The sequence below is a fragment of the Martes martes genome, assembly GCF_963455335.1.
Source record: "Martes martes genome assembly, chromosome: 15".
Taxonomy (NCBI): Eukaryota; Metazoa; Chordata; class Mammalia; order Carnivora; family Mustelidae; genus Martes; species Martes martes.
In genome coordinates, this window is record NC_137903.1 from 8,080,782 (window position 1) to 8,152,870 (window position 72,089).

A 72,089-nucleotide genomic window follows, 5' to 3' on the forward strand; every position below is an offset into this window, starting at 1 on the left:
AATATATTCTCTGCATACCTAGCCCCAGAGAAGATGCGTCCGGAGAAAAGCATGAGGTCCTCTGTTCCAGGGGCCCCTCCCCGCAGAAAGCAGTCTGTTCTGTGCCCCGGCAAAATATGCAGCTACCTGAATCACATCCCTTCTGAGGCACAGGTGTCGAGAGGGGAGAGTGGCCACCAGAGCTGCTGGTATTCCTGCGGGAAGTAGCCTCATGTGAATCTGTTTGCTCACCTGTATGGCTTCGTTTGCCTTGGTCTCCTCAACAGGTTGGAAAGGATTCCTGGCTTGCCATTTTAGAAATAAGGAAAGTAAACCGAGGCTCACTGTTTCATTGACATGCCTAGGTTCCCAGGGCTAATAAAACGAACTTTGGATCGGGACGTTGGATATGAACCCCTTGCTTTTCATTTTTGCAAATGCCATTTTTTGGAAATGTAGAGGGAATAAACCTTAAGCAGATGCAGAATAGCCCTAAGATGCTGGGCCTGTGTGTGGGTTTCATCTATCACTTGCCCTCCTTCCCTTCTCCAAACCATCCTTGACAGAGTTCCTATGGCCTCCTTGGAAAATCCCACCTTGGACCCGAGGCCAGCAATTCCCCTTTGCTAAGCAAATCCCTGAAAGTGTGACGTCGGAACCCTCCATGGACTGAGAAGGAGAAAAGCACCAGCCCCACTCCTCCCGCAAGCAGCTGTGACTGTGAATGAATCATTTAACCTCTCTGGACTGACTTTTCATATTTTTGCACATAAAACAAAGGGATTGGATTAAACATGTGCTGGGTCCCCGGTGGGCTGACACTGATACCATAGGTGAGCTTCACGGCACGCAAACACAATGAAAGGCAATACAATTAGGTAGAAATTATCCAGACCTTAACCAGAGACAAGAGGCTGCGAACGCTCGGTGGCGATCTAGGAAACGGATTCGAGAATTTATTGTAGACTGCTGAGGACGTCAGCCCAATGTGCTGTGGCCGCGAAGGTCAACAAAATGATGAGTGTTATCCAAAAGGGTATTGTAAAACGGAAAGCAGAACACATTTAGCATTTACCCAGAAAACAGAGCCAGTCGATAGACTTGGAAAGGCGAGGCTCTTCAAGCTGCTCCACGTCTGGAAGCAGACTGAGGAATTAGAACAAATCTGGAATGAGAAAATGTTAATGGCTGAGAGCATGGAAAGTGGTAATCATTGAAGGACAGGCTGAAAAGATTTAAATTACACTATGATTATGAAAAAGCAATTCTCTGCCATTAGTATCCCATATAATATTTAATAACACTCCTTAATTTAGTTATACATACATATTTAAAAGTCTCAGATTAAATAAAGTAAAATGTTATTTTAGAAATAATGCTGCTCTCACTCACATTTCATGAAACAATTAAACTCTTCACGTGCACCTCTAGTAGGAGTAACTTTTTCATTATTTAAGTCACATTTTGAATCATCTCGCACAGTTTGACAAAGCACATCCTCTCACTGCCACTGAAGCCATCTGAGATGGGGAACTTCTGAAGCCACAAATGATGCTTCAACCAGAAATCATGTTCCAACTCACAAGTTCCCACTCACACAGCGCTTGGGACTAGCCATCATTTCATTCATCCTGTAATTATAATCATGATCATTAGAAACTATAATTTGTGATAGATTCTCTCTAAAACTTTAACCACTCATCAGTACTGCCTTTTAAAGTTGTTTCCAGTGACATCAAACACTTGCCGTTGTGAGATTATACCTTCAGAAATAATGACTGAATTACTAATATCTTTGCCCTTCTTTTATTTTAACAATCTCATCAGATGATTTCTCTAAGCATCACAAGCTAGCATTGATGGAAATGATTTAAGGATCATTGGTCTTCTTTAAAAAAAAAAAATACTTTGTTGTTTAGAGAAAAAATTACTTGAGAGACCATGTCATAATATGAGCAATTACATGATCAAAGATAAAGCGACTCTTTCTTTTCCAAGAGATAACTAGAAGATAACCCACCTGGTCTTCACACATAGAGGAGATGCTAATTAAAATTACAATAAAGGCTACACTTCGGTTATTCTTTTGTATATTATTACCTAGGGATTTGATTGTTAAAGGGTTGGACGAGATGCTTAGCATGTATTGGATATGTACTGTGTGTCAGAGGCTTACATATATGATTCCCGGGAAGAATTAAGATCACAGATATGGGTTTAATTATGTCTAGCTCACAGGTGAAGAAGCTGGGACTCAAAGTTTTTAAATATCCTATTTCCCCTAATCACCACATACCCGTACTAGAATTAGAAGTGAGTGGGATGTCTCCAAATCTAAAATCCAAACTCTTTTTCTTTTAAATAATATTTATTTATTTACTTTAAGAGAGATTATGAGCAAGAGGCACAGGGGGAGAGGGAGAGAGAATCTCAAGCAGACTCCGCTCTGAGCACGGAGCCCTGACACAGGGCTCGATCTCATGACCCTGAGATCGTGACCGGAGCTGAAACCAAGAGTCATAGGCTTAACCAACTGAGCCACCCAGGCACTTCCTCCAAACTCTTTCTATCACAACCGGAAGTTCAAAATACTAGAACAAGAAGCTGTAGCTCAAAGCCTTAGAGAGATAAATATAAAATGGGGTGTCTATTACTTCAGATAATTACAAGAATTTATGTCTTCATGCTTTGCAATTTTGATCGTCTTTTGCATTTATTATCTCATTTGATCTCTGTAAAAACTAAATATCTCCCAAATCGATACCTCCCAGTACCTCTGGAATAGCATAAAAATATAAAGTAATTCAAAGCAGATTTAGGTCTATTCACACATGGTTTATAAAAGTCCCCACAAGTCTGTGACAATCAGCATATTTTGTATGGGCACTCACAGGTCCCTGACTTCTGCAATGACACAGAAGTCATGGGCGGTCACGTTCTTCTGTGTCAGAGACAAAACAAATGGATAGGTGGACCTCAGGCCCACCTCTGTTATTTCCACTGGAAATGCTTCTAAAAGATAAGGGGATTTTAAAGACATAAACACAGTTTTATTTTCACACCTCAAAGAACAAGAAGTCCTTACTGCCAAATACACCACCACTGTTTAGGCTTCCCTGATGTCTGGGTGCCTGGGTGGCTCAGGCAGTTAAGCCTCTCCCTTTGGCTCAGGTCATGATCCCAGGGTCCTAGGACTGAGCCCACATGGAGCTCCCTGCTCAGAGGGGAGCCTGCCTTTCCCTCTGCCCTTCACCCGCTCATGTTCTCTCTCTCACTTTCTCTCTCTTTCTCAAATAAATAAATAAATAAAATATAAATAAATAGATAGACAGATTGATAGATAGATAAAGTTAGTAAATTTCCCTGATGTCATGACTTGTTTCTATCTGTCCTTTTAAAATTTTTGTTTCTGCAATTATGTTTGGTTCATAGGTTTCAAAGTGTCTTGTATTCAAACGTTCCTTCCCTGACTATGTTTCTTGCTGTTTATTTATGGAAGTGTACTCGTTCTGCCATTCCCCACATTCTGGATTTTGCTGATTATATCCCTGAGATATTGTTGAACTTGCTTCTCGGCACCCTATATTTCTTAAAACACCGGGTTCTTAGAAATAAAGACTTAGATTCAGGGTTTCTTACTGTGTGTGTGTGTGTGTGTGTGTGTGTGTGTGTGTGTGTGTGTGTGTGGTTTTGTGTTGTTTAAATATGTCTAGCTGCCTCTCTTTTTGTGATGTTAAGACTACCAGTGGGCTTGGAAATTGCAAACTTAACAATCCAATTTTAGTAGCCATAGATGGTTATTGCCTATGTTATTAGGGATTGCAAGAAGGTGATTTCTACAGGGCTCAATTCTAATATATTTATTAGCTTGAAATCAAAAAAGAATTTCCTCTTTTCAGCTACTTGCTTATGTTAAAGCATGTATTTGTACAGGAAAGTTCACCAAAATGTTTGATTCTTTCCCTTTATTTATCACTTTGTAGAATAATGGATTTTTTCTCTAACATCTCCGAAAAGTGGCAAATGATATTTTTATTTTTTAATATCATAATGAACTCATAAATTTTAACATACTTAATATATTTTAATCCTCTGGGGTTTTTTCTTTTTTCAGTGTTTAAGTTATCCTGACTCTGGTTGGGTTAACTGAGGAGATTTTTGTCACTAGTCTTGCAGTGACCTTAGAAAACTTGCTACTTTTAATTCCAGAAGATGGTTAAGGCTCATTGGACCTTTCCTGCCCCAGTGTCAGAATCAGCCATTTTCCCAATGAGGCCTTCTTCCTTTTAGTGCTAAATGGTAGTTAGAGGCCCTGTGTGGGGCCAGAGGTGCTCACTGCCCCTGGGAGTTCACTCTTTCTAGACTTTATCAGTGGATGTAGCTAGAAAACAAGCTGAGGGCTGATTTTTAATTCTTTATGTTTATACTCTTTTACTATGAAAATTTTATGTTTGCTCTAATGCTTTTTTCAGAATAACAATGCTAACATTATCACTAGTAATGTGATTATTTATAATTTAAGATTTGTTTATAGTTCTTTTATTTCCTGAAAACGTGTCACACTAGAAAGATATATTCAAATCATTATGACTTGGAAAAAAAATTTTCTCATGTGGTAAATCCACCAACTTGATACACATTGTTTCATTTATTTCACTTCACTTTTAAATTTTAGGAATTGCTTTTTTTCTTATTTTGATTTGATTTTGTTTCATAATTTTCTAAAATATTCATGGGGTTCCAAATGCATAAAATGCACATTTAGCTTATCTGCATTCCGAATGTCTCCATCATCTCCATGTCCCCCCTCCTACTCACAGATAAATATTTAACACTTTGGTATATCTTCACTTCCTTTTTTAAGGAAAATGTCTATACACATTATACATTCCTACAGCTTCTTTTTTTTATTTATTTTTTATTTTTTGCTAAAAGAAGAGGGGTTTTCCCTAGATATTATTAATTTATTTGAGAGAGTGAGAGAGCACAAGAGGGGGGAGGGTCAGAGGGAGAAGCAGACTCTCTGCTGGGTGGGTAGCCAGAAGCAGGGCTCGATCCTGGGACTCCAGGATCATGACCTGAGCCAAAGGCAGATAAGAAGTAGAGTTTTATACATACTCCAATGAACCTCCCTTTCTTCAGTCAACGATATATCACTTCAGAGTAGCATATACATGTCTTTGTTCCTTTTTGAGGAGCCTAAGAGCTTAGTATCTGTATATATCATAGTTTATTCAACCAGTCCTGTATTGGCAGGAATTTGGCATTTTTCTCCTGATAGGTAGAAAAGACAGGCATTTGTGCTCATCTACTACCAAGGATTATAATGAATACTTGTGTCAAATGTCTTCATACTTTTGCCAGTGTATCTTTGAGTTCCTTGAAGTGGCCGTACTGGGTCAAAGTGAAAATGCATGCGTCCTTTTGTTAGATTTTGCCCAATCCCCCTCCAGAAGACTTGTACCAATTTGTATTCCCACCCAACACTTACAAATGCCTATTTCCCTATAGCCTATTCAATACAGTAAATTATCAAAACCTTGGAATTTATCTACCTAAAAGGTGAGGGGTGCTATTGCAATTTTTTTTTTTAATTTTACATCTCTCTTAGTATAGTAAGTGAGACTGAACATATTTTAATATAGTCAGGGTCTTTTTCCTCCTGTGAACCTTTTATTCATATCCTTGGTCCAATTTTTCTATACTTCATTTTCACATTTCTGTTTCTCTATTTTAAGCATTTTATGTAGCAACACTTTGTGTTGTAATTTGCAAATATTTTCCAGTTTTTTTCTTTATGTTTTTGTTTAGCTTATAGCCTTTACTGTCATGAATTGGTGGAGGGTTTTTTTTTTAATTTTTGTTTATTTATCTAGTTAAATTTGCCAAACTTTTCCCTCACTGCTTCTATAAAATGAAGCATAGTGGAAAAAATATTGTTTCTAGATTATGAAGGAATTTTTTGTTTTCATTTAGATGTTTATGGTTTTATTTTTCACATTCATTATTCATTTGGAATTCATGTCAGTGTATAGTATGGGGAATTAATCAAATTTTACTTGGAATTCCAGTTTATTCTTTTTGAAATTTTATTTTCTTTCTTTCTTTTCTTTTCTTTTTTTTTTTTTTTAAATTAGGCTCTACTCCCCAGCATGGAGCCTAGCATGGGGCTTGAACTTGCAACCCTGAGATGGAGACCTGAGGTGAGATCAAGAGTCAGATGCTTAACTGAGCCACCCAGGTGCCCCCTGAATTTTTAATTTCTGAACATGTTTTTGCACATCCTCAATCATTAGTAGTTTGAACAGATAGAGAATTCTAGTCTGGAAATAATCTCCTCAGAATTTTTAGCACTCAGCGTCTTGTAACACCCAAGGTTGCTCTTGAGACATTCAGATTCTTGGTTTTTGGAATGCAACCTGGATTTCCCCACCCCTCCCCCCCCACACACACACACACACACTTCCCTTTCTCCTCTTTTGTCTCTCTCTGTCCTCTCTCAGCATTTAGAATCTTCTTTTTATCTCTGTTGTTTTGAAATATCATGTTGAGATGTCTTTCTGAGTATGTTATTTTTACATTGTGCTGGACATTTTGAGAGCCTTTTCTATTTAGAAGCATGTATCCTTCAGCATTTGGAAATTTTCTTGTATTATTTCTTTAACAATACTACCCTCCATTTTCTGTACTTTTTTCCTAGAAATACCATTAGTCAGTGTTGGATTATTCATCTAATTTTTTTTTTAATTTTATTTTCAAGTCATCTCCACACCCAACATCGGGCTTGAACTCACAATTCCACTGACTGAACCAGCCACACACCACACACATCTAATTTTCTTTTCCTTTTCTCTCCAGTTTTTCATCACTTTGACTTATTCTACTTTCTAGAAATTCTCCAATTATAATATTGCAGTCTTTTATTTCTATTATCTTTTTCCAAAAATGTTTCTTGAGTAGTCCATTATAGTAGCAATCTTGTCTTTTTTTCTTGAAAGCATTATTTTTTCTTATTTCTTTGGGACCATTAATTATAGCTCTTGAAGGTTTTTTGTTTTCCCATCCACAATGTCTCTGTTTCCTCTACATTCCCTTTTTTCTTTTCATTTCAGTCATTCTCCCATTTTGGAGGCTTTCTCCAACTGTCTGCCAGTTTGAGTTTTCATATTTAAAAGTGAGCACCGTTCTAGGTCCAAAGGCTGGGCTTTCTCTCAGAGGTTTCTTTGGAAGATGACAGGACCTTGAGGTTGGCATTCACTGAGAGCCATCAAATCCCAATGTCTGAATGTCCTTTGTGCAGAGACAAATCTTCCATTCTACTGTGAGGATGAAGCAGATAGAGAAAAAGGACAGGGGAGAGATTTCTGGCTCCTGACATTCCAGGATCCGAGCATGAGAAGGAAACTGAAGTATCTCACAGCTTTCTGTATCCATTCTCATTTAATACCTGAGGTTTTAGCCTGCATCCCAGCTCCATACTCCACTCTACCCACTGCTTTCCCAGTGACTGGTATAACACCTTCTCCTCAGTCTAAACCCTGTCCTACCAGGAGAGGAAGGATGACACCACTGAAGCCCCTAGCCCAGGGGGTGGGAAGAGAAATTGAAGATCCGGCTACTCTGTATACAGACTTTGAATCAACCCCCTTGCAGTCTGTTGTCTCGTCCTCCTTTTCCACATACGCCTCAAATGCTGAACTCCTCAGGGATTTGCAAGAGTGAACTGGCTCACTTCACATCAAAGTTCACAACTATGTGCACTTAATTATAACTCTATCCATTCCACAAAGATAAGTAGCCCTCTTCTCTACTTTCTTCAAAAAAATGTGTTGAATCTCCCATCTACTGTTAGCTCCTTTCTCCTTTTCCCATCCTTGAGGATTAATAATCATTTTTTTACTCCTTTACTACTTTTTTGTAGGGGTGTGTGTGTGTGTGTGTGTGCGTTTACTTGATTTACTTGTTGTTGTTTGTCTAACTGATGATTGATTCTAACCTACTTCAAATTCTTTCTGCCAGAAAGTTCTGGTCTAAAGCAAAGGTCCAAGTGCTATAATAATCTCATTTTTATTACTCACAGGTAGATGGGAAGATACATAAAGAAAGAAGAAAGGAAGGAAGGAGGAAGAAAGCAAGGGAATGAGGGAGGGTTAGAGAGGGGAGGGAGGAAGGAAGGAAGGAAGGAAGGCAGGCAAGCAGGCGAGAGGGAGGGAGGGACGGGCTTAGTATAGATTGAGAAAGGACCTGGTTTGGAGAGACTACATGACCCAGACATTTAACATAAGAAATCTTACCAAGTTGTTATAATCTCAGACATTTACACTGGGGGGAAAAAAAATCATTATGCCTGGCCTCAAACGCACACCTCCTGGCAGCCAGTATGAGAGCCCAGGCTGCCTCTAACGATCATATATTCTGCTCTCTCCCAGGCATTTTCCTGTACGAAAAGAAGACTTTTGAGAGTGAAGAGGGATAGAAGGGACAGTGTGGAAGTATCCAACTCCCCTCTGTGCCCAGCGGGGCGTTAACTATGCTTTCCAGCCAACATAGGGAAACCAGCACCCACAGAGGCCCCCCGACAGTGTCGCATTGAACACAGAGTTGGACGCAGTCCCTTACTTGGTGACCTTTTGAAAGAGATGTGCTCCCAAACTGCCAACAGGCACCACCAGGCTGTCTGAAAGGAGCCTTTGCTGGGTTTCCTAGGTTTCTGCAGACCCACTTCAAGAAGGTTATATGTGGTTTGTGCTGAGATGGTAATAAATTAAATTATAGCTCTGGACCGGTTATCTCCCATATAATGGTAGATTGTTCCACTCTCTGAAAAACCAGAGACTCAGTACTTTCTCAGCTGCCTTTGATTTTCTGAGCAGTTGTCCTAGAAATTTTTAAAGAACATGTTCTGTTTTCATCTGAAAATCTGCCATCTTGTAAACACAGCATTTCTAATAGTCGAAAAATGTTTCCTGCTTTTGGTATGCCATTCACTTTTAAATTAAAGTGTCAGGTGATAGCAGATAAAGCTTCCTGCTTCTCAAGTGTCCTTGTCACTATTCTAGTTCAGGTTCTCATTACTGCTAGTTGACTGCAACAGCTTTCTAGCCGCCTCAACTTTAACCTTCTTCTTGATTCAAATCTTAGTCTGACTTCAAGCTTAGGCTCCTTTCATGACACAACACTGCCTTCCTACCAGCCTTTCTAGTCTGCTCATCTGATGGGATACAGGAAGGACTGCATCTCAGAGTAAAGCCATCTGCCATCAGTGTAATCTCTCTGTCTCCCCTCCTCTCTGCAATCCACGCTGTTAGAGACCCTAGGGGTCCATTTCTATGCTTAGTAGAAAGCTACTACCTACTAGTAGCTGGTACCTACCAAGCATTCGGTTAATATGTATTCAAGAAAGGAACCATTAATTTATAAAAGCCATCGTTTACATAAGGTGTGTGATTTCCTTGAATCATCACAGTCACTGAAGTATAGGAGGAGACAAAGCAAATAATGGGCTTGATCCAGTCTGTGCTGCACGAGTGTGTCGGAAAGATAAAGGAGCAAGGTAGCCAACGGTGGGGTCTACAGACCGTGGGTGTAGTCCTGTGTGAGCCAGCGCAGGTTGGGAGAGGAATCAAGACTTGAGGTGACTCAGATTTGGGGAAAATGTTTCCGCTCAGGGTTAGAAGGCCTTGATATCAAAAAGTGAATATATCATCATGTGAGTGAGTTGAGAAACCGGACGGAAAAGAGGCTGTGGTCAGAGAACTATTGGAGATAAGAGGTAGAGAAGTAACAAGATACAGCAAAGAGCAAGGTATGGCCACAGGCAGGGACTAAGGATTATAGAAAAGGCCAAGCAACTGTAAGGCATCAAAACTACAAGACCGTATTGCAGGAGTTTAGGAGAACATCCATGTTGGAAGTCACATGCCGATGCTTTGGGGAAGCAGCTCGTGTTGCCAGATGGCCCGTACCTGGAGCACAGTGAGGCGTTTATGCGAACGTAAAGAAAGAATGATTTATCCCCACCTAAACTGGCGGGGGATATGCAGGTAAGATTTACCCACGTGCTAGGACTAAAACCACAAAGTACTGTAATGTAGTGTCAATGGTTTTGAAATATTCAGAAGAACATAAGGAAAGGAGTATTGAGCACATACTAGGAGATGTTGGGGACCCATTCAGGAAATACGAAGGGCATAAAACATCAACTATATTTCCTGTCCACTTCTTGTTACCTACTTGAATTCAGACTGTACATACAGACTGGGTGGGTAACAGCTTTCCTTGTCAGCAGAAGGAAGCATGTGCCTCAGTGGGGCTAATTATAGGTGTGTAGGAAGGCTCACTGTCTATCTCTGGCCAATTTGCAATGCCTCTAAGGGGTCCCGTTCTGGGTTAAGAAAGTCATATTTATGTAATTTCTGTAAAAAGTAACATTTTAGGGGCAGCTGGGTGGGTCCGTCAATTGGGCATCTGCCTTTGGTTCAGGTCATGATCCCAGGGTCCTGGGATGGAGCCCCCCATTGGGCTTCCTGCTCAGAGGGGAGCCTGCTACTCCCTCTCTGGTCCTCCTCCTGTCCAGCTCATGCTCTCTCTTTCTCTCTCTCTCAAATGAATAAATAGAATCTTAAAAAAAAAAAAAAAAATCCCGTCACGGGGCCCTTTAGGAGAGATGAAGCAATCAGCTGAAGTATGGAGAAGGAGTACCGAGCAAGGTAGGCGGAAGATTTCAAAGTCAACCCTCACTTTCCACTCGCTGTCACCAAAGACCCATGCTGCTTATTCTTGCTCTCAGCACCTCAATGCACCAGGCACACGGGCTCACCTTCCCCCTGCGAATGGGAAACTGTGTTTTTACTGGATGACTACATACCACTGGAGCCACAACAAAGGGCTACGTGCAAAACAAAACAGAAAGGCCAGAGCAGGTACACAGTGTTTATGCTCTGCGTGGCTTGGAACAGAACACAGCTTCGGTGTCCCGCATGGGGCAGTCAACCGTTCATTTTGAATTTGTTCACCTTATCTCTTTGGGGAAATATAATGAATGAAACATTCTCTCTTCGCTCCCATCCCTTGTTTACTGTCTGTCTCATGTAGGTGTCTATCTCTGTCATCCGCTTCTTCTCCTTCTCCCCTCGTTTCCTTCTCTCTCTCACTTGAGTTTTTAAGTCAACTTTAAGATACAATTTACATACAAAAAGATACCCATTTTAAACATACATTTTGATGAGTCTTGACAAATTTATACACCTGTGTAATCACCATCATAACTGAGACACACAATATTATGATCTCCCCACACAGTCCCCTCATGCCCTTTTCCAGGCAATTCTCCTGTCTCTGACTCAAGGTAACCACTGATTTGCATTTGTCACTATAAAGTACATTTGTCTTTTCTAGATTTCCCAATAAATAAAATCTTATAGTATGTACCCACTTGTGCCTGCCATCACATACAACGCATTATGGATTTTAGATTCATGCATGTTTTCTGTATCGGGTTCAATCCTTTTTTGCTAAATAGTATTCCACTGTATTAATACCTGGGTCATAGGATAAGTGCACGTTTAACTGCATAAGAAACGTGTGTCCACACTGTTTCACACTTGATCTTAGCCAAAAGGCCGAGAAGCGATTCCACACTGTTTCAAAATGATTACCCCACTTCTATCCCCAATGGCACTGCATGAGAGTTCCATCTGCTTCAAATCTTTGCCAGCTTTCCACATTGTCAGTTCGTTTCATTTTAGCCATTCTAATGTGTGCATGCTGGTAGGTCACTCTCACCTTAATTTTTATTTCCCTGATAAGTAATTATGTTGAGTATATATTCATGATCCCATTGACCATTCATTTCTCTGCTCTTGTGAACTATCTATTCACACCACTGGCCAAAGTTTTTAGATGATCTATACTGTTATTACTGAGTTATAACAGTTCTTTATATATCGTGGATACAACTCCTTTGTCAAATACATTATCAGCAGCCAAACATTTGGTTTTGTTTAAATTAGCAAACTTTAAAAATAGCATTGTTGGCTAAAGAATTTTATTCACATCATTGGCCCAATTTTTTAAATGATCTATACTGTTATTATTGAATTGTAATGCTCCTTTACATGTCATGGGTACAACTCCTTTGTCAAATACAAATCAATAGTCAAACATTCGGTTTCATTTAGATTAGTGAACTTGATGGGTATTAAGGACGGCAGGTAGCACTGGGTGTTATACGTAAGCAATGAATCTTGGAACGCTACATCAAAAACTAATGACATACTCTATGGTGACTAACATAACATAATAAAAAATAAAAATAAATAAAGATAAAAATAAAATTAAAAATTAAAAAATTAGTGAACTTTAAAAAATAGCATCATTGGCCAGAGAATTCTAAAAATGTAAAATATCTCAGTAACCACTGGCTTTTAGGAACATCTGAACTTCCAGCTTTAAGTCAAAAAAAACCCCAATTTTGGGCCCCTGGGTGGCTCAGTTGGTTAAGCGACTGCTTTCAGCTCAGGTTGTGATCCTGGAGTCCCAGGACCGAGTCCCACATTGGGCTCCCTGCTTGGCAGGAAGTCTGCTTCTCCCTCTGATCCTTCCCCTTTTGGGCTCTCTTCCTCTCTCATTCTCTCTGTCTCAAATAAGTAAATAAAATCTTTTTTTTTTAAATCCCAATTTTTTAGCACCAATATATTTCCCCATATTCCCTCTGTCCAATTTTTTTCTACAAAAATATGCTTTTGGTTTTACCTTAATGAATCTGACGTTGAAGGACTAGGCTAGAGAAACTTTATTCCAAAATTTAGTTCATTCTATAGGAAAACAACCTGCAAGAAAGTTTTTTGTTTAAATTCTCTCTAGTTTGTAGGTTGCTAAACTTTATAAAGAGCCTGATTATAAATACTTTAGGCATAGAGGGTCGTAAGTTCCTTCTGTTGCTACCCAACTCTGCCTTTATGAGCAGGTATTTATACATGAGAAAGTGTTGTCATAGACAGTACAAAAATGAATGGCTATGCCTGTGTTCCAAGAAAGTCACATTTACAAAAATGAGTGGTATGGTGGGTTTGGCTTCCCCAACCATGCTGTAATACACACACACACACACACACACACACACATGCACATCCAAACATGCCTCAAAACATGAAAATAAAAAAAAAGTTTGGGTTTTTTGCAAATCATATCCCCAAATGTGATCTCCACACCAATGCAACTGGTCAGACTCTAGCACTACATTGAGGCAAACTTTCAGGTTCAACCTCAGTGTCAACTAGTTAAATTTATAGGACGCCAAAAAAAAAAAAAATCTGTTGTAAGGTCACACACTGCAGTCTTAACTTTGATCAGCTATCACATAAATCTATGCCAGTCATCACAAGGGAAACTGGGTGGATCCGTTCAAACCTACCACACCATCAGAAATACTTCTAAATGCACTCGAAGCAGAGAGAGCAGAATCCACCCGTACGTATCTGAAGAACAATTCAGAATCCGTGAAACTACTACACTGAAGTAATAAGTATAAATGATTCAGAATGACCCCGTTTACAAGGAAATTACCCTAAAAGGCTAATTTTTTAGAATGCAATAATCTCCCTCTGATCTATCTTTATACACCATAACACCTAGAGGTATTTAATGGTGTTCGGTAATCACTGTTTGAACGTCTATGTTCTCTAATATCACTTGTGTGCGGAGCTTACTAATCACGTTGCTCAAATGGCATAACACTAATTCCATCTGAACACCCCAAACTGGTTCCTCATGCCGAGTCTCTTAATTCTACTAATGCTACCACAATTCTTTCAATCCCCTGGCTGACATCCTAGCTTTGTCCTGAAGGACAGAAGAATGGATTGAGGCTAGAGCTTATTTGGGGACAGCCTTGGTAATTCCCTAGTCTGGAGAACCCAAGATAATTTCACTCCTTGGAAGTTTTTAACCTCCCATCTCAGACCCAGTGTCTAACCTTCCTCCTTACAATGCAAATTTATGATTGCCAAACACGGTGTTAGTAGATTTTTAATAAGATTTATCTCCTTGGATACTTACAACATAAAATGATTCATGGGTTTTTTTCTGATTTTTTTTTATTATTTATTTCTTTTCAGTATAACAGAATTCATTGTTTATGCACCACACCCAGTGCTCCATGCAATAAGTGCCCTCCGTAATACCCACCACCTGGCTCCCCCAACGTCCCACCCAAAATGATTCATTATTTTTATTCCAATTCAAATGAGGAAATGAAGGCACAAAGAGGTTATGCCAGTTGCCCATGTGTACATGGGTCATTAGAGCCAAGGTCATTAATTTGGTAAGCTGGGGTCCTAGGACTCGAGGAACTTGCAGTCCACTAGAAAGACGACTGGCGCACACCACAACTAAGCAACAGAGTGAAATACCTGCTATGAAGAAGATATCTACAGAGAACAAAAGAGGCAAAATGGAATAGTGGAGACTGTAGGGCTACATCAGAGTGTTCATTTACATTCATTCATTCATTCATTCTTTCTTTCTTTCTTTAAATTAGCCTGACCTGCAGGGCAACATTCAGATTAGCTTATACCCTGAGGTGCTGTGTATTCAGCACTCAGACACATAAATGGGTATCAGGAAGAAAAGTTTCAATGAAAAGGAGATAGAACTTGGCAAGCCACATGTCACTAGAGATGGAAGGGTTAAGGTCGGCATAGGAAGGCAGGCGGCCTTGAAACTGGGTCTCTTGATATCACAGCTCATGTTCTTTCTCTCTCTCTTTCTCTCTCTCATTCCCACCTCTCCTCCCCACTCATGAGCTCATGGAGATGCCCATTCTACAGAAAGAATAAAAGTTACAATCACATAGTGGGAAGACCTACCCATCCAGTGTGTCTCCATTTTATGTTTCCACCAATATGGGTCAAGTCTGCCTGGAGCCCACAACAAGGGTCAGGCTATCGGAAACAGGGAGCCCCGTGGTTCTTCAAGACCAGGGGCCTTAGGTAGACATTTCATGCTGACACTCCGTCTCAGGTTAGCCTCTTTCCTCCAGATTCCCCGAGAATCTCAAAAAGCCTCTTCAACTGCAGTAGCACCTTCTGTCAAATACTTCACACGTTTGTCACCAAAATGTTTTGGCAGAAGCATCATCTTTAGGTTTTGACATAATCCCAAAGAAAGAGTTTTTCAATTATTACTAATGGAACATTACGCTTCTCTTTGGGAACTTCTGCATGAATAAAAAGGGTCATTAATGACATCTACTCTCAGCCCGGAAATCATTAGTCAGTGCTTGGTGCAGGTTTTTTTTCCCCCAGGCACCTGGTAATTCCCCACTCCCCCACCACCTCTCCAACTCAAAAAGCAAGTTATTGAGTTGAATACAATAAAGTCAGTGGTACCAATCCGCTGCAGGTAAGTGCTATTTATTCTCCATTGTTTTGTTTCCCATAACAATATTTCACATTCCTATAACACTTTTCATTTTGAAGTGTTTTACCAGTTCAACAGAAACTGCTGTTGTGGTACTTCTGATGCTCACTCTCACATATCAAGACTAACCCAGGCTATTGAATGAGTGTACGGGGAAGGCCTACCTACCCAAGGCATATTGGAGGACAATTGTTAAATAATATTTATGCCTACTGAATGGTCAATTCAACATCCAAATCCGGTCAAGAGAAAGGGCAACAGTTTTAAAGGTTTAGTTAAATTATCCATAAGATGATCCCCACCATTGGGCCAATCCCAACACAGGCCTCTAAAGGTCTAAAAATGTAAAACTGACCATCATACCCCTTAATTCAGTCAACAAACCTATAAGGTAAACAACTATGGTTGAATGGTTAGACCAATGATTCTTAATCTTTTCTCTCTAGTGAATTCAAACATGCCAGACAGATAAAATAGGTTATGTTTAAGTATGTTTCCTAGTAATTATAAGTCTACCCATTCCTCCCCAACACATGAAAACTCATAGGAACACAGATGAGCAGGGTAATTAAAATAGGAGAACCCTGAATCTATATAAAAGGAAGTCAATCATGAGCCTTGATTCTTCATTAATAGTAACAGCTGGCATTTGATAGACCTCATGGCATACCAATAACATAATATGTCAAAAATTGCTGCTAATATTGAAAATGATGGACATATTAGTTCAGTATCAATGAAATTCATTGGTTTCTTCTCCCCCCGTCATCTCTAACACAGGGAAACAAAAAGATAAGTTGGATTGTCTGTATGTGTAACTCTAATTTAAGCACATAAAAATATTCTTTAAAGTGTTTTCTTAGTGTTATAAAGAAATGAGGGGGCGCCTGGGTGGCTCAGTGGGTTAAGCCTCTGCCTTCAGCTCAGGTCATGCTCTCAGGGTCCTGGGATCGAGCCCCGCATCGGGCTCTCTGCTCAGTGGGGAGCCTGCTTCCCCCTCCCCCTCTGCCTGCCTCTCTGCCTACTTGTGATCTCTCTCAGTCAAATAAATAAATAAAATCTTAAAAAAAAAAAAAAAAAGAAGAAGAAGTGAGGGATGTCTGTATAGCAAGATGAGCTTCCAAGACTAAAAGCAGAATCATGTCCAGATATGGCACAGTGACGTTTCTAAGAGCACAAACTCTGGAGCAGATTGCCAAAGTATGGACCCTAATTCATCATTGATTAGTGGTGCAACCTCGGGCAATTTGTTTTTAACCTTCTCTGTCACATGAGGATAATAACAGTGCATACCATACACATTTGTTGTATGGATTACATGTACAGTGTGTGGAACCCAGACTCACAAATAGTAAATACTCAGTAAAGGTGAGTGGACTAATTGCATTATCTTCCCCCCACGGCTTAAGTCAGCTAAGAAAGAATGCATGATGTTCATAGGGTTTCAGATACTCTTTAATTTTACTTAAAGATCTCAAACACATGTGAGTAGTAACTTCTTCAACGAAATGAAACCATTAAAAAAAAAAAGGAAAAGCTGGAGGGCACCTGGGTGTCTCAGTTGGTTAAGCAACAGCCTTCAGCTCAAGTCATGATCCTGGAGTCCTGGGATAGAGTCCCGCATTGGGCTCCCTGCTTGGCAGGGAGTCTGCTTCTCTCGCTGACCTCTCCCGTCTCGTTCTCTCTCTCTAATAAATAAATAAAATCTTTAAAAAAAAAAAAAAAGGAAAAGCTGGAGATCACAATTTTCTTCCTTGAATTCATTCTTCAGACAAAGAACCACTCTATGGATACATACAGTTGTTTGAGGTTGCAGAGTCAGAATGCAATAAGGTGTTTATATAAATATAAATATAAGGGTGCCTGGATGGCTCAGTGGGTTAAAGCCTCTGCCTTCGGCTCAGGTCATGATCCTGGGATCCTGATATCGAGCCCCGCATCGGGCTCTCTGCTCAGCAGTGAGCCTGCTTCCCTTCCTCTCTCTCTGCCTGCCTCTCTGCCTACTTGTGATCTCTGTCTGTCAAATAAATAAATAAAATCTTAAAAATAAATAAATAAATAAATAAATAAATATAAATATAAACATAAATATAAATATACACACACACAGAGTTTGTTTATTAACTGATTCAGTGCCATTTCTGGTTGTCCTTTTATGACCTATGTGGAGAAGAGTCTCTTGAAAGTTGCAATTTTCAGACCAAATCAGAAAAACACATGACATTCACAACATATACACATCATATATACACGTATACATAAATAGAACTTAATATCTCAAAATGCGAAATAGATGACATCTCAGTTAGAAATGACTTTCACCAGCTATTAATATAAGTTAAAAATAAGTGTGATTTGAGCAAGGTAAAAGCTTGTCATCTACCCATCAGGGCCCAGGTATAGGCTCTAAGCTCCAGTGTCATCACAGGGACCCAGGCTCCTTTTGTCTTTTTACTTTGCCATCATTTGTAAGTAGCTTCAATTTTCAAGGACACCTCCAGGATCGAAGTGATTGCCAGAGCTACCGCCATTTTGGCCACATTAGGCAAGAAACACAGAAAAGATGGAATGAGAAAAAATTTCAATCCACTCATTTAACCCCCTTTTAAGGAGCTTTCTCCAAAGATCAACTCAACAACTTCCAGTTATACCTCAGTAGTCAGAACAGAGTGTGAAATTATAAAAAGGAACCCAAAGAAATCCAGAGTTGGAATGTACGATATGTAAATTTTAAAATACTAAAAAGGCTCAACAGAATATTTGAACTGGCAAAAGAAAGAATTAGTGAACTGGATAATGGACCGATAGAGATTATGCAATCTGAAGAACAGAGAAAAGAAGAATGAAGAACAATGAGCACTCCGTTTCCACCGCACATTAAGAGCACAAATATATGCATAAAAGGTTTACCAGAAGGAGAGGAGAGGACAGAGAGAAAGGAGAGCAAAAAATGTTGAAGGGAATAATGGCTGGAATGTCCCCAAACTTACTGAAAAACATAAAGATGCACATCCAGGTAACTCAACAAAATTCAAGTAAGATGAATTCAAAGAGAAGCCACAAACAAACACATTATATTAAAAAATACTAAAATCCAAAGACAAGGAGGAAATCTTGAAAGCACCAAAAGAACAATAACTCATCACTTACATGGAAATCCAAATAAGAATAACAAATGAATTTCTATCAGAAACAATGTGGGAGAGGGCAGATAATTATACTCAAAGTACTCAATGAACAGAACCAAAAATCCTATATCCAGCAATTTATCTTTCAAATCCAAAGGTTAAATAAAGACATTTCCAGATAAACACAAGCTAAGAGAATTTATTTACCTTACAGAAAATACTAAAGGAAGGGGTGCCTGGTGGGCTCAGTGGGTTAAGCCACTGCTGCCAGCTCAGGTCATGATCTCAGGGTCCTGGGATCGAGCCCCGCATTGGGCTCTCTGCTCAGCAGGGAGCCTGCTTCCTCCTCTCTCTCTGCCTGCTTCTCTGCCTACTTGTGAACTCTGTCTGTCAAATAAGTAAATAAAATCTTAAAAAAAAGATAATATAAGGGTGCCTGGCTAGCTTAGTCAGTAGAGCATGCGACTCTTGATCTGGGGGTTGTGAGTTCGAGCTTCATGTTGGACCTAGATATTACTTAAAAAAAAAAAAAAAAGCAAAGACAACATAAATACTTACTTCTTCACCTTTATTTTCAAACCAAATGTAAAAGCCATACATATGAAGTATTCTGTTGGGCCCTTACCATACTGAAATGTCATGTATACATCAATAATGGTACAAAGGAGGTGGGTGGGAGCAAAGCTGCCCTGAGCTAAGGAAATGACCACAGGTGGTCTACAGAGGACCAAATTAAGAGAACCATAAATGGAGAATAAGAAAGATAACATAACTAAACCATAAATGAATACTTAATTTCTTTTCTTTGCTCACTTTCTCTAAAAGTCATAAAAATATACAAATAACTATTAACAGTGTACTGATGTTTAATAATGTAAATTATAAAATGTTAACAACAGTATCTGTATCTTTGAATCTCAAGTGTGTCTCCTACAAACAACTTATAATTGTTTCTTGTTGTTGTTGTTGTTTTTGTTTTGCTATTATTCCAGCCCGACAATTTTTGTCTTTTGGTTGGGTTGTTTAATCCATTTCATGTTATTATTATATAGCTGGATTGACATCTGCCATTTATTTTATATATATACGTCTGATGCCCTTTTTTTAAGCTTTTATTTATTTATTTGAGAGTGACAGTAAGAAATAACAGAGCACAACGGAGGGAGGGGCAGAGAGAGAAGCAAACTACCCACTGAGCAGGGAGCCTGACTTGGGGCTCGACCCCAGGACCCTGAGATCATAACCTGAACAGAAGGCAGACACTTAACCAACTGAGTCACCCAGGCACCCCTCGGGTCCTTTTTTTGTTCCTCTTTTCTCTTTACTTCTTTCTTTTGCATGAATGGTGTCTAATGCAGCAATTTTGTTTTTAATTAACTTTCATGATACTTTCTTTCTTTTTTTTTTTTAAAGGAACTTTTTTTTTTCTTTATTTGACAGAGAGAGAGAGATCACGAGTAGGCAGAGAGGCATGCAGAGAGAGGGGGGAAGCAGGCTCCCCACTGAGCAGACAGCCCCATGCGGGGCTGGATCCCAGGACCCTGAGATCATGACCTGAGCCGAAGGCAGAGGCTTCAACCCACTGAGCCACCCAGGTACCCCTTTCATGATATTTTCTTAAATTGTTTCTTCAATGTTTGCCTAGAATTTACAATGTACATCTTAAGATGTCACAATTTGCTTCAGGCTTCTACTAACTTATACAGATGTAGACACGTTACCACTATGTAGCTCTAGGTCCTTTTCTACACATCTGTAAAGGGTAAAAGTGGGGTGAGAACACAGACCTGATAGATGACTTCTGTCTGTGGAACGGGAGTGAGAAGGGAGAATCAGGTAAGAACTTCAGAAGACAAGAGAAGGGGACGCCTGGGTGGCTCAGTTGGTTGGGCAGCTGCCTTCGGCTCAGGTCATGATCCCAGCGTCCTGGGATCGAGTCCCACATCGGGCTCCTTGCTCAGCAGGGAGCCTGCTTCTCCCTCTGCCTGCCACTCTGCTTGTGCTCACTCTCGCTCCTCTCTCTCTCTCTCTCTCTGACAAATAAATAAATAAATAAATCTTTAAAAAAAAAAAAGAAGACAAGAGAAGTTCTCCATGCCAATGGAGAGTTCCTGACCAAAATGGTCCGTTAGAGAAATCCTGTGCCAAGAAGGAATGGCCTGGTTCTAGTAACACCACCAGTCATGAGCTGGGCATAGGCTGTGGGAAGTGTGACTTCAGAGGGAATGCCATAGTGGTTTCAGAGAAGCAGCAACTGCAAAGAGGTTCAACTATGTTCCTATAGCAGGTCTTTGAAGGGAGACGTGAGCAGGGCATTTCCAAGGCTACCCCAAGACCGGACTTTCCTTCCTTGTAAATCCATCGCAGCCCCATTAAAACGCCCAGAGAGCTGGCACCAATTGTTTGTACTTGAAAGATCATTTTATAAAACACTACACCACCGTCAGCTATACACCAAAGGCATGCTCACACGGCATTTGCAAAATCAGTGCTGGATTTATATAAAAGAATAAAACGACAGAGTTCATCCAAGTGCCTCTGAGCATTTTGTCAGAGCTCTGGGCTGTTCAGCCAAGCTGGATGGCGCGTGGCGCCGAGTCCAGCTGCCAGGATTACACAGACAGTGAGCCGTGCCCGCTAACTCCAGACGGTTATCTCACCAGTGCACGCCTTGGTCACAAGGGGGAACTGGCAAGGGGTGATTCGACACAAACTTATCCCTTTAATCACAAAGCTTGTTAGCGCCACACCAGGGGCAGAAGCCGGGTCTACTAATGGCCAACATCAGCAGTTCTCTTCTGCCTCATTCTGCTTCCAGAACGTAAATGCAGACATAGCAGTTCCACACCCATCCATGCTCTCTTTCGCTCAGTTAAAAAGTCTTTGCTGGTTTCATTAATAGAGACCAATAGGCGATCACGGCCAGAAGCTTTATTTTACATTCATCCTGCCTTGACTGAAAATTCGCGTCTATTACAACACTGCCCTACACCCCAGGGTCACAAGGTGTTGGCCTGTGTGCAGCCGGCGTTCCCTATTCTCAAGGAAGAAGGGAAAATTATCCCTTCTTCAGTGATGGTATCAGGCAGCCCTGATATGTCACCATGTGTTAATGACCTCATTAGACTAAAACCTGTTCCAGGAAGCCTAATTGAAAGTGGCTTGTGATTGTCTTCCAAGTCCTTATTAGGAGAAATCCTCAGAGGGAACAGCCAGTGTTTCCCAGATGGAAGAGCGAGCAACCCCCACTCCCAACCAAGCCCGTGCGAAGCCACACACCCTCGACGCGTCCCACGTAAAATCAGCCACTGAAGTCAACGCGCCGGCGTCTCCACCGTAGCTGCTGCGGCGCCGCGTGAACGAAGATCTAAGTCCACTGACACAGCTCACGCGCAGCGGAACTGCAGAACTCGGCCGGGCCACTTTCTCTCTCGCTCTCCTCCTTCTCTTCTCGGTTTGATTTTTGACTTTGGGGTCCATTTTTTCCCACATGGTGGCAAAGGAGACTTAGGTGGCCTCTGGGACTCACTGTTCCAGAGAAGAAAGAAGGTCTTCCCAAGAGTTGTGGCTAAGTCTCGGGAGGGCATCTGATAGGCTGGGCTGGGGTCACGTGTCTGTCCTGAGCCAATCACGGTGGAGATGCAATGTTGGGCCGCCCTGCCTGGTCCCAAGCCCACCAGCACCTGCTAGAGAGGAGTTGAAACACGGGGGAGTCAACCCTGGCTGGACCACATAGACCAAGAGTGCATGAGGGCTACCTCACCGAAGAGAGGATGAGCAACTTAGAAAGAAAGAAAGAAAGAAAGAAAGAAAGAAAGAAAGAAAGAAAGACAAAAAGAGAGGAAGGGAGGAAGGAAAAGAGAGAGAGAGAGAGAGAGAAAGAAAGAAAGAAAGAAAGAAAGAAAGAAAGAAAGAATATGCCCTCAACATTAAAGTATTGATTAAAATTCAACTTTCTATTTATCTCTGAAACAGAAGAGGCAGAAATCTTCTCAATCTCTCAAGAAATTACAGGCTCATTGGGGAGACATACTTAACACACAGAACACAACCCTATAGGTAACACAGTTTGGTAAATTGTAGGAAGCCAAATATATATTTATTTGAAGACCGGAGGGCTCACAGAAGCCTCATAAGGGAGTTCTAAGCTTAAACGGATAACCGTACACCTGAATGCCTCAAAGATACAGGATGTGCATAGAGGAAATCAAATCATAAATGTATTCAGACAGGCCTTCTTGGAGGGGATTTCCTTTTTAAACTCGAGTAAATTTTTCAACAATAACCACAATAATAAAAATAGTTAGCATCGGTGCTGTCCCTACTATGCGTCTGGACCCACTTTCTACACTTCACACACTTCTCACGGAATATGCACAACAAACCTAAGAAGCACCACCATAGCCTGCACCGGACAGGGGAGCAAACCGGAGTCGTAGCGTTAGGAACTGGCGAAGTACCGTGGGGAGGGCCACGGACAAGGCTGGAATCCAAACCCAGGGTGGCTGACCAGTTGATCCCACCCTCTCAGTCCTGACACTGTTCTCAGCCCCATTTACATTTGAAAAATGGAAATAATAATACTGTACTTACCCCACAGGAATTTTATAAGAATTAAACAATGCCTGTGACACATGGCAAGTAATCAATAAATGGTAATAATACTATTTGTGAAAGAACTGTGTGCCCTTTCGGTGTGATTAAAAAAAGCAATGAATTTGGATTAAATGGGTCTGGTTGTGCATCACGGATCTTCACGCTGCTGGCTGTTTCACCTTGGGGAATTCACTGAACCTCTCTGAGCCTCTCTTCTCTTCACCTGCCAAGTTGGAATTAAAACATCTTTCTGAAACAACTATCTGAAAAAAAAAATCTATCTGAAAACATCAACATCTATTTTAAAAAATTTTAAAATAACACCTACGTGAAAAAGTTCTCTGTTTTGTGAAACACTGTCGGAAGTGTAGCTTAAGATGGGCGTTTGTAAATTCTTAAATAGAATAGGCATGTGGAATATGAAGTGGCTATGTGAGGGGCTGTACCCACACGGCTCATGTCTTGTGTGGTACTGGTCCTACCGTACAGGAAAGAGTGGTCAGTCTAGGATACCCGAGCTCAGTCCAGTTCTGCCACTCATGAGCTGCCTGGCCTTGGATGCCTCTCTATCTAGGCCCTTGTATGAGGACGAGAGCTAAGACTACAGGGCTCGTGCATTGCTTCCTTTCAGCTGGGCTGGGAGCTCCTACTTCAGCAGACTTGAAAATGCCTCATCTGACTGAACACACTGATGAGAAGTTAATGTGGGCAGTAGCAGTATCAGACAGCTCCGTGGGACATTAAGGCAATGGTTTTAGGACCCTGGAATAGAGGACAAGAATCTTCGGTACCTCATTATTTCTGTCATCGGATGGCACGTATGACATGAGGAAGGATCCAGTATTCTATCTGGGGTGCTAAAAGTGGTTGTAGTTACCGATTTGAAGGCAGGTCTGTGCCATCACTGAGAGAGACTTATACAAAAAAAAAAAAAAAAAGGTATTTGCTTATCTGAAATTCAGATTTAGCTGGGTTCCCTGTACTTGTTTTTGCTAAATATGGCAGCCCTAGAGCACAAATAGAGAAGCTGTGGCTTCTCTAGAGAATTAAGACACTCCCATAGCTACATTCTAAACCAAGTAGACAAAAGCAGGTCCTCACTTATGAAGCACAATCTTTGCATCTGTGTCTCTATCACACTGACCCCAGTTATTGGACCAGGGATTTTGTCTGTCCTGAGTCAGTCACTTATAGCCTGGTCAGTGTTTGAGAAGAAGTGGCCTTGTATGAGAAATCTGTCAACAGTGACACTTTATGCTGTGAGTGTATCGGTAAGATCTTTCTCTCTCTCTCTCTCCTAAAGAATTTGCAGAAGAACATGCATCTACACAGGGAGCAGGAAAATAGAAACAAGCCACAGATGAAAGGCATCGAGGGGTAGAAGACAGGAAGAAGCAAAAGCCAAACGGTGGAGAGGAAAGGGGAGGGGGGAGGCAGCCAGTTCAAGGCAAAAGTCAGAATATACAAAGAGATAGGCAGGCACTGTCTTTGGGATGACAGTGTCAAGAGTCAGGAAGCAGTGAGGAACTGACTCTGAGGGAACAAATACCAGAGTCTTCTTAGATCTCAGAGTTTCTCTTTGTTATGTAATGGAAGAAAGATATTCTGTTTCATCAACCTTGACTGTGGAGCTCAGGAAACATTACTGTATTTCTTTATAGGTGCATCTTATAATAAGCTCTGTCAACCAAGTTTATCTGTCTGGTTCTTGAAACCTGAAAGAGCATTATACCTACCTTAATTCTCTAAGAGAAAGGTGGCTTTAAACAATTCATTCTAGGGGATCTTGGGAATTGTTCCAGCTGCAGCAGTGGTGGTGGTGATGGTGGTGTTAGTGCTGGTGTTGATGGTGGTGGTGATGATGCTGGTGGTAGTGATGGTGGTAACAATGATGGTAATGATGGTGGTGGTGCCAGTGTTGTTGTTGGTGGTGGTGGTAGTAATGGTCGTGGTGCTGCTGGTGATGGTGATATGGATTTTGGTGGTGGTGGCGATGGTGGTGCTGGTGATAGTGTGGTAGTGGTGGTGATGGTGGTGTTGATGTGCTGGTGGTAGTGAAGGTGGTAGTGGTGATGGTAACGGTGGTGGTGATGATGGTGGTGGTGATGGTAGTAGTGGTGGGGATAGTGGTGCTGGTGATGGTCATGGTGATGGTGATGATGGTCGTGGTAGTAATGGTGGTGGTCATAATATTGATGATGTTGGTGGTGGTGGTGATGTGGATTTTGGTGGTGATGGTGGTGATGGTGATGGTGGTGATGGTGCTGTTAGTCCTGGTGTTAATGGTGGTGTTGATGGTGCTGGTGGTAGTGATGGTAGTAGTGGTGGTGGTAATGGTGGTAGTGGTAGCAGTCGTGTTGGTGGTGGGTCCAGTGATGGTGGTAGGAGTGGTGATAGTGTCACTGACATGGGTTTCTGGTCCCTGCTGATTGATGAAAGTCCAAACCCAAGTAAGGAAGGACTTCCCTGGAGCAGTGTTCTGCCGGAAGTGCAAGGGATTCTTGTTCCCCAGTCTTGCACTCTTCTCTGTGTTCATTCCTAGCAGAATCATGTGAAGGGAAGTTCAACGTACCACAGGTGTCCAGTGAATCACATGCTACCTTGTGAGGAGTGAGGGAGAACAGAGGGAAGATACACTCCACTGAAGCATGGAGAAAAAAGTCCATGCCCATGACAGGTACAATACACGGTGCCCATTATACTAGTTCTAACTTTAAAAATGAAATTTCTAGTGGCCATGCTTTCATTACTAGCGGACCTTTACTCCATATACCCAGAGATACAAACCTACCTACGAGATCCACATAAGTATGACAGATCTCTCTCACATGCATGCCATCCTGATTGAACCAGAGCCATTCACCACCCAGGCATGGCCTCACAGGGCTCCTTGTATCCAGGGATCTTCCAGAGTTATTTGGAATCCAGGATTGCCCTGGCGTTGCAACTTTATCCTTGCCTCTCAGTCCTATCTGAATTGAGGTAGAACCAATTAAATTCTTTCCAAGAGCTGATTTCCAACAGATATTGGGACAGGTAGGACAATGCTCTGCCTGGATTTGACACCAAAGAAATGTCACCCGTGTGTCAGCTGCAACCTGGTGGCAGGGAAGATCATGGCCCTTAGCATGGCATCAGCACTTCTCTTAATGACCTCACGTGTTCTGTGGAGAGGAGGATGACAGCCCGGAGCCCTGTGGAACCGAGGGCCTTGAGGGCAAAAGAGCCGTTACTCTTGTCAGGGAGGAATGACTTCAGCCATGTTGGGCCCGAGGCCATATCGTTATCTGCCTTAGTTGGCTATATCTGGCTCACTTAACTACCTCTGCAAAGCACACTTTTATTCCACATTCCCTTCGCAGAGAATATGGATGGCCGCAATCCATACAAACACTGAGAAGCTTGTAATTGCTCTCTGTTCCAGAGCCAGCATGACTATGGGTACGAGGAAAGGAAAGTTCAGGAAAACATTATAAATTTACACTCACACCCCAAACTGACAGTTCTCAACCATAATGTCACAGCACCCAGGTAAACCGTGATGGGTTGTGAAGCTCACGGAAAGTAGTCCATTACTAAAAATAAAGCATGGGCACTTACAAATTGTTTACTCGGAAAAAAATTAAGTGGATGCAAACTCATCTCAGTAGTCAGATCCCTTCCATCCTTTTCTCTTCTGATATCCAATCCTGAGACGGAGAGGAAGGGACAGAGTTAAGGAGAGAATCTCAGGGTAAAATGCATATCATCTGTGACCTGTTCTTATCCATGTAGTTGCTATAATTGGTTAAGCACATGGGGATATGTGCACAGATAAGTATTGCTGGTCACATTGCTCTGGGAAAAAAAAAAAAAAAAAGCAAAAAACAAGATCAGATGCCCAGATTTGTATAGACAAGCAATCCTCACCCGACATGTGCATCATTATTCCAGAAGGGTGTTTGTAACTCAGGTTATTTTCCATAGGCTGATGTTAATCGTGGTGGCTAATTTCTAACACCAGTTCAGTATGTCCCAGGTTTTCAAGGGAGTAGCAATGGAAATTTGCCCTCTTCTTGGGACCAAAATGAGTTACCAAGGTGGAAAAGAGATGAAAGCAGGAGACAGAATGCTTCTGACTCCCACTCAAATGTCCAGATGGTTCCAATGTCAACCTTATGAAGGAACTACCTGTCACAGACATAATGGGGTGAAGAATTTCATCCTCCAGGAATGTTCTGTGAGCCTTCTTTGCAAGAAAAGTAGGATACCAGAAAATGTGCATTTCTGCCAGGATCCTAGAGCACAGCACTGACAAAGAATCAGATGACTGTCCAGTGGGCAGGGGCGAGGGTTGTGGCACGTTGCAAGGATGATGTGGTGGGTTTAGCGGAGAAATTCTGCAGGGAAAGCAGCCTGGAGGAAGGAAGCTAGATTGTGGAAAGACGATAGGAGGGACTGTCATGAGGAGAGAAACTGGGGCAGAAAAAATATCATTCAGAGAGGCTTTGTGGGAAGCTTTGTGGGAAGGGTACATTGGATAAAATCTCAGGTTAAACCCCTTTCAAGAAAGTCCTGAGCAGAAAGCGCAGAGGCTGGGCCTCACGGGCCTGTCCTCACAAGGAGGTCACATCAGGATGGATTCATGCCTTCACATTCACAAGATATGGAAGAAGTGAAACCACCTCCAAGAAGGGACACCAACAGTTTTACAGGTTCCTGCTTATGAAACTTGCCAAGGATTGGAACTCATTACTAAGCAAAAATGCATATGATATTTTCAGGATCTCAGAGTGCGTGGAGTAGCATTCTAAATGCCACTAGATTGAAGACGCTTTAGCAATATTTTTTTTATATTTGCACAGTACATTCAAAATAACTGAATAAATTTTAAACTGCATTATATCATTTGGGAATTACAATGACCTAGAATGAAGATCGATATTACAAGATGAGAAAACCAACATGGGATGGAAGTTCTGCGGTTTGCGATGTTCATCACTATAATGAGCCAGAGAACTGGGCAAGAACCCATTACTTGTGACTGTACATATAGTGGCCTTCCCATCATGAAAAACAAAAACAAGCAAAAATTGTCAGCCTGAGACAGGAATGAAACCTAGACCATCAAGGAAATGGGAACCTATTGTAGATAGTGGAGTTGGCTCAGACTTTGATTACCCTCCTTTCTTTTCTATCGCTTTCTATCACATGGGACCATTGAAATGGCCCTAAACTTGAACTGTCTACCTCAGAGAATCAATTCATTTCCATTACAGAAACCACGAGAAAATATTTCTTCTCAGCATTGTTTATGTGCAAATGGCCATGGCCTATTGTTTCCTAAATCTTAGATCCTTTGGAATATTTCACCACATTTGACCTTAATCTTTTCCCAGGACCAGAACGTGAATGGAAAATGATCTATGGGTCTTCACCGAAACAGCTCAGTTGAAAATTACCTTTGGGGCACCTGGCTGGCTCAGTCAGTGCAACATGTGACTCTTGGTCTCAAGGTCATGAGTTCAAGCCCCATGTTGCGTGTAGAGCTTACTTTAAAAAAAAGAAAATGATCTTTAAAATAGTGAACTCATAAAATAAAGGCAAAAAAGTAAAAAAATAAAATAAGTGAACTCATGAAGTAAAATTTCTGCTTTGATCCAGCCAAATAGTAAATGATCACGATTTTAATAGACAACAAACGTCATATGAAGAATGAATGAAAGTCTTAATTAAGTATGTCTTAAGATTGTTTCTTTTTTTAATATCTGGATGCTCCTTTGCCCTTCTAGAATTGAGCTTAAAGCAACATTTTGCTCAGTTAATCTTCGGAGGCTTGCACTAGTTTGGAGAAATCCACGCTTCACCTGGAAAATCACTCAAAAACTCTACAAGTCAGTTTCCTTGTGTATAAATAAGCTAAATGGTATCTAACTTGAAATTTCACTGCGATAGTTAGCTGAGCTCATGTATATGAAATTGCCTAGCACAGCAAGAAAAAAATATTTGACATGATATAACGTAGGCAATCTCAGGTCTTTTTTTTCCCTCTTGGGAAAAGTGAAAAGGGTTGAGGATTGGTTCCAAAATTCCAGGCAATTTTCTCCACCTATCATTCTCTCCTAACCACATTACAGTTGGATCCAATATCTTACTTCTTGTCCCTAATCTGTATTGTTATACTTGTGAACATTTTAGGTAGCTCCTGCACACCTCCCTTGAAGTGGCCTAAGAAGTCACAGATGCTATAGTTTTGTTTCCAAAGTCTATGAAAGACTATGTTCTCCTCTGTCCTGAATCTTTGTGCAGGTGGGTCCTTATCCCCGCACACTTGCTATGCCAGATTAGTGATAAAACTATGCATATCTGATGATCTATCTGAACCAGAACATGCTAGAGCGTCCAGGGGGTCAGATTCATTAGAGGTCAAACTGAGAAAACTATGCAGGGAAAAATCTATGTAAGAGAATTCAATTTTGGGGGCGCCTGGGTGGCTCAGTGGGTTAAAGCCTCTGCCTTCAGCTCAGGTCATGATCCCAGGGTCCTGGGATCGAGCCCCGCCTCGGGCTCTCTGCTCAGCAGGGAGCCTGCTTCCTCCCGTCTCTCTCTCTCTGCCTGCCTCTCTGCCTACTTGTGATCTGTCAAATAAATAAATAAAATCTTAAAAAAAAAAAAAAAAGAATTCAATTTTTAAAACTGTGTTCAAAGTTGACCCTTACACTAACTTCTGGGAATGACAAAAATCAAGGTATTTTGGGGGGCCTGGGGGGAGCAGTTGATCAAGCACCCAACACTTGGTTTTGGCCCAGGTGGTGATCTCAGGTTCATGAGACTAAACTTTACATTGGTCTCCATGCTCAGTACAGGGTCTGCTTGAGATTCTCTCTCCCTCTCCCTCTGCCCCTCCCACTCATGCTCGCTCTCTCTCTGTCTTTAAAATAAATAAATCTTTTTTTAAAAAAATCAAACCTTGCCCATTTATTTAGTTCATTATCCTTGCCTCATCCCACTGGCCTGTAGACACCCATAGCAAGTCCTCCCAGACAGAAGAAGGGCAACTAGCCCATCCCAATGTAAAATGTGTCTCTGGGGGACCCTTAATGAGACTAAGGGGACCTCGGAGAGTGTCTCCGTTGTTACACCCAACACGGGAAACTTCCTGAACATTTAGCACTGTTTAATCGTCTCATCCCCAACTCACCCCACAATCCCTCACCAGACGGGCTATATGCACACACCAGGGGAGAAGGACAGAATTGGCTGAAAGATGGCAAACCATGGGAGACCACAGGCATCCCATAGACCCTAGAATTTTAAGGCTTTGAGTTCTTTTATTTAATTGGACATGTGGAATAAACTACTGATACGGTGAATTAAACCACTCTTCTCTGACGCCTCCCTGAAGCTTTCAGCCCAGTCTATATCGGGGAAAATAAAATGAGTGTAAGAAACTGGAATAATGGTCTCTCAGATCTCTTCAGGTCTGAGGTACAGATTCCCTCAGATGTGAGGAGAGATGGCTGTTCGGGACCCACAGCGGAGCTCCTCTCTGAGCCTCATCTTCAGCCAAAGGGAACCACCTTGCCCAAAATGATGCCCCTTCCCGGAAATAGCATTTCTCTAACATCTGAGCAGGGTGGGGGTACACAGGCCAGGTTCCTCGAAAGGCTCTGCAAGGTCATCCCAGAGCAGCTCCCTGTGACAAGCGTTGAGATCTCAACTGCAAATACAATGTAGTTCAACTTCATCATTTGCCCACTCCTTCCCCCCACAAAACAGCGTTTCCCAATAAACCCGCAGGCCAGTCTCCATCTCAGACCTGGAGAAGTACTTCGAGAGTACGGGGTTCTCCCGAGAACCCCGTTTTTTCAGAAAACAAACTGGGTTGCTTTCTGTTTACTATACTGGGACTATCGCCTTACGGCATAAGTTGAGAATCTCCTTAAATAACTAGATTTCCTCTTCCCATTCACCAATCCCCCAAATTTGGAATATCAAGTTTTCTTATTTTTAAGAGCTTAACAAGTTGGAATAATTCCTAAGGATAGGTAAGCTGTCCTATAGGATTTGCCTATTAATCAGAATTCTGTGCAAAGAAAATTTTACAGAGGAAAAAACATACCCTTCTGAGCTAAAACTATTAATGGAGTAAATGTTGGTCTGAGGGCATAGGGATTCGAAACTAGTTCTCATCTGAACATTTTGGTGTTGGCTTCTATTGATGGATTATTTAGTCCCCTTGCTTATATTGTATATTTTCCACCCTCATCAAGTCATAGCCACTTGATAAATAATAAGAATGTATTTGATCAGCAATTATTGATCAGCAATATGCATACTGGTTCAGAATCTGGCTTCGGGAATGACACTGGCCAAATTCAAGGCTTCTGTAATCTGTGTAATCTGCGGCCATTATTTTATCCAGACTCAGTTTCTTCATCTCTAAAATGAGCCTAATAATCACATTAGTGTCAGGATTAACTGAGCTAACACATGTGAGGGACTCAAAACATGCAAAGTACAAGTAAGCTCTCAATAAATGCTAACTAATAGGGTGCCTGGGTGGCTCAGTGGGTTAAGCATCTGCCTTCAGCTCAGGTCATGATCCCAGAGTCCTGGGATCGAGTCCGTACTGGGCTCCCTGCTCAGTGGGAACCTGCTTCTCCCTCTGTCCCTCCCCCTGCTTGTGCTCGTTCTCTCTCTCTCTCAAATAAATTTTTAAAATCTAAAAAACAAATAAATAAATAAAAATAAATGCTAACTAATAATGTGGCAATTGTTATTATTTGATAGCTCCTCCTTATCTGCAGGAAAACTTTGCTCTGTAGTCAGCTGGCTAGCTTCAATCAATATCTTTTGCCTGCCTAACACAAAATCGGTCCTTCTGATGCTCATTCTTACAGTTACTTTTTTTCTCCTAGATTAAGTATTTTGTCCTTGTCTTTATCAGATGTCATGATTTTCTGGGGATACCCACTGAAGCTTTTTACTGGGGCAGTAAGTCAGCAAGTCCTCTCACACAAATTGGCGAGTACTACAACCTTCGTCATCCAACTCTTTTAAAGAGTTGGCAAGCTTTTTCCAGAAAGGGCCAGAGTGTTAATATTTTCAGCATTACTGGCATTAAGGTCTCTCTTGCAATTTTTACTCATCACCGCCGTTGCAGTATGAAAGAAGGTACAGACAAGGCATAACCAAACAACCAAGGCAGGGTTTCAATAAAACTTTATTAACAAAACAGGTGACGGTGGATTTGGCTCTCGGGCTATAATTTACCGACCTTTCTTCTTCTGTTTGCCCAGAAATTAATGTTTATTAAAACTAGATTGACAAGCAATGATCAACTTCATCTTACAGTTTACTTTTTGACCACCTAATAAATGCTTGGCGTAGAATTTGTTTTCCAAGTTATTAGGAAGAGTCTGTGAAGGACGAGTGCAAAAGCCTTACAGAAAGTGAAGCTCGGTTATACCTGCCACACCTTCTTGATTGGCCAGACCTAGAAACTTACTAACAGAAGAATATAAGCCTCAGCAGTCTAATGTTACTAAAATGCCATCTCTTTCTTATAGCAAGCTCGGGTTCCAGAATGACCAGATACTTGAGATTCAGTCCACTTACAACCTGTTTTCCAAAGCACAGGTCAGATGCTGTCAGCAATACCAAAGTCCCATAAGCTTCTGCAATGCTGAGCCATTATCTTTGTCATCTGCCCATATCCCAGTGCCTTGCACGCTGTGGTGTTCATTAAATATTTGGTGAAAGGCAATGAATGAATGTCGTCCACAGAGACTAAGATTGACAAAGACTGTTTTCAGTACATTGCCCTCTTCCAAAGACTTTTCATCAAGAATGTTCCGTGGACGGGCACCGGGGTGGCTCAGTCAGTTAAACATCTGCCTCAGGTCATGATCTCAGGGTCCTGAGCCTGAGCCCGGAGTCAGGCCCCACACTCAGCAGGGAATCCACTTGTCCCTTGCCCTCTATCCGCCCCTCCCCTGCTCATGTTGCTGCACTCTCATGCACTCTGGCTCTCAAATAAACAGATTAATTAATAAAAAAAAAAAAAAAAAAAAGAAGAAGAAGAATGGTCAGTGGTGCCGAACCTACCAAAACAGTTCTATAATATCCACAGATTTGTTAATGTGTCATTAAAACAGTGATCCTTTTCCAGAGAAATCCATTAAAGCAACAAAATAGACACTGGCTAGAGCCTCAAAAGACCTAGGCTCTCGTCTTGGCTGTGCTACTTGGGCTACAGGACTTCAAATAAGCTTTTCCCTGTTCTGGGTCTCAGTTTCCTCATGGGCAAAATAAATTAATCGGACTCAATATTCCCTGCGGTGCCTTCTGTCTGCTCAACAATGCTGCCCGCACCGGCCAGCCACGCATCTCGAGTCCCACGCTCTCTACCCGTTCTCCTGACTTGCCTTTGCCTAGAACCCGGGAAGAACGTGACCCCGGGGCCTGGACTCCGTCTCCAGAGCTCTCACACCCTTTGGCATCTCAAACTGTGCACCTCAGCGGGAAACTCTTTCAGTGCATTTCCCCATGAAGTGAAGGCCAAGCAGCCAGGGGGCTCGGGGCCCTGGGGGAATTCTCCCCGCTATCAGAGACTTGTCTGAGAAAGGAAGCATCTTCTAGACAAGACGCCGGGGTAGGTGGCAGAGGGGCCCTCAGCCCCTCCGGTGGATCTCCCTGCGATCGGGGCACCACGCCTGCTGGGACCGAGTTTCCTTGTCGGCAGCCTCAAAGGGAGAGACTATCAGCTCCCCGTGAGTCACAGGGACACGGAGAAGAGAAAAGCAGCAGACAGGCAGAGAAGGGAGAGAGAGAAAAACAAAGGCAAAGGGAGACGTGGCAAGTACTAACTAGGGAATACAAAAGACTTAATGGAGCAATGATTTACAACAATGTGCCTTTTTTTAGGGAAGGCGGATGGAAATTCCACAGAGCTTCAATGTTCCTCTAAATGCTTGTGATTTCAGAGACTCCCTGGGGTCCAAGTTCCCTCTGGAGCCCTCTCCGAGGCGGAAAGGAAGTTCAGCCCCACCTGCTGTGGGGAGGGGGCAGGGGGATGGCTTGTGGACTGGGAGAGCCGGGGGCGTCCCACACCCCACGGGGACAAAAAAGGAAGCTACTCTTTTTGAGGGTGGGGGCTGCTTAGCTGGAGAACCACGAACACCCTCCGTGAAAGATCTCTCAGCGTCCCCATTTCCAGAGGTTTCACCTTCCACGGTAGTTGTCAAGGCAACAGAGTCAAGTAAGAACCAAAGGACAAATGGCATCAGCCTCACTGGGTGTCACCACCTTTACCTGCCAACTGCAGGTACAAACAGGACCCTCTCTCGTCGGCGGCAGCACCCCTGACTCACTCCCAGATGCACAGACAGCAGGACGCAGAGAGAGACACAGGCACACACTCTTTTCCGACCCACGAGGTCTCTTTGTGGACCTGGGAAGAATCTGGAGCCCTCTAAGGGTCTCTCAAATGGGGCAAGCTTTAAAAATATCTGTTCTATTTAACCATTCTGGCCATGTGGGGTTCCGCGACACGGGGAGGAAGCCCTCTGTTTTGAAAAACAATCTCTTGTCCCTCTGTCTTCAAAACAGACCTAGAGTTCTAAATATTTTCCTTATTCATAATTCCAGAGGATCAAGTGAACATTCAAATTCATAGGGTCCCAAGAGCTCAAGCCCTAAGGAGAGGACAGCCTCAAGGACACGAGACTGTGGACAAGGAAGAAGCAAGTACCGGAGCTGGAGTACGTGTGTGTGCAGGGAGCCGGCCGAGGGAGTGTGGGTTCCGTGTTGGCCCCGGCCGTGCTCAGTCACAGCTGGAAGAGGCTCCTGGTTTGGAATCTTTCAAAGTAGGAAACAGGCCCAGGAAAACCTGACAGTGAGTTACAGGTTAAGATCGGCTGATTTACTCTGCATTCACCTGTTTGCTCCAGACACATACACCAGCAACACCACCAAAATGTATAATTGGTGACTCACCCTGGTTTCGATGCTCAGGACCACAAGGAAGCCTTCTCAGAGGTGCCGACAGACTCCCTTCTTCCTTCTGCTGACCCGCAGACATCGCCCTTTGGGCATCATTTTCCAAGACACCAATACATTCTGTCCAGTATCGAGTTATGCTTCTAACCGGTCTCATCTCCTCACTCCACTGACACGGACTAGAAGTTCCTAGAGGGCAAGAACAATGTCCAGATCATCTCTATCGCCATCTTCATGGTTTCCTTCATTTGTTACTCATTTATTTACTCAACGTTTACACAGCTCACATTAGGCCAGGTGTTATACCAGGAACCAAGGACACGCTGACAAATAAAACAGTCTCCACCTCTCGGCACTGACTTGTGAGGGAGAGACACTTAGCCACACGAATGAACTGACAGTCTGTGATAACCGTTAGGATGGAACTCACACCAGTACTGTATGAATAATAGTCAACGTTTACTGACTGTTGCGTGGGCCACCAACTGTTCTAAGATTTTCATTTGAGGGACGCTTGTGTGGCTCAGTCAGTAAAGCATCTGACTCTTGATTTTGCTCAGGTCATGATCTCAGGGTCATGAGATCAAGCCCGCATCACACTCCACACTCAGCAGGGAGTCTGCTTGAGATTCTCTCTCTCCTGCTGCCCCTCCCCCGACTCACATGTTCTTTTTTTCTCTCTCTCTCTAAAATAAATAATCTTAAAAAAAAAAAAAAGAAGAAGTTCATTTGACATTGACTCATTTTAATCCTCACCAGCCCGGTGACATGTGTACTATTATCATCCCCATTTTACAGATGAGGACATTAAGAAACAGAAAATCTAAATAATTTGCAAAGGCTTCAAAGCTAGTAATGGCAGGGCTGGGACCCAACACAAGCCAGCCAAGCTATTAGTGCTGTGCTCTTCAGGCGACAGGAAACCCTTTTCGAAAGGCCTCTCTGCAGAAATGACACTGAAACAGGGAGCTGAAGACAGGAGGCAGCCACAGGTGTCTCCAGAGCTAACGATGAAGCAAGTCACCGACTTGGGGGAGGGACACGTGCAGGACTGATTTAGAGCTCCATCTGACCCAACAAGCTATGGAAAGAAAAGTTTGGGCAAAAGCAGTTACAAATATCAGATCAAGAGTTCCACGTTTCATTCCAGGCTTTTGCAGACATCTCCCCAGAGTCTCCATTTTCCAACCAGAGAAATTATCAGCCATGTAAACCTCTGCCCATAGAGTCAGACAATCCAATCAGGTTTCTCGTCAAGCCAAAGCCATTCATGGCCATCTTCTGTTGGAATGGAATGGTTCCAAGACATAAAGACCATCTCAAGGATTTTGCTGCCTTTACCTGTCCCCGACCATCTAATGAGAGTTCATAAGCACATGCATGTGACAGAAAACAGCCACATGTGGCCTGATGTGCTGTAGGCCTGTGGGAGGCACCAGGCTAAGAGGGAAAAGTGGAGACGGGGAATTACATGGGCCAACAGGTTTCCTGTGCTAACCTGTATGGGTCCCCAGAACTCCCAGCGTGGCCCTCCAGTCTCCCCTCTATGCTTCCCTGCTAGGTGAACTCAGAGCACTAACATTTATGGAGTACCCAAAGGGTGTCTTGAGTTGTGCCTGTATTATTCCATTGAACTCTTAAGATGACCTTATAGGATAAGTCTAGTTATTCTCTATGGCTTTCCTCTATTTCCTGGTTCATGAAGGGGTAAGAGCCCTCAGCCCCCGACAGCAAGGTGTAGCCATGTTACCAGTATGGACAAGGAGATGGGCAGCTGCTGCCAGAGCTCAAGCCCACAGCCCCCCTTCCTCTAGGGGGCCCTTCTCCCAGATGGTGTTGCTCCAGAAAGATGCCACATAGAGAATGGTTGTCCCAGAGAGCTGATGGTCCCAACAACTGACTTCGTGTGACTTACAAACACACCTTTGCTGTGTGGAACTATGAAGATGCCACAGCTGATTTTTCCTGTAGCATATCCTGGCCGATCTGGGCAGTCCGTTCCTGAGACTCAAATTCGAAAGCCTTTTTGTCTGAATACAAAACCCTACTTCTTCCTCTAGGATGCTCTACACCATGATGCCAAACTACATAGGTACGTTAAGAAAGGGTTCTTCTGAAAACAAATATGGGATGTAAAATGAATGAATCAGCAATGCAGGACGTCTGGGACTGCAGAGGGCCAGGAATGCAACGAGGCTTTGCAAAGTCTCAAACTCTCCAGAAAGGGAGCTCTCGCTTTGTAGCTCTCCCTGTGATAATGTGGTGATTGTATCAGAGGCAGAGGCAGGGCAGGGGCAGAAGCTAGGGCAACGGTAGCTTTCGGGATCAATGTCGTCAGCAATGCTGAGAGTCATTATCAGGAGGGGAGGGGTATCTAGTAAATAGCATTCTTCTCCTTCTACCTTCAGCACCAGTAAGAAACAGACCCAGGAGTTAGATGGACAGAGATCAAAACACCCCCTTTACAAAAGTCTGGATTGGAGGTCATGCCTTGGTCCACAGCCACGATGGACTGCGTAATATTTTATCCCAGAATTAACCCTGCCCGTCACATCACAGGTGGATGGGCGACTTCCAGCCTCCTCCGCCCCTCCTACAGAGGTGAAGCATATCCGAGGAAGCCCCCACCAAGATAAGGGAGCCAACCAGAAGACACCCACTCGGGACGACTAGTTCCCCGTTCATCCTTTCCAACTCCAATCAGCTGGGTCACTCCTCCTTCTCAAAGGCGCAGAGGAGCTGTTTCTCTCTCCTGCCTCAGCTTCTTTCCCTGCTAACGCAGACGTTGGATTTAGCAAACTATACAGTTCCTTCTGGTTATGTAACTATTTGATGTTAAAACTGAGTGGAATGATATACTTGCAAAAAGTAGGGCCGTCCGTCAAACAGCCACGAGAGTATTTACTGAGTCCCCACAGAGGCAGAGCACGAAGGCTCCGTGGCAATTCAGTTACTCCGAGGATAAGCCCACGGAGCCGGAGGTGGTTCTCATCAGCTCTCCAGACTCTGTGGAAACAGAAGTTAAGGGAAGGATTTGAACTGCAGTGGGCAAAAGGGCCAGGTCGTGCAGTAGCCCTAAAAAGAAAAGTTCCAAGCCAGAACACAGCCCATTGGCACAAACCAGACAGAAAGGCATTTGGAAATTCCTCTGATTTATGACCTACTATAAGATATTGAGAGATTATTTATGATCGATATATGTGCCTGCTGGCCTCTCACTGGAGCCATTGACACTGCCTCATGCCGCGGAAGTTGGCCAGCCCAATCCAACAGACATACTCTCTGTGTCCTGTGGGTGCGGGCCATAAACCCAGATGCGGTCATCTATCTCCCTGAATACGGTGCTGGTTACCCCAGCCCTTGGAGGGCTGACCCAGAGATACGGATTTGCAAGGAGAAGGCAGGTTCCAGGTTTGTGGGGGAAAAGACACACTACAACAAGCTTCCCTCCATAATTCTCATTTGAAATTTTTCATGGCAGCATCCTTCTATAATTCACCTTCCTTAAAGAACCACATAGCTTAGCTCTGGGTCGTTTGGACCTTCACGATAAAACTTCCTCAACGTATTTCCCCTAAGGCCGATCCGAGTGGCATGCCAATAAAAGGAAAACTCATCTAGATTGGCATTTGATCAGCCGCCATTGTATTCTTTATGTTACGCTAGATGATACGGGAAGTGTAAATTAGAAAATATCAAATATTTTATTTATATAAAGTATCAACATGTTATTTGCATAAAATAAGAAACAGGAGTTTCCTTGTCTTCAAGGAGCTGCCCCTGTTGGGAGCAGCGGAAAGAGACTCTTCGCCTAGAAATTGGTACATCAGTCATATTTCCCTTCCTCCCTTCAGTCTGATGAGTACGCCTCGTAGTCTCCCACCACGAGGACCTTGAACACGCTTTCCAATGCCTGCATCACCATCCCTGCATATACGTCTGCCCTCTCTCAAAATACAACCCACTTTAACCCAGGGTGGCCTTTACCTTATTGAGGCCTACTTTTCTTGTAAATCTCAGCTTAAATATTAATTTTTTCAGGAGGCCTTTCTTAAGGCCCTAGAAAGTGAGATTCCTCTACGAGGTGTTATCATAGCATCTTGTATTTTCCCCAACATAATGTCATCACACTGGGCTGGAATTACTCACTTGATGGTCTGCTGTGCCAGCCAGACGGCAGGTCCTCGGAGACAGGGGACCACGTCTGCCTTACTCAGACTAATCCAGTAGACTTGCCGTCTGCATCCTCTGGCACAAGTTACAAATCCACACATAGCCACAGCCACCTGTCTTCGCGAAAGTGTTCTTGGTTCCCCATGCTCTCTGAGGGCTGACCCAGAGACCCGGGTTAGTGGAGAAGGCAGAGAGAGGACTGAGCATTTCCAGTGACTCTCGAAGTCTCAAGCAAGAAGGAGGTATTCAGTTAACATTTGTTAAAAATAAAGATGATTAAGAATAAACAAATGAGGGGCACCTGGGTGGCTCAGTCGGTTAAGCACCTGCCTTCAACTCAGGTCATGATCCCAGGGTCCTGGGATCGAGCTCCGCATCAGGCTCCCTGCTCAGTGGGAAGCCTGCTTCTCCCTCTCCCACTTCTCCTGCTTGTGTTCCCCCTCTGTCTCTCTCTCTCTGTCAAATAAATAAAGAAAATCTTTAAAAAATAAGAATAAACAAATGAATGAAATTATTACAGCTAATCAGTGCTCATCAGAGAGCCGACTACAAGTGCAATAACTCTCAGCAAATAAAAAGTGAAAATCCAGCCTTGTGCTTCTGCCCTTGATTTGGTTTTGTTGAGTGTTTAGAAACAGAAAAGCTGGCCACTTTTTGTGACTTCAATATTCTTCCCTCAAAAAAGATCCATCCCCCCATTTTTTTTTATTTGTTTGTTTGGTTGCTCCCTTTGCTTACCACAGAGTCTCCAATCCTTCCCCAGGCCTACGTCACCAAGGAGCACACCATCTCCACTGTCCTTCTCTAGGATGTCCAATGCAAGGCAGAAGGTGAAAACCAATTTAACAATATGTCTGCATTCAGTCAGTAGCAAAGGCTTCATAGGTTTCTCTCTAAGAAACAGGCTAAAACTAAAAGAAGAGGGGAAAAAGACAAAGCCTAAACACAACCGTAAATCAGGAAGAGTTAGATGTTCTCTTACGGAAGTCTTGGTGGGGTGGTCCCAGGTATGAGGAGGGGACAATGGTCATCGTGCAGGGAAGCACGCTCTCCCCTACCGTTGTTCTTTCCAAGCTTTTGTTTGTGGGTTTGGGGCCCACATCCCAGCCTCTCACCCTGGGACTGGATTGTGCTACTGATGGGATAACTTCTCGTTGGTTCTTGGAGGTCCCACCTTCAATGCATTATTTATTCCACAAATATTTATTGAGACTGGGGATTTAGTGGTAAACAGAACAAACATGGTTGTCGTCTTCACGAAATTTACAATCTAGTGACTGGCACAGATCATAAAATAATACTGCAGATAATAAATGCAGAATTACGGACTGTGATGAATGCCAGGAAGAAAAGGTATAATGTGTTATGGGAGATTGTAATGAGAAAACATTTTAAATTAAGGGATGATAGAAAGCTTCTCCAAGGAGCCAGGGACCTAGAAATGAAGGGGTTTAGCCACTAAAAGACAAGGGACACCGTGGTTCAAGCAAAAGGAAGAACTTGTGGAAAAGCCCTGGCGGGAAGCAGTGCGGTGCCTTTGAAGACACGGAGGAAAGCCAAGGTCGAAAGAGCTTTTGGGGAGAAGGTGCAAGGAAAGCTTGAGAGGCGGGCAGAAACCCGACCTTATAAGACTTTGTAGGCCCTGTTAAAGATGTGGGTTTTCTGGTGTTGGCGAGGATGTGGAGAAAGAGGAACATCATGCACTGCTGGTGGGAATGCAAACTGGTACAGCCGCTCTGGAAGACAGTATGGAGGCCCCTCAAAAAATTAAAACTACAACTACGCTCTGATCCAGTAATCGCACTACTGGGTATTCACCCAAAAAGTATGAAAACAATAATTTGAAAAGATGTATGCGCCCCTATGTTTATCGCTGCATTATTTACAATAGCCAAATTACGGAAGCAGCCTAAGTGTCCATCGACAGACGGGGGGATAAAGAATATATTACACACACACAAACACACACACACACACAGGAATGTTACTCAGGCATAAAAAAGAATGAAATCTTGCCGTTTGCAACAACATGGATGGAGCGACAGTCTATTACGCTGAACGAAATAAGCCGGAGAAAGACAGATGCCATCTGATTTCACTTGCTTGTGGAATTTAAGAAACAAAACAAAAGAACAAAGGGAAAAAAAGAGACAAGCCAAAAAACAGATTCTTAACTATAGAGAACACAAAGATGGGGACCAGAGGGGAGGTGGGTGGGGGGATGGGGGCAACCAGGTGAAGGGCATTAGGAGTACACTAATCGTATTGAGCACCGAGCAGTGTGTGGAAGTGTTGAATCACTATATTGCACGCCCGAAACGAATATAACATGGTATGCTACCTCCATTGGAATTATTTTTTTTAATTAAAAAAATTAAAAATAAAAATAAATAAAAACCAAGTTCCTAGAAACAGGGACTAGATTGATGGTTACCAGGAGCTAGGGTTTGGGGGAAATGGGGAGATGATGGTCAAAGAGTATAAACTTCCAGTTAGAAGATGAGTAAGTTCTGGAGATCTAATGTGCAGCGATGTGACTTGTTAACAATACCATATCATGTACCTGAAAGTTGCTAAATAAACTGACACAATGCTATCTGTCAATTATGTCTCAATAAAGCTGAGAAAAATATACAATTAAAGTATTTGTACTTGCAAAAAATAAAAAAAAGAGGTGGATTTTCTATATTAAAAAGTTTTTGGCAGTGGACTGATCTGAAGGTGACTCTGGGGGTGCCAGGGTGACTCAGTCGGTAAAGCGTCCGGCTCCTGATTTCAGTTCAGGTCATGATCTCAGGGTCCTGGGATCGAGTCCCATGTTGGGTTCTGTGCTCAGCGGGGAGTCCGCTTGGGATTCTCTTCCTCCCTCTGCCCCTCTCCTCCCCTCTCTCTCTCTCAAGATAAATAAATAAAATCTTTTAAAAAAAGGTGGCTGTGGCTGCCCAGGAACAGATTAGAGGGAGGATGGGAAACAATACAAGGAGATCGGGCAGGACCATTCTGCACTAGATTAAGTAGGAGACCCGCAATGGACCAAGGGCGGTGGACACCGAGGCAGAAAGTAGATAAACTGAAGGTGTACTCTGAGACGGCGGCGGCCGGACCTCTCTCACCAGTGAGCTGCCAAGAGTCACCAGGTCAGCCTAAGCAACAGGTGCCAATGTTCCGAATGACTCTGCTCAGTGAGAATCCGGCGGTGAGGCTGTTAGCGAAGCCGCCCAGCTCCGCCTCTGCCCCAGTCTGGTTATTTTGGTCATATAGACATGGCCTTGATCACCGTCTCCTTCCATCTATAGACTCAGTGTCAAATCTGGTTTCCCACGGACCAGATCTTTTCATCGACTCAGCTCCGTGGGAGAAGAGGCTCTCCCCGGGAGCAACACAGGGACAGAGCCTGGCCACAGAGTTATAAAACTGGGGGTGGAAGAGCACAATGCAAGAGAGCAGGAGTTTTTAGAATATGAATTTTATGGTTTGGATTCTAATTAATTTGTGGATCTCTCTTTCCAGCAGAAGGACTTGGCTGAGATGCTGAAGTTAGCAAATTGCCTGCTTCGTGCAGGCACCGTGTCCATTTCAGAATGTTTTCTATGGATTTTTTCCCACGTCATCTATTAATTACCTAATTACATCGTCTAATTATGGGATTCTTCATGTATTTACACTGATTACGTAATTGGGTGCAATTACACTAATTAGGTTAATGATACAGGATAACAGACTACAAATTGCTTTAAAGGGACACTGGGTAGGCTGGTAGGCCAAAAACCCTTTGGGGGTAGGTCGGGATCTGTCTATTAGCAGCTTAGAGCTTTCCTCTTCCTCGTCCTCACCCTGACTTTTGGATCCATTCTAGAGAACCATCTGGGTAAATTGGCAAAACTGTTGTCCAAGACCCGGAGACCCAGGACGAAGCTACAGCGAAGGCACAGTGTGTAGGTAACCCCAGCCTCCCCACCTGTGGTGGACAGAACGATGCCTCCTCACAAGGATGCCTATGTCCTAACACCCAGAACCTGTGCCTGTATCCCCTCACCTAGAAAAAAGGACTTTGCAGACATGATTAAGGGTAAGGACCTTGGGATGGAGAGAGTCTCCTGAATTATCCAGGTGAACCCAGTCTAATCACACAAGTCCTTCCCTGCCGGGATCAAGGAAAGGCAGCGGTGGGAGGTAGAAGCATCACTTGGAAGACGGCGTGAGAAGGATCCCACATCCCACTGCCGGTTCTGAGAAGGGGGCGACCATGGGCAAGGACCAAAGAGAGGCTTCTAGGAGCTCAGGCCAGCCAGGAAACGGAGACGACAGTCCTACAACCCCACGGAACTGAATTCTGCCACCTGTATGAGCAAGGAAATGGACTCTCCCCTAGAGCCAGCAGAAGAAATGCGGCCCTGCTGAGTGTTGATTCCACCACGAGACACCCCTGTTGGACTTCGGACCTGTAGAACTGGAAGATAATAAACTTCTGCTGTTTGAGCAACTATGTTTATCGTAATTTGTTACAGCAGCTACGGGAAACTCATGCGCTCCAGACTCCGTTCCTTCCCCACCCCACACTCACTTCCTTGGTGTTTGTCAAGCATTTCCTCTTACCCGCTGTCTCTCTTATCAACGCCTGTGTTGGAGGAAGGGTCTGACCGCAACCTTATTGGGTAATATGAACTTACATTACTGTTACCATCTCCAGTGACATCTGCCTCCTGTTTTAGCTCTGTGTAATCAAAGATTTTGTCCATAACAGTGGAGGGAGAGCCCTATCCTCAAGCTCAAACCAGTAGTGTTTCAAATCCCAGCTCCACTACTTACTTGCTCTGCGGCCATATAAGTGCGGACAGGGAGGAGGCTTCAGTTTCCTTACCGCAGAGCAGGGATCCCGGGATCCTCCTCACAGATTGTAACTAACACGTAACGGGATCAGGTATGTGAAGTGCCAGTGCCGGGCACAACGGCTGGCACAGATACAATGTTCAAAGATTTCCTTCCTTCCTTTGAGAACACCCAGGACCTCAGTGACCAACTTTGAGAAGAGAGCAGGGGAATGTCCCTATGTGGAAGAAGGACAAGATAAGGTAAAACAAAATAAAATGCTGGACGATCTATTCCCTGTCACCTCAGAACCACCAGCAGATGGAAAAGAAGTGTCCTATCACCTTAAAGGAAGCGGGGCAGTGGAAACCACTCCAAAGCACCTGCTACCCCAGTCTGCTTCTGAGTGTGTAACAAAGGAGTGTGGGTAGAGACAAGGAGGTGGGGTTGTCTCCTCCGATTTCCGCCTCTTGCTGGCTGGCCTTAGAGACAGAGAGGGAGAAGACAGCTGAGGCTCTGGATTCCTAGCTATGACTCTTGGCCATTTTTAGAGCATCTGACTCTAAGCGGTCCCTGGGAATATCTGTGCTAGCTGCTGGCAGACAAGGGGAAGAAGTGTACAGAAATATAATAATAGTAGCAGCTAACCTTTATACGGCGTCTGCTCTGTACACTGCATTTTATATAAATTCAATCATTGAATCCTCCCAGTAACCTTTTGGGGAACTGGACTCTACTATCCTCGTGTGCACTAATGGTTGAGGAAACCCCGGCACAAAGAAAAGAAGGAATTCTCCCAATGGTATCAGCTGGAAAGTGGCAGTGCTGGGATTCGCACTCGGGTCAGTGGGCCCTCGGGCAGTGCTGCCACCAGTGTGTCCTATCCTGACCCAAGTGACAGGGTTAAACAGGAGGGGTTAACTTCTCAACGGTGACTTTCCTGTGTCTCTCAGCAACATCACAGCCATTCAGAGGTTTTCATAATCAGGTAGTCAGGCCCAGAGTCTCAGTGTCATCCAGTCCCTGGAGCCGATCTAACCAACTTTCCGGAAGTTTGGTCCAGGCTAGGACGGGAGCAGCATCCTTGGAGTCAGACCAATCCTGCCTAGAATCCCACCTCAGTTACATCCTAGCCGCGTGGGCTGGAAAGACTGCTTCACCTGAGCTCTTACAGGGAAGACCCACACAGTGATCCCTTAAAGGCAAAGAGGGATTCTCGCCTATTCTCGTGAAGGTTTTAGGTGAGTCATGAAGCACTGTCCATGGCAATGAGCCTTCCTCATACAATCTGAGGATGGCCACGCCATCTTCCACCACCACCACCCCTCCCCAACAAAATACTAGCTTGGGTCTGATGCCTTCGCTGATTGTCAGATCTGAGTCCGCACTTTGAGTTAGGATATCGGCCGTGTGAAAATGCGGACTTCTGGAATAGCTACACACACCGTGCGCTTCGTAGTTATTGACATAACGTGAATTAGCTGATAAACATCCATTTTTGATGTGGTAATGCTTCAAGTCAGAAAGCAAGGATGAGAATAATATTAAGGCCCATCTGTCCTAAAAGGGTTATTTTGAAGCACTTATGAGAACAATGCAGGTGAGTACAATTAAAAGCGCTACTGAATTTCAATTCCAACAACTCTTGGGCAGCACCTCCTGTATCCCAAGGACATGGAAAGCACTGTTCCTGAGCCAAACAGGTATTCTTTGAGTTCTCCTTTTTGGGGAATTAATCTAATCTAAATGGAGATTAAAATGTTAAAATGAAGGAGAAATAACCCACGTGCATATCTCCATCTTTGAATGTGTCCCAATGTTCTGCAACTATCAAGTTCAATGCCTTTTCCATCTGAGCCTCTGGATTGTTTCTTGAGGTCAAGACCTAGGTCATGTTTAACTTCCCAGTAAATAACAAATTGCTTGACACACGGCAGGTGCTCAATTAAGTATTCACTGAATAAATGAATGAACTAAATAAAAGAACTTCTCACCAAAAATTTCACTGTGATCTTTATACTCCTCCCAGTTCCCAGATGCGAGGACTGTGGGAGCATCTACCCCCCACTCCCCGGTGCTCTCATTTGCAGCGTGGCTGTGCAGCCCTCCCCCACGCCTGCCTTCCCAACCACACCTGTCTCCACCAGGAGCCGCCCTCATTTCTCCTCTTCGTCAAAGTGGCCCTTTGGGCAGCATTCCTGCGTTTCTTCCTGGCGTCAGAGCTCAGACCCTGGTGAAATCACTTACCCGCTGCCTCATTAGCTACGGCTGCTACCTGGGATTCCGCACACAGCCATCACCCAGCCTTTATTGATCCACCGTTTCAGGACTGAGCAGAACGATTTCACTTTCAATGGACTAATTGTGTAGGGAGAGGGCTTCAAGACGAGAGAGCATCCATTAAATTCTCTAAGACAAAACCTAGGTCACCCTGGCAAATACTACACCCATACAGATGTGCTGTTAAAACAGATGTTCATGCAGACAAGCCTGAGCTGTTAACAGGATTGCCATCTCCTTGAGGATGTCCTGTTTTGCAAATGACTTCCCATGGTTTTTTTGGGGGGGGTGGGCAGGGGTTTGGGAAGGTGAAGGGAGGGAATCCTGAATCCTCATGAAGCCAACAGCTGGCATACGGGGACTTGGCCAACGTCCTGAACAGGGAGAAGATTCAAGGACCATCCAGTTATACAGACTGTATGCACGCAAAGAACTGAGCCTAAATGGATTCTCTAGGCCACAGCTTTTCAGACTATCTTCCTCGGAGTCTCAACGATCTGAGAAGCTGCTTAAAGGGTTCCTGGCAGGTGGAAGGGAGCAAGAGCAGCAGAGCTATGGACTCTTGGTCCATGTCTCTTGCCCACTGCCACCACCATGTTTATCTGCGACATATGAATTAAAAGGCATTTGGGGAAAAAAAGTTTTCCTTGCTTAAAAATACTTTAAACTGTGACTCCGGGCAGTATGCAGAATGGTTAGCTATACCTCTAAACGGGTTGGGTTTTGGGGTGGTTTGGGTTTTTTTTTTTTAAGATTTTATTTATTTCAGAGAGAGACCACGTGAGCAAGGGGAAGAGGTCGGGGAGACAAGGAGAAGCAGAAGGAGGGTGGGAGGGAATAGGGAGAGGCAGAGGAAGAAGGAGAAGCAGACTACGACTGATTGGGGAGCCCCCCACGGGGATCAACCCCAAGCCCCTGGGATCATGACCTGAGCCCGAGGCAGATGCTCAACCCGCCAGGCACCCCAAACGAGCTGGGTCTAAATCTGACTTGTACCACTTATTGGCTGTGTGGCTGAGCCAAGCCCTCGTCCCGTGCCCTGATTTAGATCCCTTCTCTCCTACACAAGGATTTTGCTCCTTCCATTATTTCCTCTCTCCTGTGTCATTTTTTCCTTAACCGCATCATCTCCTCAACATATAAACATCCAAAAAAAAAAAAAAAAAAACTCCTTTGATCACATACCTATCTCCCACGACTATCTTTCTTCTCTTCTCCCATTTACAATGAGAGAGACTGCAGAAGAACTGTCCACCTGGCCCTCTCCACTCCCTCGTGCCCCATTAGCTCTGGAAGTCTCCTCTGTGTTATCGGTCAGGAGCAACTGACAACGATTCAGCATGTCGCATTTGGAGAAAACTTTCTCTCACTCGGTATCCACGACCCACTTTCCTCTTTGTTTCCGACCTTGGACACTGCTCTCCTCAATGTCCCACGGGCTCCTCGCCTTCTTCTGGGCTTCTGATATTGGCCATGCTCCAAACCCCACCCTTAGGGTCTCTTTTTCTTTTCTAGTTACAATCGCACCCAACTCATCTGTCCCGGTCCTGCAGAAGTCAACCACCTATATGCTGTTACCTCCCTAATTTATATATCGATCGCTTCCAAACGCTCCTCCCATCTATAGATTTCTCGACCGACTTGCCATTTGACAGCCTTACTTGAACAGGTGGATGGGCTTCGCCCACTTGGCGTGTCCAGAACTGAACTAGCTGCCTTCCTCCTCCAAACAAGCTCCTCCCCAAGCTTTCCCCATCAGTAGATGGCATCAGGAGGCTCAAAACCCTCACAGACATCCTTGATTTCCTGTTCTCTCTCATGCCCACAATAACCTAGCAGTAAATCTCGGTGGCTTGACCTTCAAAGCATTACCCGAGGGGTGCTTGGGTGGCTCAGTCAGCAAGGCTTCTGAACCTTCTCCACGGCTCAGGTCTTGATCTCAAGGTCCTGAGTTCAAACCCCGCGTGGAACCTACTTAAAAACTAAATAAACAAACAAAACGTAACGCACATCTGAGTGCTTTTTACCGTCGTTTTTATCATTGGTTCAAACCGCCACCTCCCTCACGTGCCCTCCTACAGAGGCTTCCACACAGGCCCCTTCTGTCTCCTCCTTGCTCGCTGGATCCAAACCCTCCCAGCAGTTGCAGATCACACAAAGAACAAGAGACAACATCTGTCATGTGGGCTCCACTGTCCTCCCTGCCGCAAGCTCCAAATTCACCTCGGACTGCTAACCTCCTTCCCTCCTGACCGACCGTGAGGCTCCGGTGAGCACGCCCTGCTGACCCTCAGCCCGTGAGCTCCCCTCCCGAGGAGGCTGGCCCGCACTCAGAGCAGGCCAGTTACTACCTTACCTTCCCACCTGCTCTGGGGTCTCTGTGACCTCAGGATAACTGACTCGGAGCTTAGCCTCAAGTCCCCCCTCCCTCGACTTGCTCTCAGAGCCAGCTGGGGTTTAACTAGAGTGGCCCAGCCTGCCCCACCAAGGCTTGGCCCCGGGGAGTTAGCCACTTATCACGCCTAATCACTTGGGAAAATATAAACGGGTTCCTTTGAATTCATGAAGATACAGACAACTTTAGTGGTGGCACGTGCCGATGATGTGGTTAAAAACACCTACGTACTTCTTGCCCATTCCTAGCACATGGGGGAGGTGAAGAGGCTGGAGGTTATGAGACAGACTTTGGCCATTAAAACCAAGCAAGTTAGCCAAGTACACTAATGCAAATACAAGCGCTGTAGCACTCTGTCACATGCACTAGACCCAGCAGGCCAAGTTCAAGCTCAGACCCCAGTTCAGTTCAATTCCCTTGAAAGCTCTTACTCAAACGTGCTGATCCACCTTTCCGATTTTTACCTCTGCATTGCCACTAAAATTCTTTCAGGGAAGAACTCAAGTTTGGCCAATAAATCCAAGTTAATGACTTTGGTCTTGAAACCCAGGCATCCAACTAGCAGTCAGTAAATTAGAGAACAGTAATAAATAAATAAAGAAAATATCTGGAGGAACCTATAACTAACTATTGCAATATAAATTAAAAACAAATTTCACTTCCGCCCAACTCAAATCGGCATTTGGGGAATGAAATAATTGAACTTCACAAGCCTTACCTCGTCTCGAACATGAATCACCCAGCACACTTCGAAGCAGCTGTTAGTTCCTGTTACTTCCACCACACAGTGAAAGCAACCAAAGTATCCTACGGAGGTAGGGTGTCTAACTCACGTCACGTGGAAAGCAGGGTAAACTCAGAACACCGGCCAACGAATCTGTGGTTATGGAATCAATCTGCCAAATGATGCAAGATGTAATTAACTAAATGCCATGTACATGGCACTGTGCATTCAGTAGGCACTCAATAAATTTCGAGGAATGAGTGAAAACAAAACACAAAACAAAATATAAGCTTGACTGTGACCCCCAATCCAATGTGCCATGCTGAGACCCTAAAGAAAGAGGGCTGAGAACTGGCATCCCAGAAAAAGTCTGGAGCGACAAGGTCTGTATGCAGCCTCAGCTCCGTTTCCTTTCCTGAGGACAGGATCCGACTGCCCATCAATGCCTGCTGATGCCCCTGATGCCCAGCTATTGAGAGAAACGTAGCCAAGCGGACTTTTCTTCTGGATCTTTCTCTGAAACATCAGGCAGGTAAGAGAAAGCACACAGACCACTGGGAAAGGGCATTTTTTAAGTAAGCTACTATAAACATGCTGGGCCTTTCTTTATAATAATTAGTGGGGGGGGGCACCTGGAGGGCTCAGTCGGTTGAGTGGCTGACTCTTGATTTCGGCTCAGGTCTTGATCTCAGGATGGTGCATTCAAGCCCCACCTGGGGCTCTGCCCTCAGCCCAGAGTCCGCTTCAGATTCTCTCCCTCTCCCTCTGCCCTCCCCCCTCTCGCCTCACTGCTCCACTCACATGTGCTCTTTCTGTCTCTTTCTCTCTCAAAAAAAAAAAAAAAAAAAGATCAGTTTGGTGTTTCGTTATGTTTTAATAGCTGCTTTAAACTATATAGCCATTATTATCAGTTATGAAAAAAAATCATAGTAAATTCCTTGAGGGAAAGACAGATAATAATACATCCCCTGTGAATCTCTCTTGGGGGATTTACAGATGCCCATAAATACACTTTGGCGACACCATTGAATCTGATGGTCACCCAATGACATTACTCAGACAAATGTTGTGGATATTCCCCTTTGGGGAATTCATCTGGTAGTCTATGGCAGACCTAACTTTTTTGTCCTCTTTTCACATAAAAAGCAGTTCCTGGCAACTTGCCCCTTGTGATTCGGAACCACATTAGTTTCCTCCAGCCGGCTGGGGGTGGGGGGGGTTTAGCTCCAAGAGCCTACCTTGAAGAGCTAATTTCCTCGCACTGTGATGGGGTCTAACTGCTAATCACCTGCGTTCTGGTGAACATTTTATAACAAAAATGGCTCATTAGGCTAACAGGTGAGTCACATGATGAAAAAAACAAACAACAACCACAACCACAAAAACCCACTTAATTTAGCTGTTAGCCAGAAGATTTGTTTTGTTGGACGCTTTATTGGGAGGTTTACAGGCACTTTTTATATCTGTTTTTATAGTTTCATAATCAAACAAATTGCTGTTAATTGATTTCGGAGGTTTTGGGGGGCACCATCGGGAAGAACCAGACGGAACGTCCGCGGTTTGAGAATGTGAGTGAGGCAGGGAGACCGTCTGCAAAGTAACACGGGCCTTTTCAATGGTTAGTCAGCATTTTGTGCTTTTCTCCAATCTGGTTTTAGTGAAGATGAATCTAGTGGGGGTTTACGGGCTCTTAAAGGAAAGCCGTCCGAATTTCAGAAACGTGTTGCCTTGCTGGGCTCTCCCTGCTGGACTAGTGCTTCCAGCCCGTCCTGCAGGAGAATGGGCAGCCCCGTAAGGGTGTGGGATCCCTGCTGAAGGACAAAGTGAACCCGGGCGCAGATGGCTCGAGTCCACGTGGAGAGCCGGCCTATTTTTAATCGGGCAGCTCAGATGTGACGCGTCTATGATTCTGCTTCTATTTGTGGAAACCTACAGCATCAGAGCGAACGTGTTCCTGAGACTTTGCTGCCCTGCTTCTGCCCGCCCTGACACTGGTCAGGGGACTCGCTGGAGTATGGGGTCCCCGGCTCCATGATTCCCTATTCGGTGATCACCTTCCCTCACCCTGAGACTCTGGCTCCAAACTTCTACCACGGAAAAGGGATCAAATGCCCCGGGGACTGCTGGGGGCGGCGGAGGAGCCAATGTCCACGAGACGCCTTGGGAACCCATAAAGTAGAATACAAGAGATGATGAAGAGGGGAATCTGTGCAATTGCTAGGGGGAGAAGTCCCTTCCCGCGTCCTCTCAGCCCTCCAGCTGGGGGTTGGGCACAGCCACCCCTGCAAGTCATCCGATCTGCCTTCAAGACTGAGCTGGTCACGCTTGTAGCCGCGCCATTTACCAAGCTGAGGATCAAGCTTCCCATTATGTCAGGGCCCAGAGGGGACGTATTTATTCCTTTGTTTGGCTCATCCGGATGATGAGTTTGCCTGCTCCGAGGGGAGGGTGGTCAGCCTTCTCGGGAGGCGAGCGAAGGGGCTGGGCGTCAGCAGTGCGCTCTGGCTGGGGCCTCGCCGAGGCACTGTCCCGTCAAAGCTGTGTCCACTCCCAGGAGGACATACGGTCGAGACCCTGACCTACCGGGAAGGCTTCCGGCAAAGCTAATGGCATCGGATGCCACTGCCGGCTCTTTCCATCACTGTTGCAGCCTCCTGGCTGCTCCGACTCCGCCGGTGAAAAATAGCTCCCCCGTCCCTCCCACGCGGGAGCCTCTACGGTCCGCAACTCGCGAGTCGGGCTGCGGTGGGAGAACCCGGGACGACGCTCTCGCACCAGGCGACCCAGCCCGCGCGCGCGCGGCTACCGCGCACAAGTCCCCGCACGCCAGCCAGCATCCTTTCCGATCTGGAAATTAAGGAAACTGCCTCTGAAGTCCTTGAGCGGAGGCCTGCTGTAAATAAAGAGCATGTTCAGTGTGGCCTCGCTGCGACCTGGGTTATCACGCCCTTCTGCCATCCGTGTCACCCACGCCACACGCAGAGTCAGGCTAGTTGCTAGACTGGATGCCAGACTGGGTGACCGGTTAGGGGAAGGAGCCCGCCCAGAGGCCGACTGGCAGGTTCGTAAATTTGGTTTCTAATTTTATGTATTTATTTCCTTTAAAGAAAAGAGGGAGAGCGGGAATACTCAGAGCCATGAAATCATTAAAACCAATTCCCTTCCTCTGGCCGCCCTCCCTCTGCACGGGTGCCCGCGTGGAGCCACGGCGGCCGCTACAGAGCCATCCCGTGGTATTGATCCAGATGTGGAAATTGGTATTGACTGCCGCCCCGGCTCTGTGCACTTCCCCGGCTTTTAAAGATACAGCAGCTAGGTGATTTCACTTTGTACATGACAGAGCTCTGGAGACGTTGGCGGAACCATACTCAAGAGTATATATGAGAACTCGGGGCTTTGGATCTTGCTCCCCTACTTACCCCAGATGGGAGCCTCAAATGTCACAGGGTTGGGGGGTGGCCTTTCCAGGGAGACAAAAGGACTGTTTGTGTGCACTTGGAATTCATCCTGAGCGCTGGGGAAGGGCTCAGCACAGCCCCAAACTTGTTACAAATCCTTGGAGGGTCGGAAGGCTGAACGGGAGGTTCAGTCTCCTTCTCAGAGATGCTGTGTCAAAAACTTACCGCAAACTCGGAGACGCCAACAACACACATTACACCTGGATAGGTCAGAAGTCCAGTAGGGTCTCACAGGGCTAAAATGATAGTGTCAGCAGTACTGGTCCTTGCCAGAGCCTCTAGGGCGGACTCCTGCTCATTTTGGTTGGTGACCAAATTGAGTTCCTTAGGGTTGTAGGACTGAGGTCCTGGTTTGGAGGGGCAGCTCACACTCCTGGCCTTGTGGCCTCCTTCTCCATTTTCAAAGGCCACCATTGGAGGCCAGATCCTTCCCATAGGCATTTCTCCCACCCACTTTTTTGCCTTCCCCTTCCATTTTTCAGGACACGTGTGATTAGATTGGGCTGACCAAAATAATCCAGATAACCCCGTTTCATCACGGCCCTTCACCTGCCCAGGCCCTCAGCATCGCTTTGGCCACATAAGGTAACATATCCAACAGCAGGTTCCGGGATTAGGACGTGGGCATGCGTGGGGAGCCATCATTCAGCCTAGCACTCTCCATGTCTGTTTGAGGACAGTCCGGCAGAAATGAAAAAGAAAAGAAGCTAGCATTTGATTTTAATAATGGACAGCAATGCCACTCCTGCGTCACATGCGAGCTCCTCCGCATGGCTGTAGGCTCACACAATGGATAGAACTCTCCAGATGCTTTTTAATACCGTGTTCTAATATCAACCCTGTCCTCCCAAAGGCCAAGTTCTTGGAAAAAAGAGTTGCCATGCCTAATGGCTAGTAGCCAGCTAGACTCCTGAAGTACCACAACCCACGCAACATAGTCGAGTTCTCCCAGAAGCTCCCAGTTTCAAGGAGAGATGAACACGGGATGGACAATTATGGTGAGCCCGGGAGCCACTGCGTCCTATGGAAGAGAGCCTGAGACCACAGCAACGAGCAGGGCTGACGTGTCTAAGCACCTTCCCAGCACCCCCTTCAGAGGCTGACCCTTCCAGTCCTATTTTACAGATTGTGAAACAAGGATCACAAACCAGGTCATCTCACGGCGGCTGATGGAAGCGTGATGCTAGGGTCCACTCTAGGAACGGCTCACATCCTGACTCCTCACCCCCATGAAACACTGAGCACCCCAGACAGAGATTTCTCACTTGCCCAGATTCATTCAAAGATTTCCAAACTCTCCCTCCCTGGGTTCTGGAGGGGACTGTCGTGCTGTAACCTCTGCTCACTATAAACCCGGTCCAGGGAAAGTCAGTTTCACTCTTGCTTATGCCCACAGACGTCATCATCTGTCTTCAGCCCACGGCAGGCCAAGGGCCCCTTGACTGAGAGCCTTCTGCCCGCCCGAATGGCTAATTGAGACCTTCTTGTGCTGAGCTGGTGCAGATGGCCATGAAGGCAACACTGTTAGACAAGGAGGGAAGGCAGAGCCTCATAAATATTTAAACAGGTAAAAGTAAATATTAATGAAACAATTGTATCTTTAAATGGTTAAATTACTTTCCACGCTCCACTGTGTTTATTTCATGATGGCGCTCAGGTGCACGCGCGTGTGCGCACACACGTGCACGCCCCCCCACACACAAATTAGACATTTTTCATCAGTGGTGGTTGTTTCCAATTTGATCTTTTTAATTTGAGAATCCCGCCCCCCCCCCCATGCTTAATCTAAGCCTTCGTGCACTCATTCCTGAAGTCGAGAAAGCATGATTCTGCCCAGAATATATAGTTTGCAACTTGCTGGAATTCCAATGACACGCCTGAGTCTTGTCTACTCTGATTTCATGGCACAAAGCCATGCATGCCATCGGGAGGCAGGAAACCTTAGCTCGAGCTCATGTGTGGTAATTGCTTTATTCTGCATGAACTCGTTCTAATTCCCCCCAAAACAAGAGAGGAGCTGAATTTTGCAATTTTAATGACCACATTATTTACCCCTCTGCCATTACCAGGTAAACTGCCTGGAATGTCTTTGGCTATATCTTCCTCGGCTTATATTCCTTTGTTTTAATTTTCAACGGAGATGTCACTGGCTTTGCTACTTTCATGTATATCCTCTCATTTGGCATTGTCTTTCCATCTTAACATTTTAGGAAGTTTGATTCTGTCCCAATTGTGTCTCCTCAGACTTGTTCTGTCTGTTGTTCACCTTCTATTTCCCACCGGAGAATTCAACCTTCGCTCTTCCCTCCAACGTTCTTGCATTTACCTGAATCCTAGACTTCGGTTTTGTAATTCATTTTGAATTTCAGATAGAGCCCTTTTATGCCTCTTTGTTTGGCTTCTTAATGTCCAATGGAATCCTCTCCCCTCCCATCTTCCCTCTAAACTGTATCTTCTCTCCTCCCCACCCCTCCATCACTCTACCAACTACAACTAGAGTCCTCGTTTTCTTTTGTGATCAAGGGACTTAACAAGTCTCCCAGCCCCTCCCCTACCTGCTCCCTCCAGGGACTCTGCTAGCGGCCACACCCTGTCCTCCAGCAGCCATAGAGTCCCTGAATTGAAGAGGGGAAAGATCTCTTACTTGCGCAAACCCAATCTACTTTAAGGCCAATGTTTGATGAGCTTTTGAATCTTCTCTGCAAAAAATTTTCTCTGAATTCTATCATCACATTTTACAGGTCATCCAAAATTGACATCAATCTTCTTTTCGAAATGTTATACATTATATACACACGTACACACGTCTGTCTGCATATAATACACATATTTGTAACATATATTACATGTATAAAATATATCTGTATAATAAAGTGTTATTCCCTTTGAGCCCTGTGAGCATTGTGGGAAGGAAAAGCTGTGGCAGCCATTCATAGGTTCAGGAGCAGCATTCCAGAAGGAAGGACGAAGTGGAGAGAAAGCTTCTCACGGGTCTTCCCATTTTCCAGAAAAGTGCAACTCGTTGTCACAAGGGTCCTGACTTAGTTCTTAACCTGTGGTCCTCACCGCTATCTGTTCCCCTCATGGCTATCACTTCCCACATTTCGGACCAGACCTACTCACCAACAACACAAATTAGACATTTAGACACTACGCGACACAAATTAGACACTAACAACAGCCGCAGTTAGCTAATGAGTTGCTAATACAGGAATAGCTGTTTGGATTTGAAGAAATCATTTGAATCGTCTGGGTCTCACTGTCTCTATCCATAAAAATAAAAGGATTACTCATCAGCAGGTGATCACCGGTTTTAAAAGCTTCCTAAAGCTAGGAAACTTTTTCTTCAAACTCGGGCACAGAAACCTCCATAAAATCGGGAAAAGTGGAAGTTGTGTGGTGCAGAACGGAGGTCACAGCTCTGCTTCCCAGTCCCTTCCTCCATCGCCCCGCCCGCTCCCCCAAGCCACTGCCAGCAACTCCTGGCTTCCTCCAAGCATATTCTACAAAACCCACTGGACCAGAGTCAACGCAGAGCCAGTTTCAACTTTCGGCATTGCTATGAGAAGAATGAAGCCTGGAAACAATGACATACACACATTTACAGACAGACTTCACTTTACAGAAGAGAAGTCCTGGCAAGTTATTTGGAGACTCACCCCGATTTTTCCTATTGAATAACATGACATTTCAGAATTGTTGCGTCTCCAGTTCTGATTGATCTTCCTTTGGCAGCAGCACCTACTATTCTGGTTTTTTGGCTACTGTGTTTCTTCCCCCTCTTGCTTTCCTCCCCGCATACACGTCATCGTTCAACACCCACTCAGTGCCACACACCGTGCCAGGTGCTTGTATCATGTAAGTTTCGCTCAAGTTGTTCGTTTGACCTTAAAGAGGAAATGACACTTGATTTTAGTTGCGGGCGGACAACCACCTGAGTAAATGGACCCTGTGTCTGTCCTGTCTTTTAATAAAGTGAAAAGAAATGTAATACTTGCAAGGGAATAATAAGACCAATTATCTCCTAACGTGTCTGTTTGTTCAGTGTGATGGAAAAGATCGTGTCTGTGCTTTGCAATAGAGTTTCAGTGTTTTCTGCATTAGGACTGAGTTTAACATGCATCCACAACATTATCCTCTCTGCTTCTGCCCGATCTTATGTGATAGGATAAAACCCTTTTGCTGTTTATTACTACGTTAAACAAGGAACTGAATCAGGTGACACATAAATCAATAAAACATGGTGCCTAGCTTCAAGGAGCTCCCAGTCCATGGGTAAGACACATAAATATCTAATTATTTTGAAGCATCATGAATGTAATACTAGTGGTGTGCACAAACCTACCAGGGAAACCGAGGAGGCAGAAAATCAGTTTGTCTTAAGAAAGTAGGACCCAGGGAAATTTCATGGAGGAGTGATATTTGAGCCTGGAAGACGGGTAGTATTTCACCGGCATGATCTTGGCAAGGGGAACAGTGTGTCCAAAGGCACAGAGGCTCCAGAGAACAAGACGTGATTAGTGACTAAGACCCATGGTCAGAGCATACGGTTTGAAGCATTTAGCCACGGACCGTGAAGAAAAAATGTTACAGGTGGATTATGGAAAGGTACCTTACCTTCTTCTAGTCTATACTCATTAAGGAAGATTTTTAATCAAGGAAATGGCATAATACATGTGCATTTTCAATAGTCCTGATATGTGACATTTCAGTGATAAAATATATAGCTTCTAGTGACATATTGGAACCATGAAGAAGAGAAGGTAATCAAAGAAAATGATAGAATGGTGGCTTGGGTGACTGGGTAGATAGTGATGCCATCAGAGATTAAGGAATCACAAAGGGAAAAGTCATTTTTTATTGCTAACTGAGGGGAGTAGAGTGGAGAGAGGCTAGCCAAAATAATGAATTTGCCTTTAAATATATCTTTAGGAATGCCTATAATAGATATAGAAAATTATAATAAAGTATGTAATTTATATATAAACTCTACTACATAATTTATATATTTAAATAAGACAAATTTATCTATTATATAATAAATTATATTACATGCCTATAATAGATATTCTACATATAACATATAAAATATGTTCAGAATGAAGTGTGTAGAAGTCCCTGTTCATACCTTATAGGATGTATCTGAACAGAGTCAAGCAGTGCCCAGAGGAAGTGAGATGTGGACTTGGTGGGAAGGAGCCATTCATTCTCTGGTGTGAGTACTGGCGACAGGACTGGTCGCCATAGAGACCACGTGGGAACTCAGAGCGTGGCAAGGTGGACCAAGGTGCCTGTAAGAAATCAAGCTCCGGGGAATCCGGGGCTGCAGCCGGGAGATCAGGCAGCATTAATCCAGAGACAGGGGCCCCCGCAGGGCCATGGTGGCGCCCGGCAGAGAGAGTGAGACATCGTGCCTAGTTTACAGGACGGCCTTGAGATTTCAAGGAGCTGAGAAAAGCGAGCAGTGTGTCACGGACACACGCTCCCTAAACATGACATCATCTTGGCCTTTTAAAGATGCACTGTAGACCTCCAACAAGAGGCATGACCACGATTGTGTCATTCTTAGCAAGGGAGCCTTTGTAGTTTCTGTTATCCAGAAACGCCCTCGATGTAATTCCACACAGAAATTATTCATTAAGTCGCACATTCTTCATAGTAGGCAACATCCTGAAACGGAACATGTCAGAGTCCGCAGCGACGACCCTGTCTGTACTGTACCTACCACCTCATTCTGGGAGCTGCTAACCCTCCACCCCTTGTGTCCCACAATACCTCAGCATCCTGCCACGTGTCATTTTCTTTTCAATGGGCGCTCAAAATAAATCATTTCTAATAAATAATTTTAGTAACTAATTTAATGTAACAATTTAATAATTTAACAAATAATTTTAAATAGATAAATAAACAAATAAGGAAAGTCTTATCTCTGACACAGACATGGTCGAGAAAGCTTGTGCAATTCTTTCTGCCGCCGTCTGCCCCCTGCTTCTCCTCCCTCGCCTTCCACTCTCAGCGAAGATCTTCTGAGGCAAAAGCCCATACAGAGAATGTGAAATTTCTCACATCCCAATCACATATGCGTATTATTATTATGTTTTAAACATTTATTTATGTATTGGAGAGAGAGTGAGAGTATGAGCGGGGGCGGGGGGGCCGAGGAAGACAGAGAATCTGAAGCAGACTCCCTGCTGACCAGGCAGCCCAATGTGGGGCTCGATCCCAAGACCCCAGATTGTGACCTGAGCCGAAATCAAAAGTCGGGTGCTTTACTGACTGAGCTACCCAGGCACTGTCATATGGGGGTATTAAATGTGATTTTCCTGAGGTCACAAAGGCTCCACTGTGTTCTGTAAATTCTGCTTAATTAAAGTCAGGCTTCCTTGTCCAAAAGATTTCTGACAAAACGGCTAATTTTTGAAGTTTCAGTACCGAAATGGATAATACTCAACTATTAAAATGTATTAATTCAAAATAACTCATCATCCAGTCATGATACACAAATTTAACACTGCCATACATTTAGGGACATTTGCTTATCCATAGGATCTCAGGTTTTATGAGACGAAGAAAGTACGGTTTGCATGACTCACATACGTTTTACAGAAAAGTCTGCGAGAGTGTGTCTTTCACATGAAGTGAAAAACTGCTAGCTCATCCCCAGATATCCGTTCCCTCTCACCGCATGATTCATTATAAAATTAAATTCTTGTTCTTAACACTTACTTAACAAAAAACTTTTAAAACTTAGAATTTTTTCTTCTTAAATACCTAAATATCCCTATATCGTGCCAAAATTCTGCCACAATCGAGTAGGAAAATATGAAAAAGGTTCATTGAGTTTTGATTTTCACAAGAGAAAAAAACTAAAAATTTAGGTGTTAAAAAAGTAATACAGCCCTCTAAATGCATTCTAGTTATGAAACAAAAATAATACAAGACCAAGGATCATACATTTAAAAAGTGTTTTTTTATTTTAATTTTTTAGTTTTTTCTTAACATATAATGTATTATTAGCCCCAGGGGTACAGGTCTGTGACTCATCAGGCTTACACATTTCACAGCACACATCATAGCACATACCCTCCCCAATGTCCATAACCCCACCTCCCTCTCCCTACTTCCCTCCCCCCAGCAACCCTCAGTTTGCTTTGTGAGTTTAAAAGTCTCTTACGGTTTGTCTCCCTCCCAATCCCATCTTGTTTCCTTTATTCCTTCCCTATCCCCTGAGCCCCCCAATTAGCCTCTCAACTTCCCCATATCAGGGAGATCATATGATAATTGTCTTTCTCTGACTGACTTATTTCGCTCAGCATAATACCCTCTAGTTCCATCCACATTATTGCAAATGGCAAGATTTCATTTCTTTTTATGGCTGCATAGTATTCCATCATGTATATATACCACATCTTCTTTATTCATTCATCTGTTGATGGATATCTGGGTTCTTTCCATAGTTTGGCTATGATGGACATTGTTGCTATAAACATTCAGGTGCACGTGCCCCTTCGGAACACTACGTTTGTATCTTTAGGGTAAATACTCAGTAGTACAATTACTGGCTCATAGGGTAGCTCTATTTTCACCTTTTTGAGGAGCCTCCATGCTGTTTTCCAGAGTGGTTGCACCAGGTTGCATTCCCACCAATAGTGTAGGAGGGTTCCCCTTTCTCTGCATCCTCACCAGCATCTGTCATTTCCTGACTTTGTTAATTTTAGCCATTCTGACTGGTGTGAGGTGGTATCTCATTGTAGTTTTGATTTGTATTTCCCTGATGCGGAGTGATGTGGAGCACTTCATTCAAAAAGTGTTTTTATTCCTGGACAGGCATTTTGGCAGGTTGGAAAAAGAAAAAAGTCCTGCCAATGAGCATTGCCTCTTTCTCTCTCTCTCTCTCTCTATATATATATATAGATATATACGAATACAAATGTGAATGAACAACTATCTATCCTTATATTCATGTACATACACACACATATATAAATAAGGATCTGGATTCAAATGTTTGAAGATGCATTTCTAAATGGCTTACTGGTCCAAGATACAGCTGACACAATTATGCAAGTTAACAAGTAACGTACAAAGAAGGTAAGAAGGTCGAAACTGTGGGCAAATATGGGACCCATTGTGGCGCCTCCCTCAGGAAAATGGTGAAGAAGATTGAGATAAGCCAGCACGCCAAGTCCACTTGCTCCTTCTGTGGCAAAACCAAGATGAAAAGACGAGCTGTAAGGATCTGGCATTGCGCTAACAATAAAATGATAGAAAAATAGATTTTATCCTAAAATGTGTCCTGATATCAGACACAACATAACATATTAAGAAGTCAACATTTTTCTCACTTTGCAAAATGAGGTGTCTTTAAAGCTCACCTAAGTCACACGGGCATGTTATCTATTCCTGTTCTCCCCTTTTAGAGACAGAAACAGATGCAGAGAAATCATATGACATCTTAAAGACTGTATCAGTCTCCAGCTGTCTTATCCAATACTCAGTCTAATAACTGGAAGAATAGATGCTTAGAACCACTCCCCCCCCTCTTTGTTTCATCCCTCTCTCTCTACTGTTGAAGAGAGCAAGCAATGACTTGGGTTTTCTAATACTCTAACTCGAATCATTTGCTAAAATGATGTTATGGTTCATGGAATTGCTAAGTTAATTGGATTTTGACTCCACTTAAATTACTTTTAGGAGACCAATCTCTTGGTCAAAGAGAAAACAAGTAAGTAGTCTCCAGAACTACAACTCAGATATTTAAGTGACACCATAACACAGAATCAGCAGATTATTTGAAGATGACATGTTGATAATTGTCCCTTAATTTATTGATTATGGGTGCATTGACCTTATGGGAAAATACAACAGATATGCCTGTGAAATGCATCCAAAACTCACGAGGCAAATAAAGCAATAAGAAGACAATGGCTGTGTCTATGTGTTGAAAAAAATAGCAGGCCCCCAAATGACAAATTTTAGCTAGCTGCCTTCACAAAAGAACTGACTGCCAGGTCCGTTCAGCTCCTTTGTGTATGGAAAATAGTCTTTCTCAAAAAAAAAAAAAAAAAGAAAGGAACAAAAAAAAAAATCCCAGAAGCAGTTTAAATCTATAATTCTATATACATCAACTACCCTGATTAAAAGACGAGGATTTGGGGGGTACCTGGGTGGCTCAGTCAGTTAAGCATCCAACTCTTGACCTCAGCTCAGGTCTTGATCTCAGGGTCATGAGTTTGGGCCCCATGTTGGGCTCCAGACTGGGCGTGGAGCCTTAAAAAAAAAAAAAAAAAAAACAGGACTTTTTATAAGCTTAGCATTTAAGAGGAATGGTGCGATGACAGTGTTTATTAGCATGAATAATAAATTTCACAAGAATAGATGATCAAAAGCTGATATTAAAGAGCAGAATATTACTTGAATTAGCCTTAAAAGAAGGACATAGCATGAGAATAAAAATTAAGTACAGATGTGGAGAGTTTAATAGGCGATGTATAAAGTGCAGTAAAAAAAGAAATGACAAGGGATCAGGAAGACTGGCTGGGGAGCCGCTTTAATGGTCCCAGACCTGATGGGACCCACTGTAAGAGCCCAATAAGCAGTCACAAGAGCTTTACGATAAAGTGTCAGAGTGCAGAGATGGAGAGCTGGAGGCAGGGGTGGAGAGGAGGCAGCTAGAAAGAGGTTGTGGAGGCAAAACTGCCAAGAATTTGGAATCTAATTGGGTTCAGGAGGTGAGAGAGAGGGGAAAATATCAAAGATGACCAAGAATTTCACACCTTGAGAGAAATCAAATCAAATGTTTGGGCCCTAAGAAAGCCCTCACTCAGAGTTCATCTGGTACAATCGAGTATCACGAAGGTAAATTTTTTTTTAATATTTTATTTATTTATTTGACAGAGAGAGACAGATCACAGGTAGGCAGAGAGGCAGGCAGAGAGAGAGAGGGGAAAGCAGGCTCCCCACTGAGCAGGGACCCCGATGCGGGGCTCGATCCCAGGACCCTGAGATCATGACCTGAGCTGAAGGCAGAGGCTTAACCCACTGAGCTCCCCAGGAACCCCACAAAGGTAAGATGTAAGTCCCAGGGAGTTTAGGTAATCCACTCAAGGTCACATAGCCATTAGTGACAGAGTTGAACTGGATTCCCAAGATGTTCATATACACTTATCAAAGGTGGGAGAAGTTATCGAGAGAAATAACCAACCAGGGAGAGCACACTGAATAACAAAAAAAAGGTGAAGATGGTGACAGCCATGATGAGACACAATCTGACCTCGTGCATGGTCACAACTCACCCAGCCATGCAGCAAATCTACCGCCGTAGGCTTCTTTCTGGAAGCACTCTGATACTCGTCCTGTTATCATCCCCATTCACAGGTCTGCGGACGGAGACTTACAGAGGTTACATAACTTTCCCCAAATAGTAAAGCTGGTACAAACCTAGCCCAGACACCCAAACTCCATCAAGTACGCATTCTGACCCACCTTGTGTCATCCTGACTGGGAAGGATCCCTGGGACAACAAGTAGAGACAGCCGGCAAGTCGTTATAAAGTCGGTACAATGTTTGGGATGGGGATTCAGACGGAAGACATAAAGGCCTATGTGGGAGCCATGGGAGCCCGTGAGAGTATGAAAGTAGAGAAGAGAAGAGAAGGAAATGGAAGGGAGCCGACAGTATGTTCTTGACATGGGTCGTGCTTCAGAGCAGGAGCAGCAAGCAGACGCCGAGGAAGGACAGTCGCGAAGAGCGGAGAGGCAGCAAAGAGCCGCGTCGTGGAGACCTGCAGACTGAGGGGTTGTTTTTGTTTTAATTCTCCTTACTGAAGCTTGTCCTGGTCTCAAGTTTTCAGCTCAAGAGGGCTTGTTTATCCAGAAGTTCTATCTCTGCTGCTGACCCTGTTTGCGAAATTCTTAGATCTCTTTTTGGCCAGATCCTTGGATTCCAAATTTCCCGCCACCTTTGGGTCAACTTCACCTCATCTTGTGATGTCCTTCTAGCTACATTCCAGGAGACCTATCAGCTCAGAAGTCTCCGTCCAGGCCTGATCCTTGATACCACCTGTCAGGGACTGTTTAATTTCAAGAAACAGCAGTGATCCAAAGCAAGTTTAGCGAACAGGAATGTCCTTTCCTTAAGGGGTGTCCCATGACTCAAGGCAAGGAAAAGTGGCCAGGCCACAGAATGAGCTGGTACAGGAACATGACACAAAGGCGCACACACACACGTTCTCTTGTTCTCTCTCCCTGTCTGGGTCTCTCTCTCCTCACATGGTTCAATCCCTTATCTAAGTTGTGAACCCTTTTATACCATCCCTACTATTGCTTGGTCATCATGCCCTCCGGCCATGAGTCATCCAAGAAGACCCAGTCCATATGTTCTTGCAATTTGGGGGACTACCCCAAACAAATACACTTTTGACTATAAAGAATTCAGTAAGATGGTCTCAAATTTGTTTTCAAACCATTCCTGTGTGACTTCCACCCTGAGCACTCCACGGAGAGTGCTCTCATTAAAGTCACTAAGGACTTCTGTCACTAAACCCAGTGGAACATTTTCAGTCCTCACCTTACGGGGCCTATTAGAAGCATGTGATTGTTGACTGAATCATCTTTCTCAAAAATCTGACTTTTCATAGCTCAAGGGACAGAATACCCTCTGGGGATTACTCCTCCCTTCTTGGTCCCCTGGAATGAACACCGAGATTTGGGGTTGTCGAGTTTCAGTGCTCAGTTATTTCCTCTCACGGCAGACTTATCCATAGCGTTCTCATATATACACTGATGATTCCAACTTAATCCTGGACCCCTCCTGTAAACCCAACAATTACGTGCCATCTACCTCTTGACATTTCCTTCCAAATGTCTCCCACTCATTGGTGTGCTGGAGCTGGGTACCACTGGCTCATGAGAGCCCATTATCAGCCTCTCTTCATAACTCCACGTTCAGGGCCATCATGTTGTTAGGCTGAAATCCATCACGATGAGAATTTTTACAGTATGGAAACTGGCAGATGCTACAAATTCAAGGGATTTTTTTTTCTTCTTCTTCTTGGAGAGCCAGTGTTAATCACTTACAAAACTCCACCGTTAGGGCTTCATAAATTTAACAGTTCAGAACTGAGTCCACTTGTCCCTACTTCACCCAACTGTGTTCTCCTGGAGTAAACCTTATTTTTGTGTCTGTGGCCACCAGAAATCCAGTTCATTGTCAATCATGCAATCTCCTTCTCTATATTCTTATCACCAAAGCCTCTGCAGTTTCACCTCCTAAATGCTTCTCAATTCCATCCATTTCTAGGCAGCCAAGGCCACTGTTCAAAATTCCTTCAAACTAGTGGTCTACTCAATGTTTTCCCAAAGTCCAAAACTCTTGCTCTTCCACAAGATAGCCATTGTGTTTAAGAACATAATTCTGGAAGGGAGGAGTCAAGATGGTGGAGAAATAGCAGGCTGAGACGACATCAGGTAGCAGGAGAGCAGCTAGATAGCTTATCAAGCCATTGCAAACACCTACAGATCCAACAGGAGATCGAAGAGAAGAACAGAAACAATTCTAGAAACAGAAAATCGACCACTTTCTGAAAGGTAGGACCTGCGGAGAAGTGAATCCAAAGCGACAGGAAGACAGACCACGGGGGGAGGGGCCGGCTCCCAGCAAGCGGCGGAGCAACGGAGCACAAAATCAGGACTTTTAAAAGTCTGCTCCACGGAGGGACATCGCTCCAGAGGCTAAACCGGGGTGAAGCCCACAAGGGGCCAGCGTGGCCTTAGGTCCCGCAGGGTCACAGAAGGATCGGGGGTGTCTGAATATCACAGACCTCGCAGGTTTTAGACCAGGGAAGCTGGCTACAGAGACAGAGCTGAGGAGTGAGCTCTCAGCTCGGGGTTACCTTGAACCGATTGCAGGCTGGGTGGGCTCGGAGCACAGCTGGAGGCCAGGGAGACAGGAGTGATTGGGCTCTTTTCTCTGAGGGCGCACTGAGGAGAGGGGCCCCAAGTTCTCGGCTACTCCGGGCCAGAGACTGGGAGGCCGCCATCTTCATTCCCGTCCTCCAGACTCTATGGAAAGTGCTCAGGGAACAAAAGCTCCCGAAAGCAAACCCAAGCGGATTTCTTAGCCTGGTCCTGGGTAAGGGCAGTGCAATTCCACCTCGGGCAAAGACACTTGAGAATCACTACAACAGGCCCCTCCCCCAGAAGATCAACAAGAAATCCAGCCAAGACCAAGTTCACCTACCAAGGACAGCAGCAGAATTCCAGAGGAGGAGAAAGCAAAGCATGGAACTAATGGCTTTCTCCCCATGATTCTTTAGTCTTGCGGTTAATTTAATTTTTTTTAATTTTATTTTTTTTTCTTCTTCTAAATTTTTTTTAACTTTTACCCTTTTCTTTTTTAACATTTTTAACTAGTTTATCTTCTATACATATTTTTTTTCTTTTTTATATTTTTTCTTTATTTGTTTTCTTTTTTTAATTTTTTTTTTTGTGGACTTCTTTTTATCCCCTTTCTCCCCCCACGATTTAGGGTCTCTTATGATTTGGTTAAAGTGCATTTTCCTGGGGTCTTTACCACCCTTTCAGTGTTTTATTTGCTCCTTCATATACTCTTATCTGGACAAAATGACAAGGCAGAAAAACTCACCACAAAGAAAAGAACAAGAGGCAGTACCAAAGGCTAGGGACCTAATCAATACAGACATTGGTAATATGTCAGATATAGAGTTCAGAATGATGATTCTCTAGCCGGGCTCAAAAAAGGCATGGAAGATATTAGAGAAACCCTCTCTGGAGAGATAAAAGCCCTTTCTGGAGAAATAAAAGACTAAAATCTAACCAAGTTGAAATCAAAAAAGCTATTAATGAGGTGTAATCAAAAATGGAGGCTCTTACTGCTAGGATAAATGAGGCAGAAGAAAGAATTAGTGATATAGAAGACCAAATGACAGAGAATAAAGAAGCTGAGCAAAAGAGAGACAAACAGCTACCGGACCACGAGGGGAGAATTCGAGAGATAAGTAACACCATAAGATGAAACAACTTTAGAATAATTGGGATTCCAGAAGAAGAAGAAAGAGAGAGGGGAGCAGAAGGTATATTGGAGACAATTATTGGAGAGAATTTCCCTAATATGGCAAAGAGAACAAGCATCAAAATCCAGGAGGTGCAGAGAACCCCCCTCAAAATCAACAAGAATAGGTCCACACCCCGTCACCTAATAGTAAATGTTACAAGTCTTAGCGACAAAAAGAAAATCCTGAAAGCAGCCTGGGAAAAGAAGTCTGTAACATACAATGGTAAAAATATTAGATTGGCAGTGGACTTATCCACAGAGACCTGGCAGGCCAGAAAGAACTGGCATGATATATTCAGAGCACTAAACAAGAAAAACATGCAGCCAAGAATACTATATCCAGCTAGGCTATCACTGAAAATAGAAGGAGAGATAAAAAGCTTCCAGGACAAACAAAAACTGAAAGAATTTGCAAACACCAAACCACCTCTACAGGAAATATTGAAAGGGGTCCTCTAAGCAAAGAGAGAGCCTAAAAGTAGTAGATCAGAAAGGAACAGAGACAATATACAGTAACAGTCACCTTACAGGCAATACAATGGCACTAAATTCATATCTCTCAATAGTTACCCTGAATGTTAATGGGCTAAATGCCCCAATCAAAGACACAGGGTATCAGAATGGATAAAAAAACAAAACCCATCAATATGTTGCCTACAAGAAACTCATTTTAGACCCGAAGACACCTCCAGATTTAAAATGAGGGGGTGGAAAACAATTTACCATGCTAACGGACATCAGAAGAAAGCTGGGGTGGCAATCCTTATATCAGGTCAATTAGATTTTAAGCCAAAGACTATAATAAGAGATGAGGAAGGACGCTATATCATATTCAAAGGGTCTGTCCAACAAGAAGATCTAACAATTTTAAATATCTATGCCCCTAACGTGGGAGCAGCCAACTATATAAACCAATTAATAACAAAATCAAGAAACACATCAACAATAATACAATAATAGTAGGGGACTTTAACACTCCCCTCACTGAAATGGACAGATCATCCAAGCAAAAGATCAACAAGGAAATAAAGGCCTTAAATGACACACTGGACCAGATGGACATCACAGATATATTCAGAACATTTCATCCCAAAGCAAGAGAATACACATTCTTCTCTAGTGCACATGGAACATTCTCCAGAATAGATCACATCCTGGGTCATAAACCAGGTCTCAACCGGTATCAAAAGATTGGGATCATTCCCTGCATATTTACAGACCACAATGCTCTGAAGCTAGAACTCAGTCACAAGAGGAAATTTGGAAAGAACACAAATACATGGAGACTAAACAGCATCCTTCTAAAGAATGAATAGATCAACCAGGAAATTAAAGAAGAATTGAAAAAATTCATGGAAACAAATGATAATAAAAACACAATGGTTCAAAATCTGTGGGACACAGCAAAGGCAGTCCTGAGAGGAAAATATATAGTGGTACAAGCCTTTCTCAAGAAACAAGAAAGGTCTCAAATACACAACCTAACCCTACACCTAAAGGAGCTGGAGAAAGAACAACAAAGAAAGCCTAAACCCAGCAGGAGAAGAGAAATCATAAAGATCAGAGCAGAAATCAATGAAATAAAAACCAAAAAAATAATAGAACAAATCAACGAAAGTAGGAGCTGGTTCTTTGAAAGAATTAATAAGATTGATAAACCCCTGGCCAGACTTATCAAAAAGAAAAGAGAAAGGACCCAAATAAATAAAATCACGAATGAAAGAGAAGAGATCACAACTAACACCAAAGAAATAAAAACAATTATAAGAACATATTGTGAGCAACTCTATGCCAACAAATTTGACAATCTGGAAGAAATGGACATATTCCTAGAGACATATAAACTACCACAACTGAACCAGGAAGAAATAGAAAGCCTGAACAGACCCATAACCAGTAGGGAGATTGAAACCGTCATCAAAAATCTCCAAACAAACAAAAGCCCAGGACCAGATGGCTTCCCAGGGGAATTCTACCAAACATTTAAAGAAGGACTAATTCCTATTCTCCTGAAACTGTTCCGAAAAATAGAAATGGAAGGAAAACTTCCAAACTCATTTTATGAGGGCAGCATCACCTTGATCCCAAAACCAGACAAGGATCCCATCAAAAAAGAGAATTACAGACCAATATCCTTAATGAACACAGATGCAAAAATTCTCACCAAAATACTAGCCAATAGGATTCAACAGTACATTAAAAGGATTATTCACCACGACCAAGTGGGATTTATTCCAGGGCTGCACGGTTGGTTCAAAATCCACAAATCAATCAATGTGATACAACACATTAACAAAAGAAAGAACAAAAACCATATGATACTTTCAATAGATGCTGAAAAAGCATTTGACAAAGTACAGCATCCCTTCCTGATCAAAACTCTTCAAAGTGTAGGGACAGAGGGCACATACCTCAATATTTTCAAAGCCATCTATGAAAAACCCACCGCAAATATCATTCTCAATGGAGAAAAACTGAAAGCACTTCCTCTAAGGTCAGGAACACGGCAGGGATGTCCATTATCACCACTGCTATTCAACATAGTACTAGAAGTCCTAGCCTCAGCAATCAGACAACAAAAAGAAATTAAAGGCATCCAAATCAGCAAAGAAGAAGTCAAACTATCACTCTTATGTGGAAAACCCAAAAGACTCCACTCCAAAACTGCTAGAACTTATACAGGAATTTAGAAAAGTGTCAGGATATAAAATCAATGCACAGAAATCAGTTGCATTTCTCTACACCAACAACAAGACAGAAGAAAGAGAAATTAAGGAGTCAATCCCATTTACAATTGGACCCAAAACTATAAGATACCTAGAAATAAGCCTAACCAAAGAGGCTAAGAATCTATACTCAGAAAACTATAAAGTACTCATGAAAGAAATTGAGGAAGACACAAATAAATGAAAAAATGTTCCATGCTCCTGGATTGGAAGAACAAATATTGTGAAAATGTCTATGCTACCTAAAGCAATCTACACAGTTAATGCAATCCCTATCAAAATCCCATCCATTTTTTTTTTCAAAGAAATGGAACAAATAATCCTAAAATTTATATGGAACCAGAAAAGATCTCGAATAGCCAAAGGAATATTGAAAAAGAAAGCCAAAGTTGGTGGCATCACAATTCCGGACTTCAAGCTCTATTACAAAGCTGTCATCATCAAGACAGCATGGTATTGGCACAAAAACAGACACATAGATCAATGGAACAGAATAGAGAACCCAGAAATAGACCCTCAACTCTATGGTCAACTAATCTTCGACAAAGCAGGAAAGAATGTCCAATGGAAAAAAGACAGCCTCTTCAATAAATGGTGTTGGGAAAATTGGATGGCCACATGCAGAAAAATGAAATTGGACCATTTCCTTACACCACACATGAAAATAGACTCAGAATGGATGAAGGATCTCAATGTGAGAAAGGAATCCATCAAAATCCTCGAGGAGAACACAGGCAGCAACCTCTTCAACCTCAGCCGCAGCAACATCTTCCTAGGAACGTCGCCAAAGGCAAGGGAAGCAAGGGCAAAAATGAACTACTGGGACCTCATCAAGATCAAAAGCTTTTGCACAGCAAAGGAAACAGTTAACAAAACCAAAAGACAACTGACAGAATGGGAGAAGATATTTGCAAACGACATATCAGATAAAGGGCTAGTGTCCAAAATATATAAAGAACTTAGCAAACTCAACACCCAAAGAACAAATAATCCAATCAAGAAATGGGCAGAGGACATGAATAGACATTTCTGCAAAGAAGACATCCAGAGGGCCAACAGACACATGAAAAATTGCTCCACATCACTCGGCATCAGGGAAATACAAATCAAAACCACAATGAGATATCACCTCACACCAGTCAGAATGGCTAAAATTAACAAGTCAGGAAATGACAGATGTTGGTGAGGATGCAGAGAAAGGGGAACCCTTGCAGGGGAATGCAAGCTGGTGCAACCACTCTCGAAAACAGCATGGAGGTTTCTCAAAGGTTGAAAATAGAAATACCCTATGACCCAGCAATTGCACTACTGGATATATATCCTAAAGATACAAACGTGGTGCTCCAAAGGGGCATGTGCACCTGAATGTTTATAGCACCAATGCTACAATAGCCAAACTATGGAAAGAACCTAGATGTCCATCAACAGATGAATGGATAAAGAAGATGTGGTATATATACACAATGGAATACTATGCAGCCATCAAAAAAATGAAATCTTGCCATTTGCAACGATGTGGATGGAACTAGAGGGTATCACGCTTAGTGAAATAAGTCAGTCGGAGAAAGACAACTATCATATGATCTCCCTGATATGAGGAAGTGGAGATGCAACATGGGGCGTTAGGGGGGTAGGAGAAGAATAAGTGAAACAAGATGGGATTGGGAGGGAGACAAACCATAAGCGACTCTTAATCTCAAAAAACAAACTGAGGGTTGCTGGGGGAGGGGGGTCAGGAGAGGGGGGTGGGGTTATGGACACTGCGAGGGTATGTGCTATGGTGAGTGCTGTGAAGTGTGTAAACCTGGCGATTCACAGACCTGTACCCCTGGGGATAAAAATACATTATATGTTTATAAAAAAAATTAAAAAATTAAAAAAAGAGAACATAATTTTGATCATGTCACTCTCTTTCATGATTTTCCGTTTTTTGGCTAAAGATCAAATTCCTCACCATGGTCTTGAGGTCTTCCCTGGCCTGTCTCTGCCTTCCTCCCCCCATCTCACATCCAAGACCCCTTCTCTCTACACGCACCTTCTTTCACGTCATTACCTGCACTGTGTTCTGGCCATGCTCAGGGGCTTTCTGCCTCTTTCTTCTCTTCCCCCCACCCCATATCATAAACTCCTATTCATCCTTCAAATCTCAGCTTGATGTTACTTCTTCAAGAAAACATTTTTGACCACTCAGATTCACTCTCACATCTTCATGACACACAGAGAAACTCATATCTCCCCTGTACTTTCCACACCAAAATATACCCAGAAAGGCAGGTAGCAGGTCCTTCTTTTTTTTTTTTTTTTTAAGATTTTTTATTTATTTATTTGACAGACAGAGCAGGCAGA

General features: G+C 43.6%; 1 long non-coding RNA gene across 1 annotated transcript; it reads right to left on the reverse strand.

Moving 5' to 3' along the window:
- Positions 1-16,837: 16,837 nt before the first annotated feature.
- LOC308356098 lies at positions 16,838-56,775 on the reverse strand. Its single transcript, XR_013968039.1, has 3 exons — positions 56,604-56,775; positions 35,103-35,294; positions 16,838-17,105 (listed from the first exon to the last, which is right to left on the reverse strand). It is a non-coding gene; the product is annotated as an uncharacterized lncRNA (long non-coding RNA).
- Between the last annotated feature and the right edge of the window lie 15,314 nt (positions 56,776-72,089).